Source organism: Thermothelomyces heterothallicus (assembly GCF_042370625.1).
Source record: "Thermothelomyces heterothallicus CBS 202.75 unplaced genomic scaffold P884_scaffold_35, whole genome shotgun sequence".
Lineage (NCBI taxonomy): Eukaryota > Fungi > Ascomycota > Sordariomycetes > Sordariales > Chaetomiaceae > Thermothelomyces > Thermothelomyces heterothallicus.
Window position 1 is genome coordinate 204,748 of NW_027192596.1, and position 66,873 is coordinate 271,620.

Sequence of the window (66,873 nt, forward strand, 5' to 3'; positions counted from 1 at the left end):
TCTTAATTTGAGGACGGCAGCGAAGGACTACACTGCGCCGTAGTGACCAAGGCAAGAAACACGAATCGTATATTAACGGCGAATCAAAATGGATTGTAGGCCATTTCGCTACCGGGTTGCGTGCTCGTCCGAGTCTGGTGCCAATCGATTGCGAACCCCCGGAATCGCGGGATGATTCCTACAGCCGCCGAAGGCCCCGGGGGGTGGGGGGTCTGGACGGGACGTGCATAACTTCGAATTTCTAGAATATTGCGGTTTGGGTTCCCTTCAGCCCTGCGAGCGCGCACCCTTCTCGAACCGCACCCTTCACCGGTTCCACACGCGGAAGACATGGGTGGAAATGTGTACCTGACGGTTGCCCCTTTGGGACAGTGGAGAGGCGGATGTTCGGATAACCATCCGGAGCCGCAGTGTCGACCAAGATCTTGGCTTACCATCGATACCAACATGCGGACTCGTCCCTCAGTCATGGAGCCTTGGCTCGCGGAGCCTCCGTGCGAAGCGGCTATCCCGTCCTGCCAGCGGAGGATCTCGTACCGCTTCCGCGAACTGTGAATGTCCTGGGTATAAGAGCATGGCGCGACCTTGGCTCGTCAGGGACGGGGAGGAAGAGGGCTTGGGGTCGCGTTCGTTTGGAGATTGCTGAGCTCTGAGCCTTCGGTCCTTGGATCCCTGCGGTCCCCGGTCTCCTCTCTCTCTCTGTCTGTCTGTCTCTCTCTCTTCTTCCCACGGTCGTTCCAAAGACGCCTACCCTTCCTCGCTCTCCTTTCCCTCGCACGCCTCAGACAACTGCACCATGCGCGTCTCGAGTTTGGTCGCGGCCCTCGCTACCGGTGGTCTTGTCGCCGCCGCGCCTAAGCCCAAGGGGCCGTCGCCCCCTGGGGCCGTGGACGCGAACCCTTTCAAGGGCAAGACGCAGTTCGTCAACCCGGCATGGGCGGCCAAGCTGGAACAGACCAAAAAGGCGTTCCTGGCCAGAAACGACACCGTCAACGCCGCCAAGACGGAGAAGGTCCAGCAGACCAGCTCGTTCGTCTGGGTCTCGAGGATCGCCGAGCTCTCCAACATCGACGACGCCATCGCGGCTGCCCGCAAGGCGCAGAAGGAGACGCGCAGGAGGCAGATCGTCGGCCTAGTGCTCTACAACCTTCCGGACCGCGACTGCAGCGCCGGCGAGAGCGCCGGCGAGCTCAGCAGCGACAAGAACGGGCTCGAGATCTACAAGACCGAGTTCGTCAAGCCCTTCGCCGACAAGGTGGCCGCCGCAAAGGACCTCGACTTCGCCATCGTCCTGGAGCCCGACTCGCTGGCCAACCTGGTCACCAACCTGGGCATCGAGTTCTGCGCCAACGCCGCGCCGGTCTACCGCGAGGGCATCGCCTATGCCATCTCCAGCCTTCAGCAGCCGAACGTGCACTTGTACATCGATGCTGCCCACGGCGGCTGGCTCGGCTGGGACGACAACCTGCCGCTGGCCGCCAAGGAGTTTGCCGAGGTGGTCAAGCTTGCCGGCGAGGGCAAGAAAATCCGCGGCTTCGTCACCAACGTGTCCAACTACAACCCCTTCCACGCCGTCGTGCGCGAGAACTTTACCGAGTGGAGCAACTCGTGGGATGAGTCTCACTACGCCTCCTCGCTCACACCCTTCCTCGAGAAAGAGGGGCTGCCGGCACGGTTCATCGTCGACCAGGGTCGCGTTGCCCTCCCGGGAGCCCGCAAGGAGTGGTGAGTTTCGAACCAGATTGACCCTCGACCGATGCGACCGAGATTGCTGACGATTGAATTGTGTTTCCCGTCCCCCAGGGGTGAATGGTGCAACGTGGCACCCGCCGGATTTGGCCCCGCGCCCACGACCAGGGTCAACAACACCGTCGTCGATGCTCTCGTCTGGGTCAAGCCTGGAGGCGAGAGCGACGGCGAGTGTGGCTTGGCTGGCGCCCCCAAGGCCGGCCAGTGGTTCGACGAATACGCCCAGATGCTGGTCGAGAATGCCCACCCGTCTGTCGTCCACAAGTGGTAGATAATTTTAGAGTCCGAGAAGGGTCTCAGATAGACCTTTGTTTTAAAACAAATACAAGGTGTCGACAGATACTGGCTTAATATTAGCCAAGCACCATGAACATGACTTGTCAACGTATTGATACATTCCTCTGCTTTCCCACACGTGCTCTAGGTCTCAGGGATCAAATGGATAGGTCGGTAATGCAAAACGACCCATTGGATATCCAGAAGAGGAAAAAAAAAAGGACATGCATGCCTTGTCTGTCATCGTGAGGAAACAAAGGAAAAACAAACGATCGTCGTGTTCCAACAAGCTTTCCAAGACCCATCCACCAACACAACCAAACGACAAGCAATACGATGGACTGCCGTTTTTCCATCTCTCAAGAGACTGACTGAACGAACAGTCGTTGAAGTCATCCTACATGGATCCGCCGCACCACCTGTTACCGTGTAAACCAAATCGTCTGTTAAAATGCATCATCTCTTAGGTATGATCATAAGTTCCGGTCACGGTCACGGATCAGGACGGTTCTTAATTCGTGTGTCGCGTTGCCGCGGCCGTATCTGGACAAGACTTCTTGTATGCTCCGAAACCGCTTTTGCCGCCCTAATCTGTAGCCTTCTTACCTGGTGGTGGCTTGAAAGACGCGGCAGGCAACACTTCGCAGGTCTGTGGCGCATCGGGCTGTGGTGATGCCCCGGAACCGGTCGTCGACTTGCTCGCGGTGTCCTCGGCTGGAAGGGGTGGAGGTGGGGGTGGGGTTGACGAGGCCTTGGAGGGTGTTGCGGCCGCGGCATCCGGCTCCGGACCGTCCACAGACATTGGACCCGCGAGCATGACTCGTGCCTTCAGCCAGACCAAAGCCATGCCGTCTTCGCCTTTGCCGACGCTGTTGAGCGGGAGGCTGATGTTCTCCGCCAGAACTGCGGGCTGTACGGCCATGACCATGGGCTGTTCGGTCTGGCCGTCTTGCGGCGGTTTCTCCTTGCCAGCTTGTGCGCGGTGCCTGCGAGATTCGACTTCGACCTGGGCGTGGCAGAGGGTGACGAGGGACGTTGACGCCTTGATCTCCTTACTCCCCATGTCCTTCCACCCGTACAGCCGGACGGGTGCCATACGCGTCCACAGCCTGCACGAGAACCTCAGGGCGTCGTCAATGAGTTCTGTCAACTTGCTCTCCAGCGTCTCTATGCCGCGAGCATCCTGATCCTGGAGCAGAAACCGTGCCGAGCCTCCGAGAAAACGGTCCTTCAGCTTCCGCGCGTAGTTTAGGCGTGATTCGACAAACGTCCGGCGGGACTCGTTGTTGCCCGCAGCAGCGACGTCCTTGATGCTGAAGCCGCCGTCGGCGAACAAGCGCATCATCTGGGCCCGCCAATGGTGTGCCGTCACCCTGGCATCGTCTCTTTGGGCTGTCCGAAACAACACGTTTGTTAGCCAAGATCTCACGATTGGGGAAAAAAAAAGGGGGGGGGGGGGGTTGAGTGGGTGGTGTAATAATTATAATGACGCTCGAAGGAGCAGGACTGACCATCAGTAAGCATGTGCACGAGTCGCTCCATGTCAGGCTTCAGGGGTAATCCAAGGCACGACGCGCTATTACCAAGCGACGGAATCATGGATGTGATCAACGGCGGGGGGAACTGGGGGCTCCGCGGGGTTTCGACCGGGCCCGGCCGTTGAGGAGCCACGTCGCCGAAGGTGCTCATGTCCATCCGGAGGGCCGGGAGACCCGGCATCGGCTTGGGAGGGACTATGCCGGGGCTCTCCAACGTACCGAGCGATGTCGCGGCGAACACCCACATCGGCGACGCGATGAGCTCGCAGCAGATAAAGTGGGCCAGCATGCCATTGAGGAGAGTCTGCAGGGCCTCTTTGCCGCCATCGAGAATTTCCGGCGGAAGGCCGCCGGCGTCGGTCATGCGCACGAAGCCCCTGACTTCGCCGCACAGCTCCTGCATCTGTACCGGATGGAGACCGCGGAGCCGACGGGGGTCCTGGTGCCCGAAGGTAGTCGCCCATCTGTTCCAGGCCGAGTCTTGACTCCCGAACCAGGCCGAGATCTCGTCATTGGACAGCATGTCGGGGAGCTTTTGCGGGTGCCTGCTGACGAGGTCCAACAGCTGCTCGCCCAGCTCCCGCATCCGGGCCTCGTACTCGACTTCCTTGCGGCGGATGCCTTCGGCCCATTGCCGTGCTCGGCGCTCGTGGTGCTGCTTCATGGCCGCAAGCTTGCGCGTCAGGTCTTGGTTCTCGGCCAACAGCTCGCGCTCGGTGCGTTGCAGCGCCGCGATGCGTTGGTACAGGCTCCGGTTCTCCTGCACCAGGTCGGCCTCCGAATTCTGGGCCGCCTGCTGGGCCATGGACTGGAGGAACAGGTTGATGCGCTCGTCTGCCAGGCGGCGCTCGCTTTCCGCGTTTCCTTTTGTGTCTCTCCCGCTCTTCAGTCTGCGCTGGGTGGATTGTGACCTCTCCCTCAGCGCACTCGGCGTGGAAGCGCTCCTGCCCCGACTCTGGTTCCTTTGGTTCGTTTGGTCCATCCGGGTCCGCCCGTCGCGGTTCTCGCGGTTGTCTTGCGATCCACGAGCTTTGCTGCTGGAGCGAGATTCTGAAATGGCAGCAACTTGGGATTGTCTGAAGGACCAGTGAACACGCTCGACGAGCTGAGCTGCCGACAGTACGCTGCCGCGTCCCAGGTCCCCGAACTCGACAATGGTGGAACTGGGAGTGTCGGGCTCCTCGTCGACCGGCTGCAAGAGATGGCCCGGGATGGGAGTCAGCGGAGGGCTGTCGGACAAACGATCGACCTGCTGCCCAGAGAGCAGCCGGCCATTCGCGTTGGATCTTGGGCTGCTGTGTGCGGGAGTGGCAGCACTGGAGTGCGAGCTGCTACGCGATGACGCCGAATCCCTCCGCAATACCATGATGGCGTCCTTTCGAGGCTCGCCCGCTGCGAGGGTGAGCGCGGGGAAGCCATCGCCGGCAGCCAGCGCTGGCGCGTCCGATCCCATTTTCGAGACCAACGTAGAAGTCGTTGTGAGAGTCATAAGAAAAAAAAAGGATTTCTCGAAGGACAAGATTTTGGTTTGGATGTAAATTGTGGTCGCCGAATCCAATACTTCTTCCCATCAGACGTAAAATATGCCCTCTTGACAACCCAGGAGACAAAACATAAAGGGGGGGGGGGGAGGAGAGACTAAAATGGGCAAAGCTCAGGTGGGAGGGCAAACATACAATAGCAGCCCGCTGGACCCCGAGTTGGGGGGAAGGCAGTCTTGCACGCAACTGACATGCGGGACTCCTGCAGACCTGCCCGTCCAGGTCTTGTTGAAGACGCAGTTGATGAGGACTCAGCCGAGCGGACGTTCCAGTCGTTCGGTACAAAGAATTAAATTTCACTGGTCCAGCTCGGCCAACAGGTCAAGGCAGCGGCAAGAAAAACGCACATACGTACAGTACGAGACTGTGCCCTCAAGAGCTGACCGGTCCATGCATGATTGGCCAGGTTGTACCAAAGAACTGGTCGAACAGTGACCTTTGGAGCAGATAGAGACACGATACCTGAACTTGATGGATGAAATCTTAGACTATGAATACCTAACTTTTCGTAATGTTCTTCTGCAAACCCTCCATTCAAGATTAGGGAGTCTGCCCCCGTTTGCATTTGCGGGCGGTGGGTTTGTCGAATGCATGAAATGCATGATATTTTGCCCTCCCACTCTCTTCGCCGCCGAGTAGCCGCCTTGCTGACCCTGTGCCGTTGCGCCATCACAATGCAGCGGAGCCAGTCCAGAGCGGCAACACGGTGGCCAAGCATTGACAAGGCTTATTTGCCAGTGCACCCCATTCGCCGGCATGAGAGCGGCTGCCCAAATGGGCAACATTACTATTTAGTAGAGAGCGCCGTAGGCGCCGCACTTTGCCATGTGCAAATTCCTGGGGAACACAAAGATGTTGACATCGTTTCCGCCTCTTGATTGCTAAATGCTATCGTGTGCAGTTAGTTCGCACGCCACACTGTCCTCGATGCATCCTCTCCTAGAGAGAGATGGTGTGATAATAAACGTCCATCAGCCAATGAGACCGGGGTGAGCATGGCAGTAAGTCACACTGAGGGGCTGGAGGGCGCTTAGCCGGCTGGCCCGTGTCCGAGTGGCTGCCGCCTTCGAGTTGGACAGCAGGTAGGGGGTGGCGTGGTTACGGCCTGACGAGTTTTCTCCCACTCGACGAAAAGATTTTAACAAAAAAAAAAGAAAAAAATCGAACAGAAAGAAGAGGTTCTGATAGCCAATTAGGTGGCCATGGCGCTCTTCTCCGGAGGGACTCCCGCCCCCGATTAACTACCTGCACCCAATGAGGGAATTGTCTCGAGAGGAGTTTGTAAATCACAGCCCTGCCATCTATCTGTTGGCTGATGAAAGACTCATATACATACATGGCCATTGCCTTCGGTCTTGTCACGGCTGACGTGCAACCACTTGTCAAAAAAGCGGAAGATCTTGTGGGAGAGCAACCCCCAAGCGCCCACCTTGGCCGTCATCCCCCCGTTGCCGATCTCCTCCGGGATCCAGACCTCCTTTTGGCTCTCGGACACGCCGGAGAGGGCATTGTAGATGGCTATCGTGCTCTCGCCCGCCGAGGCGTAGACGGACCTGGACGCGCCCGTCAGCAGGACCGGGCAGCGGATCCGGTCGACGATGGGTCCCTTGCCGTCGGGGGCGACGTCGAGGTCGAAGTCCCGGAAGCGCCGCAGCGTGTCGGCGGGCGTGGCGGTCCCCATCATGGCCATGCCGAGCTGGAACTCCCACCGGGTCGGGAAGTGCAGGCGCATCTGGAGGTAGATGGAGGCGTTCAGGACGCTGTCGGGCAGCCAGCCCGACGTCCACAGGCCGGCATACCAGGAGGGCATGCGGGTCCGGGCGAGCCGCCAGAGCCCGTAGAAGGGGTCGATCGAGACGCACGCCCTGACCCGGGGGTCGACGGATGAGCGGAGGGCGTAGTACGCGCCCATGGACGCGCCCAGGATGCCGACGCGGTCCATGTCGAGGCCCAGGTCCGGGTTGGCGGCGGCCATGTGCTGGACGTGGTCCAAGACCGTTCCGGTGACGGCCTCGAAGTCCGGCCGCATGACCACTCTGTGCTTCTTCAACACCAGGCCCTGCCCGGGCCCGTCGAAGGTCACGACCGCGTACCCGAGGCTGACCCCGGTGGAGACAAAGACAAAGTAGAGCTCTTCCTGCGTCGCATCGGCGCCTCCGGGGACGACGATGACCGGCACCGGGCTGTCCTCTGTCCCGGGGCCTCCTCCTCCTCCTCCTCCCCCCCCGACCTGCCGGCCTGCGGCGGGCGGCAGGTATAGGTAGGCAGGCATCAGGATCCCGTCCTGGTAGGGAATCTCGAGCACCATGACGCGGCAATCCATGTAAGGGATGGCCGCTCGGAACAGCGAGATGGACCGCTCGGCCGTCTGGAGCACGCGCTCGTCCTGCCCCGCCCACGGGAGCATGTAGCCCGACGCCCTGGCATAGTTGGACGCCCTCAGCAACGCCTTCCTCGCTGCGTCGACGTGACCCGCGCGGATCGCGTCCCGGGATATCGCCTCGGCTCTCTGCGATTGCTCGTGCCACGCATCGTACCAGCTCTCTGGGTCGTGCTCTCGGATCTTGGAGACGGCCTCGACAAATTCGGCGATCTCGCAACCCTCGGCGCTTGCGCTGCTGAGGATCCGGGTTGCCTCAAAGTTGTAGAAGTCGCTTTTGAAAAACCTGAACATTGGTACGGATGGGCTGTTACATAGCCTGGTAGCCCCAAGATGTCGAGATTGCGAGAAAGTTGGCTCTTGAACGGCAGACGAATATTCAAAATTCAGTCACTTCATGCATAGGCTTGCCAGGAATGGGGGTTGTCTCTTTGGAAATTGGTTTTGGCGGCATGGTTCAGGGGTGGCGGTCTTGTGTCCTCATGTCCTCGGTCTAAGACAGTCATGAATCGACGCCGCGCCGCCTTCGTAAGTTGTGTCGCGCAATAAGTCGGAGTAATTTTATCGGGGGGGTGATGATCGGCTGCTCGACTCGCATGCTCGGCGTCCGATGCTGCCACTCGGCGTGTGTCCTTCATCGGCCTTGGCTTCTTCTTGTCTCGGACACGGCATCCCAACAGGACCGCGCTCGGGAGCAGCGACACACATCGCTCGGTCTCCGAGGTTGATAACCCTGGGGACGACTCTCGGTTTAATTACTTTTGGTTGACCAGTGGGAACAAGAAAAAAAAAAGTCTCCGGCCTCCCGCCCGGTGACGGAGCGTTTGAGCAAACTTTACCCACCACAACCCACAGCCACATAATTCCACCCGTGGAAAAACAAGGCGTTCAGCAACAACCAAACTTGGGGCATTTTTCATTGGTATCAAGAATGGCCGGCTCGTTTGCTTCGACGCTCTTGCAGGTGGCGCCGTTGGCAAGCTCCTCGGCGGCGTAAGATACCTACCTTCTCCGTTATAAGTCGTTCCATAAGGGGCGTTGTACTAACTTAGAGATCCGGGGCATGTGGGGAAACAAAGGTTGATCTGCTCCGTCAGCCAACAAGTGACCATGACCGCATTCCTCGGCCATAAGGTTCCGCCTCAAGCAAGACGAGAGCTCTGGTACCCATTTTACGTCAACTACAAGAATATCGTCTATGTTTCGGCCCCCAGCCATCTGACAACAATCACCACATGCCTGATCAACTACTTTAGCAATGCCCCGTCGGTATGGTGGCTTGTCTGCGTGGCGTTCGTTGTCGGGCATGCGCACCCTCTCCAAAAGGGTATTAAATTGTTGAACCTCACGGCAGCCGAGTGGGAGAGCAAGACGATGCCCGAGACGAGGGCATGGTTTCAGGACTTTGTGGATATCAACCAAAGAAGGTTGCTCCTGGTCGACCTGCCAGGATGGCTATGCGTTATCGCCACGGTGGTGACGGCTCTGCGCACCGTCTGACGGAACGAGTTGTGAGGGAATTGGGAAACTGCAGAGCGCAAGTCGTCGTCGAAAAGTTGGCTCCCTGGTCGATGGCAGCGGCGGGACTCACATCGCAAGACTCGAAGGTATCAAGGGAAGGTATTAGTCAAGTCAGCACAGCTCGGAGTACATAAAATTGTGTGGAGATGTCATGCTGGAGACGTAGCACAGTGACTATTATTTGATTTACCTGTACGTTCTCTGGCTTCTTGGAACGATCAAACCGTACGTTTTTAAATTGAAGTCCCTGGACCGCTGAGACATGTGCCGTATCTAATATTTCCTTCCAAAGATCTAATTAATAACAAAGCAACAACCAAGGAAACTGATCCGAGAATCTGCCGGTATGCTGACCCAAAAGGCAGCATGATTAGGTAGAATCCATGACTCTTACATAATTACAGTTACCATGAACCTTTGATTGAACCCTCTCATGTCCGTCTTACCCCCATTGTTGTTGTCCCCCAAAACAGCGTTTATTATGGTCATGATTATGCAGTGTGCTCTGCAGACTTCTAAACGTCACGATTGCCTTTGGGCTTCGTCTTCTCCGCGACGCCGTATTCCGTATCTAGCTCTTCTCGCAGGGGTATCTCCTTCTCGAAGATGACCAGCGCGAAACCGAGACCGGCAAAGGCGATGGAGACGAACCAGGAGCGGCGCAGGCTGTCACTCAGCACGGACACAAACTGGTCCCTGGACTCGCGGGGAAGGAGGTCCAGGAAGGCGGCGGTGGCGCGCTGGTAGGCCTGCCCGCCGGTGACCTGCTGCCTGACGGCGGCGTCGGTGATGCGGCCGGCCAGGTCGTCGAACCGGTTGTTGAAGACGGCGGCGGCGATGGCGGTGCCCCAGACCTGGCCGAAGCTGCGGAGGAAGGCCCAGGTGGAGGTGGCCAGGGCGGTGTCGGATTCGGCCAGCGGGGCCATGACGGCGGGGAGCAGGGTGGGGATGATGATGCCGGCGCCGGCCGAGCCGATGATCTGGAAGCCGACCCAGCTGCCCGTGTTGGAGTCCTCGTCGAGCAGGGCGAGCAGGCCCATGCTGACCGTCATGAGGGCGAAGCCGACGTGGTGCAGGGGCCGGTACCGGCCGATCTTGGTCATGAGGACGCCGCCGAAGGCGCCGAAGGGGATGAGGACCAGGACGGTCGGGAGCAGCTGCACTCCGGAGCGCTGGGGCGAGGAGCCCAGGACGCCCTGGAAGTAGACGGGCAGGAAGTAGAGGACCCAGAGGGTGGTGACGCTGTGGAGGAAGGTCAGGGCGAAGGCGGTCGACGAGGTCCGGTTGGAGAAGAGGTGGAGCGGCATCATGGGCTGGGCGCAGAACCTCGATCCCTCGAAGGCGAGGAAGCCGGCCAGGCCGGCCAGGCCGACGAGCAGCGGCACGAGGATGCGGTAGGAGCCCCACGGGTAGACGGCGCCGGCCCAGGCCAGGGCGATCAGGACGGCTGAGACGGCGCCGATGAAGATGACGTTGCCCAGCCAGTCGATCTTGGTCAGCGTCGAGGCCAGGCTGTCCTCCTTGCGGTAGTTGACGTGCAGGAAGAGGACGAGGAGGACGAGAGCGACGCCGCCGACGGGGAGGTTGAGGTAAAAGACCCAGCGCCACGTCGTGTTCTGGACGATGAGGCCGCCAAACAAGGGGCCGAGGGCGGTGCCGAGGGCGATCATGCCGAACATGCCGCCAAGGTACTTGCCGCGCTCGCGCAGCGGGACGACGTCGCAGACCAGCACCTCGCAGAGGACGTTGATGCCGCCGGCGCCGATGCCCTGGATGACGCGGCCGGCGACGAGCATGGCCATGTTGGTGGCCCCCCCGGCGATGCCGCTGCCGAGCAGGAAGCCGGCGGTGGCGAGGATGGTGGGCCACCGCCGGCCGTAGACGTTGGCCAGCTGGCCGTACAGAGGCTGCAGAGCGGTCATGGCCAAGAGGTAGCCGTTGACGGCCCAGACGTACGCGTCGCCGCCCTCGAGGTCGTTGACGATGGACGGCAAAGCGGTCGATGTGATGGTGGCCTCCAGCGCCGTGAGCAGGCCCGCGAAGCCCACGGCAATCAGGATGGTCCAGACGCGGAGGCTTGGCCGGAACGGCTGTTTGGGTGGCGAGTCCGACAGCTCTTCTGCCGGCGCCGTAGCGATCTCATTCTCCGACCGCAACTCTTTGGTCCCCGCGGATTCCGACTCGGGGGGGAGCTTGGTGGTGTCGCTATCCATGTTTTCTTTTCCCTTTTCTGCGGTCTCGATTGCCCGTCTGTCCGGCTCGGTGTTGAAATGTTTGTTGAAATTGGAAGAATGAGCGAATGAAGTCAAAACAAAAAAAGCAATTAGTTAATGAAAGTGCTCGATTGCTTTGGTTTATACTCCTCGCAATCCCCTCGTTTCAGTCGAGCGTTGGGAGTGTCAACAAAAGTTCGGCCGCAGGCAACGATGCCGAGATTGAGTGGAAGGTGCTCCTTGCAGCGAGAGCGCTCGTTTGCTCGGGGAAGTCTCAATTCAAAAAGGTTTCCGAAGTATTTGTGTGCGTGTCTCAGTTCGCTCTCCGGAGACTTTCGGAGGCTTTTCTGGCTTGGTAGATCGCCCGGAGCCCGTCTCGGGTTCAGCTCTTTGCCACATTCAGATGCAGATCCAAATTCGAGAGCACCGTGGGCACCTCTGGAACACTTGCAGTCCGCACGGTTACCCGAGACTCAAGTAGGAGCTTCGAAGTAGGTAATGCCCATAGGTACATACATGTCATATATGCACGTACGGACCCGCACATAGATCTGTATATAGGTATATATTACTTTAGATACGAGGAGCCCATCGGTCCCTGGCGGTTGTATGCACCATACTCAGGAACGCATCCCTCTCGCGAATCTTCCTGCAGTCACAGAAATGAGCGCGCCGGCAAGCAGCAATATCCACAACCTTAACGGTTCATGGGCCATGGTGAGTCCTACGCCCTCTTGAGAGGCTCTTCTGCTGCGAACTGGTCATGTCGTGTGTCCGTAACTGACAGAGATCCCTCCTCCCTCTCCCCACACGACAGGACAAGAAATTGTCGGACAGCATAGACCCGATTCTGGAGCTTCAAGGCATCCCTTGGTATGTGAAATCCAGGAGCTAACCGGGGAGGTTTTGCTTTTCACGTCTCTCTGGTCTGGCACTGGCGACTCACGAGGCATTTAATTACTTCCATTCTCCGGAACATAGGATTGTCCGCAAAGCCGTGTCTTGGGCGACAATTACCGGAACGATTACACAGACCAAGGACGAGAAAGGACGTACCATCATCCGCGTCGAGCAGACGGCGACCGGTGGCTTGAAAGCAGAGACCGAGACCGTCCAGCTTGACGGGTCCGAGCAGGTCCATGAGTCTGCCGTGTTTGGCAGCCAGCGGGTACGGTCGCGTTGGCTGGACCTCACAAGCGAGCGCCCGGCCCCGGGGGTCTCTAGCAAGGAAGAGATCGACCCTTACCTGGGCGAAGGTTGGCTGCAAGAAGAACCCGAGGGCTCACCCGGCCACGTCTGGGTCACCGCGACGAACGAGAGAGCCGGGTGGCGGGTGGACCAGGTCTGGGGCTTTGCTCTCGTCGACGGGCAGCGCTATCACATCAAGAAATTTGTTGCCACAAAGGGCGAGGGGCGTGTCACCGCCAGGATGGTGTATGCGTGGGTGCGTGCGTGATAAAACATCGGCGGCCGGAATACCTGAGACGGTTCGAGATCAATTGTGTTGTCTGATTGTGCATGTACTACTGAACACAACAGGTGCCATTCTCGGCATACGTGGTCCTATAGCGATTTAAGAGGCTTTCACTCCTTGGCTTCAGACCAATACAGCTCGAGATTTTGTCGCCGGCCAAGCTTTTCACTCACCCCAGCGCATGCAAGCTTTCCCTAAAAAGGCTTTCCCTAAAAAGGCCGCGTAGAGCTGAGACGGGTTTCAGCTGGTCCTGTTAGGCGCCACCCGATATGCGATTACGGTTCTTTCTCTATTTAGATACGTATTTTCGGGCAATCTCTTGTCATTTCCCCTCTCGGATATACACAATCGACACAAGGTAATGCTTATATATACTTTCATACTTCTATACTCAACACAACTAAGTGTTATAATCTAGGATGTTGCTGACGGGGTGAAATTGAGCGTCAAAAAACTTGAAGTGGCGCTGAAATTTTTTATACTCATTTTGGGTGCTGGGTGACTTGCAATTTTAGTTAGCATCATGTTTGTTTAGATGGGAGGACGAATTAGTTAGGTATGTGTCCCACCGGAACCCCTGTACAATCAGGGGTCAAAAATCCCGGACCACCCCACCCACTTAAACGCGTTTCGCGACACCCACGCGTATCCTACCTTTTCTTTAACATCCTACAATTCAACGATATGGCCCTCAATCTACACGATTTTATACGCAAATTGATGGCAAACCACCAGCCAAACGAGGAATTAAGCCCACATATTCGAATGGTTATTTACAGCCTTGTAGCTACTGGCCAAAGCGAGCGATCCCTAGTAACCCTCTTTGGTATATCTTGACATACCATCTACTATATAATTAAACTATAGAAATCTAACTATACTTTTGACTCCCGACCTCGAAGTGGCTGTCTAGAGGTTCTTTTGCGTTCGGAAAAACGGTATATTCTTTTGATGGTCAAGAAAAACCGACGCCTGGTATAGAAGGCTCTGATCAATACGGTTAGGAAGAAAGTATCACCTTTAACTATTTGACGATGCCTCTAAGCCTATTATCTATAGAAATGGTATATTAAAAGGAAGATTCCCTTGTCAAAGGAGGTAACAAAAGATCGGTATAACTTTATATATAATTAGCTTAGAAAGATAGATAAACTAATATAGGTAAGTTAAATATAGTATACTTATTCTATTAGATATTTCTAATGATCTTAGACTATCTTTTCCGATAAATGTTCCTATTAGAATAATACTTTAAATCTAACTACCTAGGTATTCCGTTTTCCTTCTAAGAAGTATAACTGCTAATTTATTAACTTAAAGAACTATATATAGGTAAATATTACTATTATAGTATAGGGGATAATATAGGTAGGTAGTCGGAGTAAGCTTATTATTATAGAGAGGGATCTAAGTACTCTATACTATAGCTATATAGCCTAGTCGTACTAGAGGGCTCTAGAAGAGGGCCTTCTACCTTGTTATAATAAGACCTAGTATTTTTAGTAGGATAACGCTCCTATCTATATATCTAAATTGACCAAATAGTAGCTCCTAGCACAGAAGATTTCCTAGATTAAATGGCCTATATATAGCCCTAATTTAAACCCTATTAAACATATATAGGCAGCTCTCAAACGGAGGCTATATACGATGTTCTATCACAGGCCCGGGCTCCACCCAGGCTAATCGATAACGGGCTATACCTGGTTTCGGACCAGACCTACATACGTTCGTAGGGCGTTCGTGGGGCACGCGCTCAGCACCCGGTTAGGCTCCAACCCGACGCCCAACCGGACCCTAACCAGAGCATATACGTACCCCCTATATTAGGAAACGGAACCCCTTCTAGCACCTATACTTACTTTCTCCTCTTTCTTCCCTTAAGGTAGTTAAATAAAACATTATACGCTTATCTATAGTTACTATAAGGCTAGTATATTATATTTTAACTACCTTCTTTTAATAGTAACCCTCCTAAACGAACGACCGACGACTTAGTTATAGCGGAATCTAGAGTATATACGCCTTCGAGCTTAGCGGAGTTATAGAAACTTATACGCTCCCTCTAAGCGGCGGTAGTATAGTAGAACGCTATAATCGACTCCCTCTAGGCGTCTCGGACTTAACCTATACTAACCCCTAACTCGGTTAGGATGTCCCCGGAGAGATAGCGGCCTTAAAGGAAACGACTCCTAACTAGGGAACCTTTCGATGGTAAGAAGGAACTTTTTATAGCCTAGAAGAGTACGATAGAATATATCCTTATAGTAGATAGAGACTTTATTAGTTCTAATCACGATTAGTAGGTTTTTATCTAGGGAAACCTAACGCGATAGGTTTAGACTTAGGTTATAGCCTATTATAAATCTATAGGCCTAAAGACTAGGTATAACCTGGCCTAGTTCCTTTAATACCTTGAGAGCGTCTTTTCCGACCCCTATAAGAAGATAGTCACCCTATCGGAGCTCGAGTTCTTATGATAGAGAGATAATAAGCCGTTTTCTACCTTTATTATTTAGTTCAAGGTAAAACTCTTAAAGGTAGGCGGTCTTCTTTAGAATGATAAGATATACCTAATTAAACTATAATAATGTCTCTCCCTAAGGCTTAAGTATATAGCTATTAGACAAGGAATTCCCTAAGATAACTATATAACGGTAGTAGAGAGATACTATAAAATTATAATAGACCTTAAGGCCCTCTACCTAGGTAAGAGATACTAGTAGATATAAAGACAATAGGCAATATTTAAGCTATAGAGAGAGAAGGATATAGATAGGGATATACTAATAATAGGTATTAACTTAGCACGGACTAACCTATAGAAGAAGGGTCCTAGTAAGGACTAACTAAGGGGATATAGAGGAGACGCCCCGAGGGCGAAATAGGTTAGCTAGGAGGTATAAGCGGTATAATAGGCAGCTAGAACGTATATTTGGTACAGATAGAAAGGTTACTTTATTACTAAGTATAAATATACCCCTACTAGAAGACTAATATAGTAGAACTAGCTAAGGGCTAACATTTATACCCTAGAAGCTAAGGAAGAAAGAGAGGAAAGCGACTAATCTGACGAGGAAGATAGGGAGTAAGGAAAAGAGTAGCCCCTAAGCAAAGTCTTATAAGGGGGCTAGAAGACTACGACTACTAGGAAAGCAAGTTTATAGAGATTAGTAGGAGAATAGATAGACCCCCTTTTCTTATTCTAGTCTTCCTTAACTCTATTAGCTTTATAAATGCCTAAGTAGATAGTAGATATTCTAGCTATAGTATCATTAATAAAAGGATATTATAACGAACCCAACTCAGACTTCTTCTGAAAGGGTTCAGACGAAGGTAAGTAGTACAGGACAAGCGTACAGGTCGTCTAAGGGATTCGGTAAAGCCAAAGGGTTTATAACAACAGAGTTGTCTCTTACAGTAGTACAATGCTATTAGGAGTACTATAATTGTAAGTTACTATCACTGGTGAACTCTAGAGTCTACCGTAACGAGTGACTATTTACATGTATATATAACCCTGGTGATCACTCCTGATCATGGTGATCGTGAGTGATCGTATAGTGGTAATCACCCTGATCACTGGTAAGCGTAGTGATCATAGCGCTTCTCATGTTGTGATTGGCCCTTCCGTTCCTTTGGCTTGATTGGTCTGTCTGTGCCGGTGGCCTAGGCGGTATCTGTATGTATATTTTCGTGACACGATGCCCCTCCTTCAAGGCTTTCGACCTGAAAGCCCTCTTTAGGCCGTTTTAAATAGCGCTAATATCCCTCGCGATCCTTATACGTGTTTTTCTCCTTAGTTCCTTATTGTCCTTTGTACTATTAATTATACTATCTAACGTATATAGGTCCTAAGCGTCTATTCGTTATAAGTGTCTAGCTTAGTTTATTTCTAATTACGGGTTTGTAGTAATAGTGTATTCTTATTACGTAGAGTATAACCAAGTGTATAAAATGATTAAAAAATCTTATCACTATAAGGCTTACGTATATTAGGGTTATACTTATAATAGTTCCGGCGTTCTAGCTTCTTCTTATAGGTTCTTATTCCCTTATAGAGGTACGTTGCTAATCGTAGCATAGTAGATTATATTATATATAAGTAACGTCGTTTAAAGGCTAAAGAGAAAGAGGCCAAAGCCTTGCTACGAGAATACCAACGTAAAGCTTCTAAGGCATTAGCCTGTTTGACTCGGGTTTGTAAGTAACGAGAGTTTTTGGTAGGGAAGGGGGCAGATATGGTTATACAGGGTTTGTCGAATCTAGACGAATTAGAGGCGGTAGAGCAATAGGAATCAGAGGCTGTTCTAGACGTGCAGCTTAACGGTGGTGTCGACGTTATTAACTAGGGCGCCGTCTTCAATTCTGTCTTAGGTTTGCCTTTGGCCGATCCGGGTTCTGCCGATAGAACTGTTCGAGTTTCTTAGGGCAGTTTAAGTTCTTAACTAGTTCCTATAAGTTGTCTTCTAATCTAAAATCAAGCCATTTGACTAGGTACTATAGTTCCCTGTTAATGATACGTGAATCTAGGATTTCCTTGATATCCTATTCTTCCTCTTCGTCCTCTGCTTTGATATTTATAGTGATCTTAGCGTTCTTTGGCGCTAGTTCTAAAAGTGAAATATAAAAAACGTCTATCTGTAATCGTATAGATGATAGTAACGATAGTTGGTAGTTAGATATCGAAATTCGTTCTTTAATAACGAAGGGTCTAACCTTCTTAAAGTCTAGCTTCGTGCTTAGTCGCTTGGTTTGTAAGTTTCGTGTAATTAGATAGACTTTGTCTCCCCTTTCTAGGCAAGGTCCCTTGAGCCTGTATTTATCGTAGTAGTTCTTTATTCTAGTTCTGACAAACTCGAGTTCCTTTTTGAGTTTCTTATATAGTATGTATATCTGCTTTGCTTTAACTGCCGCTCTTGGTACTATGACCTCTAGTCCTTGCCTTAGGTCTACTTTATATCTGTAGTTCGTAAAGAATAGTATAACTTTGGTCGTTTCTATTGGCGTTATATTATAAGCGAGTTATACTATTAGTAATAATATAACCTAGTCGTCTTATTAGTAGTTAACGTAAGAGTAGAGGTATTGCTTGACAACCTAGTTTAGTCACTCCGTTTGTCCGTCAGTTTATAGGTAATATGCCGTTAATAGCTTACTATTAATACCTAATTATTATATTAACGCTTGCCAGAACTTCGATACGAACTTAGTATCTCTGTTAGTAATCTATTCTTGTAGCCAAGCATATACTAATATAACTTGCCAATAGATTACGTCTGTTAGCTATTCAGCTATCTAGGACTCCTTATAGGGAAAGAAGTATACCTATTTAGTCAGGCAATCTACTATAGTAAGAATACTATCGTAGATTACTTCTATAGCTGTGTCCTTAGATTCTAACGGCTTTGTAATAAAGTCTATCATAACTAAACTCTATAGTTTATCAGCTATTAGCAGTAGCTAAAGTAGCCCGTACGGCTTATATCGTGCCGTCTTGCTTCGATTATAGATATCGTAGCTCCATACGACTTCCTTAACTTATACCGTTAACTATAGAAAGTCGTAATGTTTCTTAACTTATATGATAGTCTTCGTGACTCCTTTATATCCTCCGAGTTTCGACTCGTAGAGTTCTCAAATCATTCGCAGCTATTAGTCTTTGTCGTAGATATACGCTTTGCCTCGGTACCAGAGTTTCCTATCTTTTTCTTCCACTCTGTTAGGTACCACTAGTCCGGGTGCTACTTGATACTATATCTCGTTAATCCTTTCTTCTCGAAAGATTACGTAACATTCTAGGAACAAGTCAAGTAGATCATCTTCTACGGGTATCTACGTTTCGTAATATAGCGTTCTATCTATTCGTTCCTTAAATAACGGTAGCGTTATTTCCGTTCGTCCTTCCGTATAATCTATTCGTCGGCTTAAAGTGTCCGCTCGTACGTTCTCTTTGCCTTTCTTATAGCAGATCTTAAAGTTAAATTCCGCGAGGAATTCTACCTACTATATTTATCGTCTATTAAGCTCCTTTATCATTATAAAGTACCGTAAATTTTTATGATCTATATATACTTATACTAGTTCGATCGTACCGCTAAGGTATAGTTACCATTTCTTAAAAGCTTTAACAATTACAAGTAGTTCCTTGTCGTAGATTAGATAGTTAAGATATGGTCTATCGAGCTTCTTTGAAAAGAAGGCTATAGGATATAGCTTCCCTTATTTGTCTCGTTATCCTAACTATCCTCCGATGGCGTAGTCTAAAGCGTCCGTTTCTACCTTAAATAGCTTCTTAGGGTCTGGTAATACTAGTACTAGGTCCTCGGTAATAACATCACGAATCTATATAAATACTTGCTCGTGTCGCTCTTCCTATTAGAACTTAGCGTTCTTCTTGGTAAGCTCGTACAATAGTCGTACAATCGCTCTAAAGTTCTTGATAAACATCCGGTAGAAGTTTATAAACCCGATAAAACTTCGTACTTCCGTAACTAACGTTAGTCGTAGCCAATTCTTGATAGCTTTAACCTTTAAGGGTTCTATCCGAATTTGTCCTAGGGATATCTTATATCCTAAAAACACTGTCTTCCTAACGTGGAATTTACTCTTTTCCTTGTTAACTAATAGCTTGTACGCGTGTAACGTGTCTAACACTGCTCTTACGTGCTTCCGGTGTTCGTCTATCGTCTTAGAGAAGATAAGTATATCGTTAAGATAATATACTATAAATTTATCGAGAAAGGGTCGGATAGCTTGATCAATTAGGGCTTAGAACGTTACTAGCGCGTTCGTAAGTCTAAATAGCATAACAAGGTACTTACAATGGCTATAGGGTATCCTAAAGGCCGTTTTCTACTTATTACCTTCTTTGATCCGTATATAATTATAGGCCGATGGCAAGTCAAGACGTGTAAAATATTAGGCTCCTGCTAACTAATCTCAGAGCTATAAGATTAGTAGTAATGGGTATTAATTTTTTATAGTCTGTTTGTTAAGTTGCCGATAGTCGACGTATAACTATAGCTTTCTATCTTTCTTAGGTATAAATAGGATTAAGTAGCCTACTAGCGATATTAATAGGCAGATATATCCTCTTTAAAGGTTCTCCTTTAGATATCGCTTAAGTTCTTCATTCTATATCTAGCTTATATAGTAGATCTTAAAGAACTTTAGTTATACTCCTTCCTTAAGCTTGATCTCATAATCCTATAGGCCGTGTTCTAGTAATCCTTCTAGATACTTTAGTTCGAATGCTAGGTGTCCCTTGTACTCCTTTGGTACTTCCCTAGTCTTGTCTCGTTTCTCTATTTTCTAATAGTATACGAACTTGGTTCCGTCTATAGCGATGCTAGCGATTTCTCCTATCTCAACCCACTGCTCTAATTATAGTGCTCAGTATTCGTCAACGGAGAGAACAGCTATCGGCGGTTTAGCTCGTTCCTCCTATCGTAACGTTGGTGTTGTTATACCGCTTCTTCTAGAGTCTGTAGTAGTCTATCTGCTACTACCTGTCTCTTATGGTAGATCTGTAGGATATGCCTTCCCTTAAGCATCGTCCGCTCGCGATCCTTACACGCTCCCCATCACGCCGGTCGAATACGACTCTATCCGGGGTCGCAAGTGGCTACCATTCCTCTAGTTAATATCTAGGTTATAATCTTTATACTATAGTAACCCTAATATTATATCTTTATCGTTACCTATATCTACGATGCTAAATATAACTACTATAGTCTTCCCTACTATAGTAATATCGATCGGTTCGGTCTCCCTACGTACCTATTATATTAGGAATAGCCCTTTGACTATGCTATACCTCTGTTTCATTCTCTAGGGTATCTATAGCTAATTTACGAGTATCGGCGAAATTAGGTTTATCTCTACTCTACTGTCTACTAGTACGAGCATTTCGTGCTACTTCCATTATGCTATTATCTATAGTCGCTTATCTTACCGTCGTCGTCTAAAGATTACGGCGATTTCCTATATTTCTGCCGGGAGGTCTCGATATAGTAGTCTCTTACGCTAGTTCCTCCTATACTACGCTACCACTCGCCGCTATATAAGCGTTAATGATTTTCGGGCCCCTTAAAGGGCCCTAACCCGTTTCCCAGGTTAGTGCTAACCTCTTCGATTATTTAGCTAATAGCGGCTTCGTCGATCGTGCTTATTTCTATAAGCCATTGAGTGCTTGTAACTTCCTACTATTAGGTCCGTTCTACTTTTTGTCATATAGTCTATAGCTTCATCTAAAGCTCCCGAATTCGCGATTTCTTTTTGTCCTCGTGATAAAGATAATCGTTACTCTAGTATAAGTCCTATATATCTCGTCCTGTTCCGTAGTACCTAGGCCAGGCTCGTCTTGGAACTACTATAATGCCTTCTAGACTCCGGGTTTCGATCTTCTAGAGTAATTTGGCCACTCTGTTTCCCGCGTCATAGACCTATTCTATAGGGCGTAAACTTCTGTCCCTGTTTTCCTATTAGGTTAGCTAGTAATTGTTTTTAAATTTATCGTAGAAGTAGTATTAGTATTCGTATACTATATACTAGAACTAGGGCACTTATACATATGCCTTATATCGAGGGTATAGTTATATAGCATTACCTAGAAAATATTGAAATTCTTTTCCAAATCCTTCTTATTATATATAGACCGTAGGTACCCTAATGCTAAGGTAGGAATATTTCTTCCAATAGCTTTCCTATATATATTCGTCTTTTCTACGGTTCGTACGTATAAACTAGTACTCTAGGTTCTATACGTTGTAGCTAAGTTGCTAATCGTCAAAGTGCTCAATATAACTATCGGGTCTATCGTACGTTATAGGCTGTTCCCCTTTGATAATTTCTACGATACGTTAGAGTTCCCTTATTTCGTCCCTCATCTTACTACTCTACTAGGCAAGTCGAGTTAGGCGTCTATCTCGTTTACGCAACTCCGTATTAAGCCGGAAAACTTCGTTATGGTACCATTCGATCCGTTCCTAAAGGAATAGGATGTTCGGTCTAGGTCGGTCAACTCCTTAGATATTAGTTGTCCACGATCTATCCCGCCTCTACGTAACTATAAAACCTTACTACCTCAAGGCTAGGAGAATCGAAATCGGTGGCGTATATTCTCCTACTATATCCTATTTGGCAATACCTATTTCCAGGTCTATAGTGACTAGTTCGGAGTATAGCGTCTGTTTGTCTTTGCTGTTATTGTTGTATTCGAGACTATCTATGTCGCTGTCCCTATCTTTATAGCTTGTAGCCGCTACTTCGACGACGTCCTTAGTTTCGTTAATAACCGTAGTTTCCTTTCCTAGGACTGGTTTCTAGTATTTCTTCGGGCTTCGACATTCTCGCTTATAATGTCCTTTCTTTCTATAGTTATAGTAGGTAATGTTAGACTTATCTTTAGCTATCTTCTTTTTATCCTACTTCTATACTATATCTATATCTATAGCTCTAGGATATATTCTATATAAGGTACTAACGTACGCTCGCTTTCTCTTATTATTAGCCTTAACTATAGTTCTATTCATTCGACCTCGTTTCTATTACTCCTATACGTAGAGCTGATCATCGATTCTAATAGCCTATATAATATATTTATCTAGGATTTTAGGCCGGTCGTACTTATATAGTTTATCTTTGACCTTTTCCTTTAAGCCATTATAGAATAGTTATATTAATACCTCGTCGTTAAGCTAAGACTTAAGTATATCCTATCTAAACTATATAGTATAAGAGGCTACTAACTTGGTCTATCGGAGATTAACAAGTCTTTCTTATACGTAAATCTTCTTGTCTTTGTCGCTAAAGACTTTCCGAAGCTCTTCTTTAAAATAGTCATAGGATCGAAAGACTACCTATATAAACGCGTCTCGGTCGTCTTCGTCTTCCTTAGTAAGATAGTCATTCTATATAGGTTCGAACCATCTAAGTGCCTTACCCTCTAGTCTTATAGCTATGTAGAGGACTTTGGCTTTGTCATCTAGAAACTTGTCGTTATTAAGCTAGAAGTAGGATCGGAGGTTGGTTAAAAACCCTATAAGGTCCTCCTTAGTTCCTCTATACTTACCAGGCAGTTCGATCTTGATACGGCTTGCTTTGGCGTTCTCGAGCGTCTTAATTTCAGTATAGGCCTCGTTGACCAGTTTCTATGAGTGCTTTTCGCCGTTCTCGAGTTCCTTGATTCGAGCTTAAGTAGCCTTGTCTCTCTGGTCTAACTCCTAGATTCGCTGCTAGAGTTAACCAAGTTAGGCGAGCAGCTGTTCGGCCGTAATGCTAGTAGCTATATCGATGTCGAGGTCGAAGTTACCTCCGTTCTAAACCATGATAGAATAAAGGGAGTAATAGTAACGTGTGACAAACCTAACTTAGACTTCTTCTAAAAGGGTTTAGACGAAGGTAAGTGGTACGGGACAAGCGTATAGGTCGTCTAAGGGATTCGGTAAAGCCAAAGGGTTTATAACAATAGAGTTGTCTCTTATAGTAGTGTAATGCTATTAGGAGTACTATAATTGTAAGTTACTATTACTAGTAAACTCTAGAGTCTACCGTAACAAGTGACTATTTATATATATATATAACCCTAGTGATCACTCTTGATCACGGTGATCGTAAGTGATCGTATAGTGGTGATTACCCTGATTACTGGTGAGCGTAGTGATTATAGCGCTTCTTATGTTATGATTGGCCCTTCCGTTCCTTCGGCTTGATTGGTCTGTCTGTGCTGGTGGCCTAGGTGGCATTTGTATGTATATTTTCGTAATAGATATACTAGAAGCTTAGACTTAAGTAAATTAGTTTACTAACCCCTTATACCCTTAGTACTATAATAGGGGTATATCCTAACTAGAAGATCACTTAGATAGTCTATATTATAATAGATATTAATAGATAGGAGAGTTAGGCTATATTCTATATAGTTCCTAGACTAGTATAGGACATTATATTAGGCCTTCTATAGATAGAACATTAGGAGGTTAAACTAGATATAAGTACTAGTATCCTTAAGATTAGGGTATAGCTAGGACTATTTATCTAGGAAGTCTCCTTACGGACTAAAAAGATAGGAATCTCCTAAATTATAGGTACGGTTTTCGTAGGCCTAGTCCGGAGAGCATAGAAAAGGAAGACCTCCGATACCTTCCTAATTATAAGCATCCAGGAAATGATAACTATCCTACAATCGAGGCATAAACTTAACAGGGGTATAAGAGAAAAGGGGAGTAGCCGCTCAAAACTAGAGGCAACTCTACCAGAAGAGCTTTATAACTTTGCTAACCTCTTCGATAAGGAGAAGGCTAGTGGTTTACCTCCTTACCATAGCGCTACCGACCACTATATCAAGTTAAAAGAGGGTCCCGATAGGAAGATTCCCGAACTCCCTTAGGGACCCCTCTATAATATGCCACGAGATCACCTATTAGAGGTCCGGAAACAGGTCGTTAATCTATTAGATAAGGGATAGATTTAGGCGAGTTCCTCTTCGGCCGTTACCCCTATCCTTTTAGTAAAGAAGGCAGATAGGGGATAAAGATTCTATATAGACTACCAGGCCCTAAATAAGATTATAAAGCAAGATCGATACCTACTTCTATTAATCAAGGAGACTCTCTACTCCTTAGCTAGGGCTTAGTAGTTTACGAAGCTCGATATTAGGGCGGCCTTCTACTATATCTAGATTGTAGAGGGAGACAAGCATTCAATAGCATTTCGAACCCGGTTTAGACTCTTCAAATAGCTAGTCTACCCCTTTAGATTAGTAGGTATACCTGTAACTTTCTAGCGATATATTAATAACGCCTTTAGCCTAATACTTAGAGACTTTATAATAGTATATCTTAATAATATCTTAGTATATATAGTAGGAAGTAGAAAGGACTATATAAAACGAGTTAGGGAAGTTCTCTAGAGACTATAAGTAATAGGGTTAGCTCTTAACCTTAAGAAATACGCGTTTGCTATAAAAGAAGTTAAATACCTTAGCTATATTATTAAGGCTAGTACCTAAGTCTGTCCTAACCTTGAGAAGCTTGCTACTATCCGTGACTAGAAGGCGCCATAGAAAGTTCGAGGAGTATAGAGTTTCTTAGGGTTCGCCAACTTCTACCGCGACTTTATCCTTAACTTCTCCGAGATGACCGCGCCCCTAACACGGTTAACCCGTAAGAATACCCCGTTTCGGTAGGGAAAGGAGGAACAAGAGGCCTTCGAAGCCCTTAAGACGGCCTTTATCTTGGAGCTAATCCTAGTATAGTAGGACCCTAAGAGGGAGATAGTTCTCGAGGTAGACTATTCTAGGACAGCCCTTGGTAGATGCCTTTCTTAATAGGGAGAAGACGGGGTTCTATATCCTATAGCCTATTATTCTACAAAGTTAACCCTAGCTGAAAGGAATTATACGATCTATAATAAGGAATTACTTATAATTATCTCCTATTTAAAGGCTTAGTTAGTAGAGCTTTGTAGTATTATAGCCCCTTTCTAAATCCTAACCGACTATAAAAACCTTGAATATTTTACCTAGCCTTATCTAATTAGCAAACGATAAGCTTGATAGGCTAAGATACTCTCTTACTTTAACTTTAAGCTCTAATACCGTCCCAGATTATAGGTATCTCGCCTTAACGCCCTGTCCTATCGCGAATAAGACTTCTCCAAAGATATATAGTATACTGTATAACTTCTTCCTACTATCTAATTAGATACCTCTACTACCTTAGAGTCACTAGAAACATCTTACCTACCTAAGGGGAGTAACATTTTCACGGACAGCTCGCTTACGTCCCTCTAGGATAAGGGAGTTCTTAAGGACAAACATTATATATACCGACTCTAGGCTATCCAAGATAGGGCCTAGAAGTTCCCTAAAGAGGTAAATATAACGTAAATCTAGATTATAGACTATTCTTTAAGTATATAAGGTACTCTTTAGTTTCGGGGGAGACTTTAGCTCCCTACGTAGGAACCCCTTACTACTACTATCCTCTAATAAGTTTATAACTCCCCTATATTAGGTTACCTAGGGAGGAATAGGTTGTTTAAGATACTCTAATAGGACTATTATTAGGATCTTATATCCTCCGATGTAAAGCGGTTTATAAGGAACTATTATATATACCGAAGGGCTAAGGTATTATAGTAACTATAATAAGGACTCCTCTAACCCCTACCTATTGCCAACCACTTCTAGAAATAGATTTCTATCGACTTTATAGTCAACCTCCTAGCGCGAGAGAAGAACTTACCCCGTTACCTTATAGTGATCACCAATCGGCTGTCAAAATACGTCTAACTCGAGGCTATATCTTCGATAGGGGCCAAAGTATATACGCTCTAGTTCTAGGATATATAGTGGCGGTTTTATAGGTTTCTAATACAGATTATTACCGACCACGGCTTGGACTAGCTTAGCCAATTCTAGACTTCTCTCTATAAGATTGTTAGGATTGAATAGTTACTATTAATAGCCTATCACCCCTAAACAGACAGAGGCACGGAATATATAAACTAGAAGGTATAGACTATCCTATAGACTGTCGTTTCCTTTACCTAGTATAACTAGCCTGAACATCTTCTGGTATACTAGCTTATAATTAATAACCATGACTTAATAGTAACCGGAACAAGCGTAAGTTACCTCCTCTATAGCTACGATATAAGTCCTATCTAGTTTGCTAACCTCCTAGACGCTCCCGCTTCGTCCCTATAGGGGAGGGCTATTAACTTCCTATACCACCTAAAAGAAGGCGTAGAGTAGACCTAGGCTACTATCGTATATATATAGTAGCGCTAGTAAGAAAACGCTAATCGATCTCGACATCTAGCTAAAAGGTTCAAGGTAAGGGATAAAGTATAGTTATCCCTATATAATATAAAAACTAACTGCCTAAGTTAGAAACTTAATTAGGTTAACGCCAAATATAGAGTAATAACGGTACTAACACTACTAATCGTCACTTTAGATGTCCCCTAGGGCCTATATCCTACCTTCTATATTGATCTAGTTAAGTATACTATATCCGACCTGCTCCCCTTATAATATATATTAGATACTTGCCCTAGCCTAATGTTAGAACTTTCGTAGGATAGATTACCATAAGAAGAATACAAAGTAGAAGCGATTCTTATAACTAGGAATACGAGGGGGAGGGGAAACCACCGCGACGTATTAGTAAAGTAGAAGGGATATAACACCCTAACTTAGGAACCACTAGAAAACTTAGAGAATACCAAAGCGCTTGACGCTTTCGAATAGGAATAGGGGGATATATACCTAAATGATAGGCCGGTCATGAAGAGAAAATGTAGAGGAACATACAATCAAATAATCTAAAATTTCTATATATATAGGCGAACCCAGGGTAGACGGGCGGTAGCCGTATTACAGACGCGCCAACCGAGCTAACTACAAAATAAACATATATAATAACAACTCGCTATACACTTACTCCTCATCCTCCCCCGAATATTCAACTTCCTCCTCCTCCTCTACTATGTCTTTAGGAGCTATAAGGGCAGGCTCCTCATGGTCGCGGACCGGGTATAATACGCGCTCGGTCGGGGAGCTAAAACGTCAGGTATGAGCACGGTTAAAGTCGATAGGGATAGGTATAGGGTATGTAGCGGTAGTATAGTAGGCCCGGGATATAGGTAAAGGTATACCTAAGATATAGGTAATAAGGGTAACGTTAGTATCGACTAAAGTCAATATATTCTCGTTCGTATACTATATCTAGCGTAGTATAGTATCATTTTACACTATAGCGTGGCGTATAAGCTACCTAGTAGCTTATAGGGCAGGGGCGGGGTTAGAGGTAGTAAGGAGGGCATTACTATAGTAGGAGGGAGTACAGGGGTAGGCGACCAGGGCCTAGTCGTTACTATAGCAATAGAGGGAGGCGGCCTAGGCAGGGGAGAAGGCAAGCCGGGCAGGGGAACGGTTAGCCTATATAGCCTCTATAATTGTAGTAAAGGAACGTACTAAGGTAGTAAACGTAGGCATAAGGATTACCTTATATATACTATAGGTTGTAGTCTTTGGCTAGGGGGGGGTCTCTAGGGCTATACCCTTATTATAATAGTATATAATCTTATAGATACCTATATATAAACGCGGATTATTTGCCTATAATTATAGGTCCTAGATACAAGGATTATAGGCAAAACAGTACATTATATAGGATATACTATAACTAGGGATATATATAACATTATTACCGCTTAGAATATAGTAAATATAATTAAGATAGTACTATATCTTCTTAGGTAGGAGTTTAAACTCCTTATTAGAGGAGTCGCCCTTGATAGCAAACCTACTAAGGGAAATGTTCTAGTTCTTATACTAAAATTTAGGCGGTTAGTAAGGACCCAGTACGCGCGTATAGTAGCTATAATTAGGAAAACAAAAGGGAAAACTTACACTACGATCTTTGTTCTTATCACTACCAGGACAGCAGCTACCACTACCACTACCAAGCGAGCTAATAGCAATAGACATTCTAAATAAAAAAAAAATTTAAGGGCACGATACAGGTATAGGTAGTAGGACGATATATAGTTAAGCATAGGTAGGGAGGGATTTATAGGTTATAAAAAGAGAAGAAGTAGAAGTCAGAGGGAGGGAGAGGAGGAATTTATACGCGTTTAGGGAGTAGGGCTAGGGGAGTATATATAGGACCCGAACAAAGACCGGGCCCTACTTCGAACTTAAACAAAGGCCGGGACCTATATAGCATCAAAACAAAGACCAAGACCTATACAGGACCTAAACAAAGCCGGACCGTACATACAGACCGCCGGCACGCGTGGGACCCGTCACCACGGTAACACCGGGCAGACCCACCCAAATATCCGACTAGAAAAAGAGGGGGGGTATATCACAGGCCCAGGCTCTACCTAGGCTAATCGATAACGGGCTATACCCGGTTTCGGACCGGACCTATATGCGTTCGTAGGGCGTTCGTAGGGCACGCGCTTAGTACCTGGTTAGGCTCTAACCCGACGCCTAACCAGACCCTAACCGGAGCATATACGTACCCCCTATATTAGGAAACGGAACCCCTTCTGGCACCTATACTTACTTTCTCCTCTTTCTTCCCTTAAGGTAGTTAAATAAAATATTATGTGTTTATCTGTAGTTGCTATAAGGCTAGTACATTATATGTTCCTAGATCTATAGAATTTAAGGTAGAACAGGCTAGATATTAAAGAGTTTACTAAGTGCCTATAGGAGGTGTAGTAGGCTATTGATTAGGGGCTAATTAATAAGATAATCTAGGGAATGCTACGTCGGCTAGCTATAGTCAAAAAAGCCAGGGGGTAGTATATAAAATATTGAAGCTTAGAGACAGGGCTACTATCTAATGTAAATAGTTTTCCTATATAATTTATAGCTATTGAGATATCCTATATTAAAGTCTGGTGGTAAAAATGTAGGTAGCTGGGAAATGTAGGGGCGGTCCCAGACTTTTGACCACTTACTATAATTAAGTTACAGAATTTGACATTAGCTATAGCCATATGTTGTTTGCTAGTGCTTTTTTCCTTGTGGCTGCTAAACACTACCCTTGTTGGTATGGCGACCCAGACGTCTTGATTGAATAGAATCGACAGCTCTTGATGCATGTAAAGAACGTAGACGGCCAACAAACACTTCAACGTACAATACTAGTTACTACCCATCCTTACGTATCAACATGCATTTGTATAATAAGGTACATATTTCCTTCAACATAACCTCGCCTGTGACTTTTCCGCTCTAGTGACGATGTGGGAAATGCGCGTAGAAATATTAATAGAAAATGCACCTTGGTTTTAAGACTGAGGAACATTGTTACAAAATAAATCTTGACTAAGATAGCATTATTTCAACTATCCGAATCTCTACTATGTTACATATATTATTGATTAGGTAGTATGGTTACTATATAAGCTAAATAAAGTGCTACAGCACTGTCAGATATACTGCAAACCTGAGTTACTATATCGGCAAGAGCGCTATGGCAGGCACTCTAACAGTGGTGATAATTCGTAGATTAATTATTATATCCAAATGCCAGGAGAGGTGTAGTCTAAATATAGTTATGACCCCGGTTGGTCCCTTCTGTCAATGGGTCGATCATATCTGACCCCCCGGACAGCCGGATCCTGTAATAACATAAAGCGTAGAGATTTTTAAAACGCGTTATATCAAGTACTATTAAAATGCGGGTAGATATTACATAGGTATTTGCACCTTGAATTTTCCCCGATTTCTGGCCAGATGTGTATTTAAAGGTGGTATACGGCCTAAAAATTAGAAACAGGACAAGGCGTTTGGCGGCCTCCGCTATATAATTAATATACTTCATACTCTTAATGGAGTCATGAATCCAGATCTGTAGTTATCATTCTTACTCTATATTATATTAGCATTCACCACCAGTTTCAGAGTTATTATAGCAGATTCGATAACTAATTATTCACGCTGGAAACTACATACCACGACATTATCTTACTTCCTTTACAATATCGGACTTTAAACTATTAATTATCAAAAACGGTATTAATAATCGAGTCATGAAACATAACTACCCGATCAATCAGCTCTTTCCAAATCAATTCCTCTAATAATTATATGCCGTCTAAAACGAATAAAAGAACCCGGTAATTAAGCTACAAAAACAAAACAAGAAAACAAAAGAAAATGAAGACATTAAAAAACAATTATCCCTTGACGTAGGCCTGGAGGACAATGTCCGTATCCATCTCATCGACCGAGGCCAGGTATGCGGCCACGAGCACGTTCAAGCCTTCGGCCACGGCCATCTCGATCCACTCGCCCAACGGGACCGTCCTGTATTCGACCCCGTCCTCCTCCTCGAGGTGGCTCTGCAGGCGTTCGATGGGGATGACGAGCCCGCCGCTGTGATGCAGGAACTTGACGGGCACCGACCCCGCCTCCTCGGGGGTCTCCTGCTGCTGCTGCTGCTGCTGCTGCTCGGGCGCCCGGATGACGGCGCCGACGATGCCGTCGGCCACGGTCTCGACGGGCACAAAGTCGAGGGAGCCGCGCCAGCGCGACGAGACGGGCACGGCGCGCAGCTTCTTGGCGAAGCGCATGACGGTCGACATGACGTCCGTCTCGCCGGCGCCGGGGCCCGTGACGCTGGTGGGCCGGTGAACCCAGACGCGGAGGCCGAGGCGGGCGGCGGCCCGCTCGAGGAAGGCTTCGCTCGCCCACTTGCTCGCGACGTAGTGGTCGAGCCAGCCGGGGGGCGGGGGGTACGCGGCCACGGACTCCTCGCCGAAGACGTCGGCGCGCGCCGGCGGGGAGGAAGAAGGGTCGGCGAGGAGCAGGCGGCCGGTCGCCGCGGTCGAGACGTAGTGGAAGTCGAGCCCGTGGCGGAGGGCGAGGCGGGCCAGCGCCTTGGTGGAGCCGACGTTGGCCCGGCGCAGCGTCGCGTACGTCTTGAGGAAGGACACGTCGGCGCCGCAGTGGATGACGGCGTGCGCGTCGGCGAACAGCCGCTGCTCGTCCTCCCCGACCGCCTCCTCGACGGAGGTGAGGTCGCCGGCGTGCACCGACACCCTGCCGGGGTTCGACTCGACCACGTCGGCCAGCCTGGACGGGTCGCGGACGGCGATGCAGCGGACCTCGGCGACGTCGGGAGACGAGAGCAGCCGGGCCAGCAGCTCGCGGCCGATGAAGCCGGTCGCGCCCGTCAGGATGACGACCATCATCTTGCCGCCGGGGCCGTCATTATCAAGCCGGCGCCGCGCGGCCGCCGCCTGCTCCTGCGGGGAGGGAACGGCGTCGGCGAGGTCCTTGGTCAGGGCCGTCTCGTCCTCCCAGTCGATGGCGGCATCGACTCCGGCGCTCTCGAGGGCCGCGTCGTGAACGGCCGCCGCCATGGCCCCGAGCGTGCTGTTTTCGAAGAGGCGCATGATGGTCAGGTTCGCACCGAACTCGTCCTTGACGCGGCGCTGCACCTCGACGAGCAGCATCGAGTTGCCCCCGACGTGGAAGAAGTCGGTATCCCGGTCGACGGTGTAGAGCGACAAGACGTCCTCGGGTATGACGCGTTCCCAGATTCGGCTGCGTAGCTGGAGCTCCTGTTGGGTCAACGGGGCCGGGGAGGAGCCGCTCGGCCGCTTCTCCTCCTCCTCCTCCTCCTTCTCCTCCTCCCCAGCGACGACGCGCGTCGGCAGCTCCTGCACCGCGCGCCTGTCCAGCTTGCCGTGCAGGTTCAGGGGCATGGACGGGATCTCCACGATGACTGCCGGATGCATGTATTGCGGCAGGGGCAGCGAGCTCGCCAGCCGGCGGAGGAAGGCGTCCCGCTCCCGTGGGGGCACCGAGCCGTCGGGTCGGAACACGGCGTGGGCCACGAGGGTCGGCGGTTCGCCCCGGGCGGTGACGCACACGCTCGCCAGGGCGCCGTCGGCGGAGCGGAGGATGGCCTGCTCGACGTCCTGCATCTCGATCCGAATGCCGCGCAGCTTGATCTGCGAGTCGCCGTCGATGCGGCCCAGGATTTCCAGTTCTCCGTCCCGAGTCAGCCGGCCACGGTCGCCGGTGCGGTACATCTTGGCGGATCCCCCGGCGGGCGCGAACGGGTCCGGCACGAACTTTTCGGCCGTGAGATGCTCGTTGCCGAGGTAGCCCAGGCCTACCCCGACGCCGCCGATGACGACCTCGCCCGGCGCGCCGGCGCACACGGGCTCCAGCCGGTCGTCCAGGATGTAGACGGAGCGGTTGGGCATCGCCTTGCCGACGGTCACGGCGCCCCGCGGCGGCTCCGACAGGGGGATCTCGGCCTGGTTGCTGCCCACGGTGACCTCGGACGGGCCGTAGCAGTTCCACAGGCGCAGGCCGGGGAGGCGGAGCGACCGGAAGTCGTCGACGAGCTTCGGCGTGCACTGCTCGCCGCCGGTCATGGCGACCCTCCAGGAGGTGGACTGGGCGAGCTTGGAGAAGCCGTACTGGATCCAGCTGTGATACTCGGACGGCGTGGCGCCCGTGCAGGTGATCTTCTCCTTGGCCATGAGCCCCGTGATGGCGACGGGGTCTCCGCGCATGGACCGGGGCGCGACCACCAGAGTGCCGCCGTGGGCCAGGCCGCTGAAGCACTGCCACATGGCGAGGTCGAAGCCCAGGGCGCTGTGGAAGAGCACCACCTCGGGGCCCCGAATGTCGCAGGTATGCTCCATGAAGTTGGTGATGCCCCGGTGCGGGACGATGGCGCCCTTTGGGACGCCCGTCGTGCCGCTGGTGAAGAAGACGACGGCGGCCTCGTCCGGCTGGGCAAGGTTGGCCGGCGCGCCCGCCACGTCGCCTTCGCCTTCTCCTTCTCCCCGAGAGACGTTGACGACCCGAGCACCGGCGTCCCGGATGACGGCGAGAGCGGCCTCCTGGGCGGATTCGGTGGCGTCGTGCGAGAGGGCAACGGCCGGCCGCGCAGCCGCGGCGATGACCGCTAGCCGCTCGACAGGGGTGCCGGGGTCGATGGGGACGAAGACGGCGCCGACGCGCATGACGGCCAGCAGGGAGCTGACCCAGTCGAAGCCCGGCTCCTGGAACAGGGCGACGCGGGATCCCCCGGTGACGCCGGCCGCGAGCAGCGCTCTCGCGATGGCACCGACCCGGTCGCGAAGCTGCCTGTAGTTCCACACCCGTCCGCCTAGCGCCTCCCTCACGGCGATGGTGTCGGGATTGCGCTGGATGATGTCGTCCACCCGATGGACGATGGTTTGCGGCCAGTCGGAGACGACGGGGTTGCCTGTGCAGATGACGAGTCGGTTAGCGAAGACAAGAATACGAAGGCGGCTGTTCCCCCCGCCTTAATAATAATCCCAATCCCAACTTACCTCGACCGAGCCTGATGGCCTCCTCGGCGGTCTCGGGCGCGAATGCGGGCGCCGAAGCGAGCGTGGAGTCCGGTCTGCGCGCGAAGAGGTCGAGCAGATGCATGTAGGTATCGGCCAAGATGCCGGCCTCGTGTTCCGAGTAGAGCTGCTCCTGGACGAGGAACATGAGGCGGGGGTCGCTGTTCGGGTTCTCCATGATGTCGAGGCTGATGTCGTAGGCGGACCGGCCGAAGTGGTACTGCTCGCCCTCGCCCTCGACGGCGCCGAGCGACCGCTTCTCGGCCACGCCGGCGCGGTAGTTGATGAAGGACTGGAACAAGGGGCTGTGCAGCGTGGACCGCTGGATCTTGAGGTTGTTGAGGACGAGGTCGAAGGGGACGTGCGAGTGCGCCATGGCGGCGTAGGCGGTCCGGCGCACGTCCTTGAGCGTGTCCCGGAAGATCCGGTCTCCGGACGGGCGGAAGCGCAGGGGGAGGAGGTTGAGGTACATGCCGACGCTGGACGCGAGGTCGCCCTCGAAGCGGTTGGCGTCGGCCATGCCGATGCAGAGGTCGCCCGTGCCGAGCAGGCGGAAGAGGGCCGCCTGGAAGACGGCGAGGTAGAAGTGGAAGGGCGACGCCTTCTCGCGCCGGCACGTGTCTCGGATCCTGGCGGCCAGGGCGGCGTCGACGCGGCGGTCCACCCGGTTGTGGTCGTACCTGCGGATCACGGTGCGCTCCCGGACGGAGGCGTACGGGAGCAGGGGGATCGCGGCGGGAACGCCGGCCAGCTGGTCCTGCCACCACGCGATGTCGCGGTCCATCTTGCCCTGCTGCACCTCGAGCTGCTGCCGCGCGGCGAAGTCGGGGTATTGGAACGGCCGGGGCGCCAGCGGCCTGCCCGTGTACAGCTTCGTCAGGTCGGCCATGAAGACCTCGAGGCTGGCGCCGTCCATGTTGATGTGGTGGTAGCCGACCACGAGGAAGTGGTCCGACGGGCTCAGGGAGAGGAGCACCAGGCGCATCGACTCGCCGCGTTCGATGGCGAAGACGTAGTTCTTCATGGCCTCGAATGCCTCCGACGCCTCGGCCGCCTCCTTGATCTGCCTCTTTTCGAGCCGGAGGAGAGACCTCTTGAGGACGGCCTGGGTCGGGAGCAGCTGGCCCGGCCGAGCAACAAAGGCCGTCCGGAGGGCCTGGTGGCGGTGGCCGAGCGTCTGGATGGCCGACTCCAGCTTGTCCACCTGTAGCGGCCCCTTCAACCTCACCGAGAAGGAGATGTTGAAGGTCGTCTGGTCCTCGATGTAGCTCCTCAGAAACCAGAACCGAGACTGGCCCAGCGACATCGGCGCCGTCCTCTCCACATCCTGTTCCTGCGGAGCACTGGGGGGAGCACCGGGGGGGGGCTGCGCCGGTGTCGGGCTGACGCCGGCCTCGTCCTTGGTGAACGGTGGCACTCCGGCCTCGAGCTCGTGAGCCGGAGTGGTGTGGCCGCTGCTGGTGACGGACGTCGGGCGATCGGAGCCGGTGCTGCTCGCCGGGTCCAGCGTCGGCGGCGTCGAGAAGACGGTGGAGGTACGGGACGTGTCCACCGCGTCGGGCGCAGGGGTAATTTCGGTTTCCGACTGGCTCCGCTCTGCTGCTGCTGCTGCTGCTGCGGCGGCGGCGGCAGACTCGTTCCCGAGGTTGGGCGTCAGCCCCGCGGGCAGCTTCTCGTGGGCAAACGCGACGAGGTCCGCCATGGTCGCGCCGCCCAGGATCTTGAGGACGGGCACGTCGACGTCCATCTCCTTCTGGAACCAGGAGCGGATCTCGACGGCGACCAGCGAGTCGATGCCCGTGTCCTCGGCGTTGGCGGCCAGGATGTTGGCCCGCTCGTCGTCCGTCTGCAGCTCGGTCTGCAGCATGATCTGGAGCTTCTGCAGGAAGGAATCGCGGACGATGTCGAGCACCTCCTCGGGCGTCGCGGCCTCGAGCAGCCTCGTCTTGACGCCGGCCGCCGCCCCTCCCTGGTTCTTCTTGGCCCCCGAGTCGGTGCCGCCTCGGACGATGCAGTGCTGGAAGCGCGGGTTGTCCATCCACGGCGCCGGCTCTTCCTCGTCCACGTTGATGACCCGCAGGCCGGTCACGATCTCGGGGCTGCGGCCCGAGTCCGGGCGGCCGGCGAGGATGGCCTCGGCGACGCACTGGCGGAATGCCCGCTCGTCCATCCACTGGAATCCGGCGCGGCGGATGGCCGGGAAGACGATCTCGCTCGCCTCGCGCATGACGTATCCTATGCCCATGACGGCTCCGAGGTGCAGGACAGAAGCGGCCAGGCCCTTGCGCCGGCGCTCAAACGTCTTGGCTGTCATGTACATGTTGGCGGCGCTGTAGTTGGACTGGCCGCGGTTTCCGGAAGCCGAGGCGAGCGAGGAGAAGAAGACGAAGAAGTCGAGCTGCTCGTCCTGGAAGAGACGGTCGAGGTGGATGGTGCCCAGAACTTTGGGTCGTACCACCTTGTTCATGATCTCGAGCGACATCTCGGAGAACGGGACATCCTCGAGGACCATTGCGCCGTGCATTATACCCGCGATGGGGGGGAAGGACCGGCGGATGCCGTTGACCAGATCTTCGACGGCGGCCGGGTCGGTGATGTCACTGGTCGTTGTCAATACTTGCTTCTTTCGTGCTGAAGAGACAGCGGAGTGAAAATGAGAGAGAGAGAGGGAGAGAGAGAGAGGGAGAGAGAGAGAGGGAGAGAGAGAGAGAGAGACAAAAAGGGGAGGTTAGTAGTAGACCTACTTTGCAAACGCCTGGATCCTGATGCCCTGTGCCCGGCGTTCCTCTAGCCACTTCGGGTCGATATTAGGACGGCGACTCGTCATGACGACGTTCCTTGCGCCGTGGGACGTCATCCAGTCGACCAGCGAGCGGCCCAGGTCGCTGGTCAGGCCGAACAGGACATAGGTCTTGGCGCCGTCGAAGCGGATCAAGCTGTCCACCGACTGCAGGCTGACGGGCACCTTGTCGCCGGCCCTCCAGTCCACCAACGTCGGCAACGAGGCGAGCTCGGTGTCGGACGGGGGAGCGTCGACCAGTGTGCTAGGGGTCACCGCGCGGAAGCGGATCTCTCCGCCCTCAGCAGCTCGGTCACGGTCCGCGTGACGGGAAATGGTCTGCTCCAGTATCTCGGACAGGACGGATGGCGACGCCTGCTGCCGTAGCTTCCCTCCAAGCTCTGCCAGTTTGACGGACTGGCAAGACGGAGGCACGCAGGGCGCGACTAGAGACCCGAGCCCGACGCCCTCGGGCTCGGCGGAGCAGTCGAGGAACAGGGCGACGTCGGCAGGAAGGGCGGCGCGAACGGCTCTCTTGGAGCTCAGCGGCGATAGGCTCACGACGGGATGGCCATGGGGAAGGCCCAGGTCGGCAGCGTCGGTCGTCGAGGCCGTGAAGACCACCGTCGTGCCGCGTTCGGCAGCTCGCCGCACGAGGGAGCCCGCTAAGCCCGCCGGAGGCTCGTTGACAAGGAGCGTGCCGTCTCGTGGCACGGCAGAGAGGATCTGGCTGGACTGCGCTTCGACGGCGAGCAAGGCGAGGAGGAGGAGCGTCTTCTGCTGCTGCTGCTCCACATCCGAGCTTGCATCCGCTTCTTCCTTTTTTAACATAGCATCATCCCCTACGGCCCTGACTTGGCCCCGTGGGACGGCGACGCGGGAGCCGTTAGTACTCGACAGCCCCAAGACCCAGGCCCCCGAGTCCTCCTCCTGTCCGAGCACGCCGTACAGGTTCCCGATCACGGGGAGCAACGTCGACGCCGTGACGCGGATGATGGCCGTGTCGTCGGAGGCTTTGGCGTCGTCGGACGCGCCCTCGTGGACCGCGTATCCGGCATCGGTCGACGCCAGGACGAGCGGGGGGCTTCCGACGCCGCCGACCTCGGTAAGCTTGGTGATCTTCCGCTTGGACGAGTTGTACCGGTCGTTGGCCGGTCGGATGGGGAGCAGGCGCGGCACGAGGATCCGGCCGTCATCCTCGACGAGCTCCTGTTCGGTCGAGTACAACATCCCCCTTGTCGATCCCTCCTCGCGGGTGAAGCGCAGGCGGATGAGCGCCTCGGCCACCAGCTTCGAGTTGGGCTTGCGCGAGATGTCGAGGTCGAGGAACTGCATCTTGACGCCGGGGGCCTCGAGGGCGACGGTGCGACCCAGGCCGACGCTCATGCTCATGTAGGGCTGCTCGGCGCGGCAACCCTGGGTGACCCACAGGATGGTGCGCTGGTAGTCCAGCATGCTCTGCAGGCCCCGCATGGTCTCGCCGGTGAGGTTCGAGAAGACGGGCTGGTCGAGCTCGGCGAGGTTGAGGACGAGCGCGGTGGGCGAGACGGCGGCGGCGTCGAACTCGTCGAGCGACGACAGCCGGGTGACGGCGAAGCCGAAGTGCCTCGTGAGGTCGAGCACGCTGTCGATCAGGATGACGGTCGCCAGGCTCTGCCCGCCGACGACGACGAGCTCTCCGCCGTCGGCCGCGGACCCGTTGGACTCGGCCGGGTGCGAGAGCGGCTCGCGGAGCAGGTTCACGCGCGGCTCGACCGCCTGCGAGACGATGACGGAGAAGGGCCTCGGGAGCACGTCGACCTCGGGCGTGATGGTGTCGATGCCGGAGAAGCCGGCGCCCAGCAGGACCTGGTGCCACCTCGCCGACGTGGCGCACGGCGAGTACCGCCGGCCGTCGTCGCGCCCGAGCCACCAGCCGGGCAGGCCGCTCATGGCGAAGCCGGTCCGGAGGACGTCGAGGTTGGTGAGCTCGAGGAGGACGAGGTAGCCGCCCGGCTTCAGCAGCCGCCGGGTCGCCTGCATCGTCTTGTCCAGGCTCTTGGTGGCGTGCAGGACCAGGGAGCCGATGATGAGGTCGTACGCGCCCTCCCGGTATCCCTGCTCGAGCACGTCCTTCTCGATGTCGAGGGCGCGGAAGATCATCTTGTCGGCCGTGGCGGCGAAGACCTCCTGCGCCTTTTCGAAGAAGCCGGTCGAGATGTCGGTGTACGTGTAGGACGAGAAGGTCCGGCCGATCTCGCGGAAGATGGCCTTGGTGGCACCGCCCGTGCCGGCTCCGATCTCGAGTATGTCCATGTGCGGGTAGCGGTGGACGATCTGGGCCACGGTCCGGGCCAGGAACGCCGTCGTCTCGCGGATGCCCAGCGCCTCGACGTAGTAGCGGTTCAGGAGGTTGTCCTTGAACATGTGCTGCAGGATCTGGGTCTCGCCCCGGACCGCCGCCGCCAGGTTCTCGCCGACCGCGTGCGTCAGCTCGACCTCGATGCTGTCGGGGTGCTTTGCCCGGATGTGCGAGACGCGCTCCCACGTGTCGTCGAGCCACTCCGGCTTGCAGAACCGCTGCCGCCCCTTGGCCGTCTGCTCGAGCACGTGCTCGACAAAGTCAAACAGCGCCTCGTGGTGCCATTCGAGGCCCTGGCGCCGGCTCGGCGGGATGTCGCGCACCAGCTTCCTCATGAAGTAGATGGTGAGCCTCTCGAGATCCGAGGCCAGCTCGAAGTCGGCCGCGCCGGCGCGGTTGTCGGCCGCCAGGGTGCCGTCCGGCGCCCCCGGCCCCCACACGTTCTCCATGAAGAGCTGCCGATCCGCCTGGCCGGTGCGCGTGGTGGCCAGCGGCGTGATGCGGACCCCCTGCACCTGGATCAGGGGCGTCCGCCCGTCCCGGCCGTACACCTCGACGTCTCCGCCGATGGTGGCCGTGCTGAGCGGGTCCTCGGTCAGGAAGGACTCGAGCGGAAGCCGGACCCCTTCGGCCAGGTCTTTTCTGCACAGCGACGTGTTGACGGTCAGGCTGGCGATCCCCGTCGGTACCTGCAGCTGGTCGAGGCTCCCGTCGTTGGGATACCAGTACGCCAGGAAGATGGCCTGCAGGGCGCAGTCCAGCAGGGCCGGGTGGACCAGGACGGCATCCGCCGCGAGCTCGTGGCCGGGGACGCGCACGTACGCCGAGCCGCGGTCCAGCTTCCGCCTCATGCCCGACAGGGCGCGGAAGTCGTTGGTATATTCGTAGCCGAGCTTCTCCAGCGAGGCGTAGAACTCGTCCTCGCGCACCTCGGCCGTGTCCGCCGGCTCCGGCGCCCGCTGGGGAGGAAGAAGCAGACGACCGGTCCCGGCCCCGGCCCCGGCCCCGGTCCCGGCCAGGGTGACGAGGACGCGGCCGCTGCCCAGGCGCGAGAGCACGTCGGCGTCGGCGCCCAGGGCGGCGTGGAAGGCAAAGTTGGCCGTGATCTGCTTCGGCCCCTTCTTGACTATGTTGGAGAGGGAAAAGAGGGTCTCGACACCCGTCTGCTCCGTGTTGCCGTCGAACACCAGCGCCTTGCCCAGGTCAAAGTCGCGGATCTCGACCGACTCGACCACGCTTCCTCCCTCGGCGAGGAACGCGCACGCCTCGATGGCGGTCGAGAGATAGGCGGCGGCCGGGTACACCATCTGGCCCTGCAGCTGGTGGCCACTGATCCAGGGGAGCTCGCTCGGCCGGATGATGTTGCGCCAGCGCATCTCGTCCGTGACCCCGTCGGGGATCCTGCGCCCCAGAAGCGGGTTCGGCAGTTCCTTGCGGTTGCGCATGGCCCGCGAGAGACGCGTGTCGTGCCAGAACACCTTGTCGTGGTCCCACTTATACGTCGGGAGGTTGGGGACTACCTTCCTCGCCGACCGGGGCTCGCCCGTGAGCAGGGCCTCGTACTGAGCAAAGTTGACAAATGGACTGCCGAAGCGGCTCCACGCGGTCCCGAGGGTGACGGACAGCGCGGCAATGTCGCCCGACCCGCGGGAGAGAGTTCCGGCGTAGGGCGGCAGGGGAAGCTGGTTCTTGCCGTACAAGGCCGTCAGGGTCTCGGAGGCCGGGCCTTTCAGCGCCGGATGGGGTCCGACCTCGATGACCAGGTTGAAAGGGGAATCCTGGTTTCGCTCGATTGCCGTCTCGAGCGCCTGGGCAAAGAGCACCGGCCGCAGCATGTTGTCCTTCCAGTACTCGCCCTTGAGATCCTCGAGATGTGCCGCCGTCGTTCCCATGGCGGTGCCCGGATACACGCTCGAGTACCAGACGCATCCTCCTCCGTCTCCGGTCGACTGTCGGGGCTCGATGTTGCACGCTTCCAGTGCCTGCTTGTACGGCGCCGAGCAGGCCGCCATGTGGTGCGAGTGATACGCCTTGTTCACCTTGAGGGGCCGGGCGAACTTCTTCTCGTCGTCGAGAATGTCCTTGGCCTCCCGGATGGCGGCGGCGTCGCCCGAGAGCGTGACGCTGGACGGGGAGTTACACGCGGCGATGCCGAGCCGGCCGGAAAATGCGTCGAGGTTGCACAGCTCGGTGGCGTCCTCGTACGAGGTACCGACTGCCATCATGGCACCCTCCGTCTTGACGTGTTCCTCGACGCACAGGCCGCGGTAGTAGGCAATCTTGATGGCCTCCTCGGCGCTGATGATCCGAGCCGCATAAGCCGCGGCGATCTCGCCGGACGAGTGGCCTACGACGGCGGCAAACTCGATGCCCGCCTCCCGGAGGAGGTCGACCAGCACGATCTGGACGGCCGTGCACAGGGGCTGGGCTAGGAGTGCTTCCCCGAGGCGGGACGAGGCCGCGTCCGCCAACAGCTCGTCGGTCAGCGACCACGACGGTCGGGCCGAGGCCGGAAGGTCGGAGAGTGCGCTCTCCAGGGACTTGATCCGGTCGCGCACAAAGGCGGAGCCCTGGATCAGCTCCTTTCCCATCGCGGCCCATTGCGCGCCTTGGCCGGTGAAGACGCCGAGCAGACGAGGGGTCGCCGCGATGGGCCGGCTGCCTACGCTGGCGCCTTGCCCCGCGCTCTTGTCGTTGCGACCGGCACGGGCGAGCTCGAGATGGTCGCTGATGCTATTGGCAAGCTGCTGGGTCGACGCCACGGCCGGGAGTGCCGCCCTGACGCCCAGTGCCGACCGTCTCGAGTGCAGCGTATATGAGAGGTCCCGGAGCGGCAGATCCGGATTCTCTCGGAGATGAGCGGCGTACGCCTCCAACACACCCTCCAGCGCCGTCTCGGATGCCGCCGAGAACACAAACGGGGTAAACGAAGTCTGGGACGCGGCGTCCCCGGCCCCGGCCCCGGCCCCGGCCCCGGCCGCCGCAACGGCAGGTGGCTCGTAGTTCTCAAGGATGACATGGGCATTGGCGCCTCCGAAACCGAAGCTGTTGACACTTGCTCGGCGAACATCGCTCGCCTTCGGCCACGGCTTGGCCTCGGTAGCAATCTCGACGCCCTTGTAGAACGGCGCCACTTTGGGACTCAGCCGTTCGAAAAGCATGTTGGGCGGGATTGTCGAGTGCTGGATCGCCAGGGACGCCTTGAGCAGTCCGGCCAGGCCGGCGGTGCCTTCTGTGTGGCCGACCACCGTCTTGATCGACCCGACGTAGAGCTTCTCCGACTGGCTCGGCGGAGCTGGGCCGCCCTCATTCCCTCCCTGGTATCCAAAGAAAGCACGGCTGATCCCTTCGGCCTCCTGTAGAGACGGATTAGCGGTAGACACGGATTAGCGGGGGCGTCCTGGGCCCTGGCCCCAGTGCACGCAAGCTTTGTGGTGGCAGGGGCGGGCAATTCGAGGGTGAGGAGGAAGAAGATGTAATAATGGTAATTATGGTGGTGAAGAGGAAAAGGATGCTGGTAATAATGAACTGCTACGGGGTCGGTACTTACGCGACAATCGCCAGCTTCGGTGCCGGTGCCGTGGGCCTCAAAGTACTGGCACCGCTCTTCTTCCTTGGTAGGGTCCAGCCCAGCCTTTCGATACGTCCTGACGATCAGGTCGGCTTGTGCCAGCTCGTTAGGCATGGTGAGTCCCTTGGTTCGGCCGTCCGAGTTGATGCCGGACTCGCGGATGATGGACTCGATGTGGTCCCCGTCCCTGATCGCATCGCTCAGGCGCTTCAAGATGACGGCGGCAACGCCCTCCCCGCGCGCGTAGCCGTCCGCATCGGCGTCCCACATCCGGGATCGGCCGGTCGGCGAGAGCATCTTCAGCTTGGACTCTCCGATGTAGAGCTCGGGTCCGAGGATCAGGTTCGAACCGGCCGCGACTGCCAGGTCCGAATCGCCGCTGCGCAGAAGCTGGACCGCCTGGTGGACGGCAAACAGGCTGGACGAGCAGGCCGTATCAATCGTCATGGAGGGGCCGTGCCAGTCAAAGAAGTACGAGATGCGGTTCGAGATCAGGCTCCTGGCCGTTCCCGTGGCCATGTAAGTCGGGATCGCGTCCATGTCGCGGAGGATGTGGTCGCTGAAGTCGGCGCACATGAGGCCGACGAAAACGCCGGTCTGGGACTTGGCCAGCCCTTCGATAGACTGGCCGGCCGCCTCGAGGGACTCGTACACGACCTCGAGCAGCATCCGGTGCTGCGGGTCGATCGAGTGCGCCTCGACCGGCTTCACGTTGAAGAAGGCGGCGTCAAAGAGCCGCGGGTCTTCTTCCAGGAAGTAGCTCTCGGTCACGTTGCTGGCGCCATGGTGAGCCCCGTCGGGGTGGTAAAACGAGTCCGCGTTGAAGCGGTCCGGAGGGATCTTGGTCAGCAGATCCTTGGGTTTGCGGAGCAGTTCCCAGAGCTTGGAAGATGTGCTAGCGGCGCCGGGAAACCGGCACGCACTTCCAATAATGGCAATCGGCTCGTTGCCAAACTTTTTTTGTCTAGGTGTTTGCACCATGATGATGGCTCAGCCGGTAGGTACAAACGAGGGAAGCGTTGTTCTTGGTAAAGTCTGTCGGTGATTCTGTTGAGAGAACCGAGCTTTGATGTCAATGCAGAAGACGTAATTAGTTTCGAGATTCAGGTAAGATAACCCGCCATGTCAGCAGTATCTGCCCAAGGGCCTGGCCTCTTCCACTGCCTATATTCACTCCTAAGCTTTGGGTCGAGTGGCGCTCTCTTTCCGACGAATCCTTGGTCCCCGGGGCCGCTCCCCGTGGACTTCGGAGAGGAGCCAAAGCGAGCTCTGCGGAGATGTGTTTCCCCGAGCCTCGACAAGGTCTCCATATTGTTTCGGACTGTGGACTTTCGGTCTCCGTGCTCGGTTCTCGATCGCCCCGTTTTCGGCATTCATTAACTGATAATAGGTAGGGGACCTTCTAGCGTAACCAGGATTGCCGGTTGGCAAAATAAGCCACAGCAGTGAGTCGTAATGCTAGCTCTTACTGCTTGCTATGTAGAATCAAGTTTCGGGCTGCCAAAATAAGCCACAGTAGTGTGCTAGCTCTTACTGCTTGCCATGTGGAATCAAGTTTCGGGCACTTAGGTGAATCGGTTTCTGTAACTATTCTCATCACGGGGAACCCAAGAATCACATATTCGCGATGTCTGTACGTACAAGCATCGTGTGCACGTACTCCATGAGCAGCAATACGTAACCACCACGCGTTTTTTGTATATGTGAGAACTGGTGGTTGGTGGCTATCTTTAAGTTAGGTACTTGCTCAGAATCTCCCATACGGTCAACTAATTACGTCGTTGTTTTTGCATTTCAACCCAAGTTGTTCGAATACCTGTTCCCCCTCTCCCTCCTCACCAGATAGACAGTATAAAATTTGTCACTGTATTCTTCCACCGTCCAAGAAACCCAATGCCGTAAACCACCCAAATCTGCCACTGTTTGATCTCGTCCGGAAGCAGAACCTGCTCCGAAAATCCTCTGCCGGTGAATTCCTCGTCCGTGCCTACCTCGCCCCCTACTATCTGATCCAAAAAGCCCGTCAGGCCTCTCCCGCCTCCAAAGCCCATCTCGAACATTTTTGCGAAATGACGGTGGTGGAAGCGCCACGTCTTTCCTGTGGAGGGGGATACAAACTCTAGAATCCGGCCCGTAGCCTTGTCTGCTAAGCTTCCGCTGACGTTGCCACTGAAATCGGAGTGGAACTGCGAATAATCGACTTGTTGGGAGGGCGCGCCAACCTGAGAGGTGAACACGAGCCGGCCGTGTTTGAAGAGATGGGCGGCGAAGTACGGAACCCAGTCGTCCAGCCTCGACAGTGGGCGCCAGTAGGAGATGGTGTAGGGGCCGAGGAACCCGCGCATGATCTGCCAGCCGCGACAGATCTTGAACCAGCTGTTTTCCGCCCACAACCGGGAGTGGGCTCCGTAGCCGGTGATGCTCATGGTCTTTTTGCCAATCTGAACGTGAGCAGTCACCTTCCCACCGGCGATCGGTTGGCTCATATACAGCCCCGGCGACAGCTTGACCGAGGGCCAGCTCTTCTTCGCCTGGGACTCGCCCTCCTCCCGTGGCCAGATCTCCCCGTCGGCCAGATGCGGCGTCGTGGTGGACTCGATTGCGATGGACCCCTTTTCGCGGCCCGTGTCCCACCAGACTCTGGCTCGCTGCATGTCTCTCGAGATCTCGAAAGCGTACGACCGATCCGAGCTGTTCCAGATGCCCCGTATCGAGTCGGGACAGTCGATCACCGTCGAACTCTCGGTATACTCGAGCTCCTGGATGCGAGTGCCGTCCTCAAGAGTCATGTAGAACTCGACACGCAGGTTTCCCTGCCCGAAGAAGCTATACGACGGATCTCTCGAGAAGCCCATGAGCACGCTCCCCGTTCCGGACTCGGAGACCGCGTCAAACTCCCACTGCTCCCACACCGTGCTGTTGATTGTCGACAGCTTGGGGATTTCGGGATGTTCGGTCGGGGAGAGCGAAAAGGAGACGGGCCCCTCTCCAACCTCATACGCACTCAGGCGGCTGACAGCGCACGATGTGTGGTCCCCGCTCGGCGCGTCAAACTTGGGCTGCCATTCAAATTCGCCCAACGGCTGCTGTGCGAGATTGACGTCGGCCGTCGCCAGTGGCAGCAGCAAACTACAGGCGAGTTTGACGAGATAACCCATGTCGAAGAGCTTGATCGAAACGGATGGGCCAGGGGGTCTGAGCAGCGTCCAGCGTCTTGTTGGATCTGGAGAGGCCAAGCAAGCCAACGGTGTGTGCGTAGAGGAAGAGTTTCCTGAGCGAAGATTGTCTGGAGGCCCAGAACTGGACGGACCTGCCGTAGACAACTAGGAGAAAAGGGAGATACCCGATCTTACCCTAGCACCCTAGACTCGGCGGTTTCAGGCATGCGGTTATTCCTCCGCCTCTTTCGGCAACCGTGGATAATCGGTGTTGAAGAGAGCGCCAGTCAGCAGGGTCCTCGGACCACATCGACATCGGAGACCGAACAAAAAGCAAGCCACGGCACCGCGGAAACACCACTGTCTCGGATACCAATCGGAACAAAACGAACCATTGGGTATTGCAGTGCCACATGTAAACAATCCCACGCAGGGACGTGGTCCGCTTTGGATCTTTACCCCTTCTCGTGATTTCACCACCGCCCCTTCGTGCGGACCTAACATAGAACACACCATTGCTTCACTCACGCGCGTTCCTACTGACAAGGGCCAAACGGGGAAGACGCGTTGAGGGGTCGTTCTACTCCATCTTGACACTCACCAGAGACCGACTCGACCAAACCAGAAGAATCATCATGGCTATCGACGAACAAATCCCCCGTGTCCAGCGGGCGCTCATTCAGTCTTCGACGCCAGGGGTTCTCCAGTTCACGGAGACTCGAGAGGTCCCGCAACTGCTCCCCGACCAGGTGCTCGTTCGGGTGGTCGCGGTTGCCCTGAACCCCTGCGACTGGAAGATGCCTACCAACTTCCCCTGTCCGGGTGCTGGGGTAGGGGCCGACTTCTCCGGCACGGTTGTCCGGGTCGGTGACGACGTGCGCCCCGGCAAATTCGACGTCAAGCCGGGCGACCGGGTAGCAGGCGCTGTGCACGCGAGCAACCGTCTGAAACCGCAGGATGGCACTTTTGCCGAGTATATCGCCGTCCGTGCCGATGCACTCTGGCGCATTCCAGATGGCATGGATTTTCATGTGGCGGCCGCGATCGGCCTTTGCGTCGTCGGAACGGTCGGACTGGCAGCGTTTCACGAGCGCCATTTGAACTTGCCCGGTTCTCCTGAGCAGCCCGTCAAAACAAGAGCAGGCGGCCAACCCCCATGGGTCTTGGTGTACGGAGGAAGCACGGCCAGCGGTACCATGGCTATCCAGATTTTGAAGCTGTGCGAAGCCTAAGAAGACCCCCCGCGGACGAGAGTTAAACTGAACGTTGACGCTGACCCCGAGAACGACAGAGCCGGGTTTCGCGTGGTCACCACTTGTTCACCTGCGAACTTTGCTCTTGTAGAGTCCTACGGCGCCGACAAGGCCTTCGACTACCACTCGCCAAATCTCGGTGAGTCGATACGCGCTTACACCAACAACAGCCTTAGCTTCGTCATGGACATCATTGCCAGCGCGAACTCGCTGCGTCAGTGCTACGCCAGCATCGGCCGCGCAGGCGGGCGCTATGTCGGTTTCGAGCTGGTCCCGGACGAGCTGGCAGGTATTCGCAAGGCTGTGCGTGCGAGCTGGGTACTAGGGATCAGGCTGTTGGGGTACGAAATTGCGCTTGATAGAGGTTACGGGAGCCCCCCAGACCCCGAACTAGGGATGTGGGGACGGGCCTGGTTCAAGAGAACGGAGGCCCTGGTTTGGGAGGGGAAGATCCGGCCGCATCCGATCGAGCTAGACACGGAGAGCGGCTTCGACGGTATCGTCGCGGGGGTCGAAAGACTCAAGCGAGGTGAAGTCTCGGGCAAAAAGCTGGTGTACCTAATCCGCTAGCAGTCACACCATCATCTTATAGTGCTTTAACCTCCGAACAACTCTCCTCCGTCAGTGTCCCTGAATCTCTCACGTTGTGTTACGGCTGTAAGCTCTTCTTGTCTTTCCTTTTCACGGCGGGTACACTTCCATGATAGCGAACATGGCGAGACAGTTGCGGACCTTTGTAATACTGTATTGCCGTTATTTTGCTGGGATATGACTATCTGCAACGGCTTTGAGCCATCTGGTGGCTAAACAACTTTGCCGCGAGTGAGGCTCGGAGCAGAGATTTTTCTCTCTGCCGGAAGCATCATTAGCTGTTCGTTGTTCTCTAGCTGGTGCTCGAGAACTGGATGAAAGTCCTGATGTAATATGAGGCAACTGGAAGTAACGGAAAGCCGTACAATGCGGAAGTCGGTTTACACCTTTTACTTGGCCCTATCTTACCCGGGCACGCCGCTCAAGAACCCAGCTTACATACCGGGACACCAGAAGAGACAGCCATGGAAGCTGCGGGTAGCGCGGTGATTAAACCTCGGAGCTAGATCCGTCTTCTTGGCTTGGTCCACCGCCGCTGCCAACAACAGAGGAACCCGAGCTTCAGGCTGACCAGGTTGCAAGAGGCTGGCCGCGTTCAGAAGGAGACAAATTCTCGGGAATTTCAGCAGACCGTGATCCGGTCTGCTAACCTTCCGCAATGGGGTCGGCCATGCCATGGTTAGGGCCTCAGTGCAGTCAAGAACATGCTGTGTCAATAGCGAGGTAGAGGATTGGGCGTGATCTGTCTAGGACTCTGCACGGTCGATTGACATTAGCTACGTTCCAATTGTCGGGTCTCCTCTGCCGGTCATTATCGTGACCCGCTGGCGAGATTTGGCCGCCTCTGGATGATACACGTCCGTTGATGAACATCCGTGTTCAGCATATTAGCAATCAATGTCCCATACCATATATCAGGTCAAGGGCTTAACTCGGGCAGTTACATAGCATCTTGACTTTTAACTATTTATGCACGGCATGCATAGTTGGAAGGCCTTCTTTAATACACTTAAACCTGATATGGACATTCTATTGTCCGCGGATTCCGGTTTTATTTCCTACATTCCGAGTCGGGAAACGGATGTTTATTCGCGGCCAAGGAACTCTATCGCAATTAAAAAGCTTAGGGTATATCAGAAACAATAATTCCAGAGCTCACGCTCTGTTTGCAACTCCTGCCCAAAATCTCCAAACTGGCGGAACACATCATCGACCATCCCGAGCCACCGCTGATCCAGTTTAGTCACAAAATACGCTTTGGTATTATCCCAGTACTCTGGGAACCATCCAGCGTTTTCCCAGTCGACAATGCCAGCAAGTCTCCCATGACCGTCTACAAGAATATTTCTCAGGTTAAGATCACCATGCGTAAATACCATCTTATGTCCACCACGGTGGACCACCTCTGGCAGCGCACCGCATCGCAGAGTTTCGTTGAAATCATCCTCGCTTAGGAAAGGTCCCACGACGTCGCCTCGATTCTCGTCATAGTCCAGCGCGGCATTGATTCGATAGTCAAAACAAGGTCCATCAACAGCGCTGGAGATTGCATGCTTCCAACCGAGAGGCCTGGGAATCACGCGAAGCGCGGCTATGTGGCGACGTAATTCGTGAACCAGCCGAGCAGTGTCTTCGTCGCTCATGGTATCGATACACAGACCGAGTTTATAGCCGGGAATTCGCGTAGTCAAGAGGTAGATGTGGCTCGAGTCTGAGATTAAATCTAGGGCGCGGGGAATTGGCACGTTCGTATGGCGTCGCACCAGTTCTAGTGCTGCGTGCTCGTTCACCAGGCTCTCGCGCCGCGCCAAACTGACCCTCTTGAGATAGAGCCCGAAAGGAAGTTGCTGCACGTTGGGGCTGTCGGTGAAGCCATACATGCGTGCGCCGAGAGACGCCAGACTGCGATACATTCGAATACGCATGGCCCCAGGTACGAGGAGCCAGAGTGTCTTCAGAATGGTTGCGCAGGTGTCCGAGAGCAATGTCAAGGTCGAGGAAAATGGAGATAGGAACGCGGCATAAGACTGCTTACGTTGGTTACCGGCAATCTCTTGAGCAATGTATGTCCATCGAAGCGGAATAGCGAAGCGGGATAAAATCTCTAGAGCCCAACATTTCGGAATGTTGATGTTGGAGCGAGAGGAATCGACAAAAGAGGCGCGTCGAAAATCCTTCACCTGGTCAAGAATGGGAGGATATCGGGGTCCGCCCGTCAGGATTTTCGAAACTTCATACTAAGCGCTTGTGAGCATAACTTTGTATTTGATAGATGCCGTGTGTTAACCCTGAGAGAATAAATGGCCTACCTTGGACTTTTTGTAGAACGAAAGCTGAAAATACCCTTGAGCAAAGGCATCTGCAGCAGATCTGCGGAGGAGCCAGTGGTTCTCGATCCGACCGTATGACTTGTTCTCGGCATCGAAGAGCAGCCGATCTCTTAGTTCAGGTGTCAGAAAAGCTCCAAGCATTTCACCACAGGGCTTTGAAACGCATGTAACAGTTAGCCATGAATGCCCAGTTGGTGTAACGAGCTGATTATTATTAGGTGGCACCCACACTGGTTACAATGTCTGTAGGCTTTATTTTTGGGAGGATGGGCACAACAACCAAAGGATCCCAGAATGAGCCCTGAAGGCCGGTGATGCAGCACTTCCCGCCGTCTCTTCGCGCAACGCTGGCGATGACGCTTCTGTCAGGCGCTTCGCAGCCACTACCGCGCACGACTTGCAACTAAGTCAGCATAACAACCCACGCCGTGGAAGGCTTCCTCACTGGGGATATTACACATGGCAATGGTACGTTTCCAATCAGCCAGAAATGCTCCAATATCGGGGTTGGATGTGGTGGTGTCACGAGACAATCGCCTGAGCAGAAACGCTGCAGCTCGACCACGGTCAACGGAATCGTCAATAAAACTCTCGAGGAGTGGCCTGTCTGGATGCCCTAGGCCTGATTTGCGGATCGCGGAAAGCGCAGCTTCGTAATCGCTCAATGGTTCGGCCATTATTGATGCGGCTAGGCGGTGGTTGTGAAAAGTCGAATCCATTACTCTGTAGTATTATCCGGCCACGGTCGAAATTTAATTAAACCTGGCGACGTCCAGTCAGGTTCGGGTGTGTTTGTGATGCAATACGCGTCTATAGACGCGTCCATCATGTAAGGATAGATAAGATAACTGCCCTGTGGAGTCTGTAAACGGTAGGTTCTTTATGCCTATCCTCTTCTTATACAGAGCCACAGGGCCTATAAACGTTAATAGAGGACGTCGATCTTTTGAACTATTTTAATTACTATAACCAGACCTCTATCAAATGGTAGCGAGCACTATAACTAATCATCTAATAACCATTAGTACTAGATTTATATTACTCTAATAATTAGTTTAATATTAATATTATAATAATTATACTTAGTTTTAGTAACTTAGTAACTAAACTAAGTAATTCTATTATAACTACTATATAATTATCTCGTTTATATATTATATCTAATATAATATAGTATTGTTTTATATAATAGTATAGTATATAAGCTACCTAGTAGCTTATAAGGTAGGGGTAGGGTCGGTAGTAACCTAGATAGTATTACTATAGTAAGAGGAGGTATAAGGAAAGGTAACTAGGGTATAGTTATTACTATAGTAAGAAGAGTTAATAGACTAGGTAGGGGAGAAAGTAAGCTAGGTAGGGGAGTAGTTAGCCTATATAGCCTCTAAAATTATAGTAAAGGAATATACTAAGGTAGAGAATATAGGTATAAGGATTACCTTATATATATTATATGTTATAGTCTTTAGCTAAGGGGGGGTCTCTAGGGCTATACCCTTATTATAATAATATATAATCTTATAGATACCTATATATAAATATAGATTATTTGCCTATAACTATAGGTCCTAGATATAAGGATTATAGGTAGAACGATATATTATATAGGATATACTATAGCTAAGGGTATATATAATATTATTATTACTTAGAATATAGTAAATATAATTAAGATAATATTATAACTTCTTAGGCTAGAGTTTAAACTCCTTGTTAGAGGAGTTACCCTTAATAGTAAACCTACTAAGAGAAATATTCTAATTCTTACGCTAAAAATTAGGCAGTTAGTAAGGACCTAATATATATATATTATAATTATAGTTAAGAAAATAGAGGGAAAACTTATACTATAATCTTTATTCTTATTACTACTAGGATAGTAACTACTACTACTATTACCAAGTAAGCAAACTATAATAGATATTCTAAATAAAAAAAATTTTAAGGGTATAATATAGGTATAAGTAATAGAACGATATATAGGTAGGCAGAGATAAGAGGGGAGTATATAGGTTAAGAAAGGGAAGAAGTAGAAGATAGAGGGAGTAAGAGGAGAAATTTATATATATTTAGAGAGTAGGGCTAGGGAAGTATATATAAGGCCTAAGCAAAGACTAGGCCCTACTTTAAACTTAAACAAAGGCTAGGACCTATATAGTACTAAAATAAAGACTAGGACCTATATAGGACCTAAACAAAGCTAGGTTATATATATAGGCTGCTAGTACGTATAAGACCTGTTACTATAGTAATACTAGATAGACCTACCTAGGCATCTAATTAGGAAAAGAAGGGGGGTATGTTATAGGCCTAGGCTCTATCTAGGCTAATCGATAATAGGCTATACCCGGTTTTAGACTAGACCTATATACATTTATAGGGCGTTTATAGGGTATATGCTTAGGACCTAGTTAGGCCTTAACCTAGTACCTAATTAGGCCCTAACCGGAGTATATATATTATTATTATTATTAGTCCTACGCCGTTATACTAATAAGTATACCAGAGCCTCTCTAGTTATATACAAAGGAAACCGTACCTAATAGGCCAGATAAAAACCTCTGTCCTGTCTTTAACGCCTAATCCAGAAAACTAGTACACTACAGAGAAAAGGAAAAGTAGCTAGAATAGCCCTATAGAGGCCTTCCCTCCCGGTCTAGCCTCCTTGCGAGGCGGTATTCCGGGAGCCTCCCTAGGTCCATTAGCTACTGTAGAACCCTCCTTGCCAAACGATGGTTACGGGTCCCTATACCCTGTAAAACGAGGTCTAGGTCCCTTTGCGACCGTATTTCCTAGGATTCCTACGTTCGGCTTCTTGGTAGGTTCGGAGTATATATATACTCTCTATATAAGAAGTAGAACCCCCTTTTGACCCTTGTACTTACTTTCTCCTCTTTCTTCCCTTAAGGTAGTTAAATAAAATATTATATACTTATCTATAGTCGCTATAAGGCTAATACCTTATAGTCTGGTCTAAAACAGGGTATAGCCTGTTATTAATTAGCCTAGGTAGAGCCTAGGCCTATAATATAATATCTTTTTCTATATAATAAACTAGGGTAGAAACCTCTTAGTATGACTAGAGGGACATAGGTTATAGACTCGTTTTTCCGGTTCCAAACAAGTCGTAATGTACACTAGATATAAATAGGGGGGTGCCTATCTAGGAGGTGCTGGGGGGGGGAAACAACAAGAACGGTAGACAGTTTTTCCACAGAATGGACTAATAATAACAGCTATAGACGGCTATTACAGCCTTATCTATATGATAATGAAGTTCTTCTTCTGTTTATAAGTTTGGCTATCTTTTTCCACGCGGGTAGACTCTTTTACGTCTGCCTAGAGGGGCATCGTCGTCGCCGTCTTCCTACCAATCGTTACTACTACCTAGGGGGCCGGGTTCGTCTGCTGTAACCACGAGTGCCTAGACGCCCTAGACTCTTTAAGCCGATGCCCCTCTCCTTCTGACCAGACGGAGGTTTAGTTACTAGGGGTACATGACTGCTACTAGGAGAGGCTAGTACTAGTTTAATAGGTAGACTCTTTTATATCTACCTAGAGGGGTATAGTTATTATTATCCTAGTACCTATTACTATTATTATCTATAAGGTTAGACCTATCTATTATAACTACTAGTGCCTAGATGCCTTAGACACTTTAAGCTAACGCTCTTCCCCTTCTAAATAGATAGAGGTTTGGTCTTAGAGGTATATAACTACTACTAGGAGAGGCTGGTACTAGTTTACTATAGGCTTAGATAACTTACTAAGGAAGGTCTTTAATCTATATATATATTAGAGGTAAGCTAAGGTTAACTTTGGTAAGGATCTATTACATTAAGTAGTCTTCCTAGGCCTTAGAAAGTAGGTATATATCCTTAAAGACTACTACTTATAGTTAATATCCTAAAAAGTATAACTATAATATACTTCTTAGTATTTAGCTACCTTATATAATAGGTAGCCTTTCTAAATCTATAAAAGAGCCTATAAAAGCTAATCTTTAGTATAACGAGACATTTTGACAATAGAAGATATTATACATCTAATGGAAATGCTAGATGGTTTGAATGAATGAAGTTGTAGTCGTTTGAAGTAGATGGGTTGGTTGGGCATCAATGCAGTGTTGGGCGGCCGAGAAGTGGGGGGGGGGGGGTCGACAAGTAGGGGTCTTGACTTATTTCAGAGGGCACCCGATCTACACTACTCTAGCAGACAAGCTCGATCGACACGCTCTTCTAGACAACGGCCAGAGCCTATCTCTATCTTTGCTATAATTGGCAATCCAGAAACATGTCAGCCTTAAAGGATCAATTTACTCGGGTGGAGATGGAGACAGGTTTGCCTTCCGAGAGCTGCTCACAAGACCTGTTGCTGTCCAAGCTAACCTAGATATTCTTAGCTCTGCATTGGTTAGACCGAGCTATCGGACAGTCCGAGATCCTCGCCGACGTGATTCCTATCCATATGGTGTCATATGGTGGCTTTGTCTCAGTCTGCCTCTTTGGTAACCGGACATCGACCAAGGACATTGACGTGTTATTCCCGCCGAACGTCCGAGACTCACGTGTTCACCGAGACGAGTTGACCCGCTTGGTGAGAGGGGTCGCGGGGGAGCTCCGCTATGCGTCGGACTGGATCAACGACGACTTGAGGCTGTTCGTTCCTATCGAGAAGAGACAAGGGCTTCTGGAGGATAGCATTGAGCAGGGGACGGTTGTTTTTGAGGGCCATAACCTGGTGATTTGGGCTGGGTTGTGGGAGTTTGGCCTAGAGTCTAAGCTCTCCCGGCTTTACAGCAATCAAGGCCGATCTTTATTGGCAGAGATAAAGTTCAGGAACGACTTGTCCGACGCGGTTGACCTGGTGCATCGTATCAGGGGAAACTCGGTCCACCCTTTGGACAAGTCTTGGGTTAAAGGGCTCAGGCGGTTCGGTCCTAACCCCTCCTTTGAGAATGTAATCGATAAAGTCGCCCAAGCATACATAACAAGGTACGGAATACAGGGCATAGTCGAGCTGGTGTGGGATGAAGCAAGGGAAAAGTACATGTATCAGAATCTGGCAGGTGAATGGGTATTGTACGAATGAAGGGGTCAAGGGAGGAAGGTGGTGCCTAGGTACTATGTAGGTACTTCGTCAATTTATAATAGGTGTCAAATAAGCGACTAGGAGCCCAAAGCGACTTCGTAATAGTAACTAACGCCTAGCTACCAGGTTTTCCGCCACGCAGTTAAACAGTCCTCAGCGCCCTTGTGTCGACAAAAATGTTACGCTTCCAGAAGGGGCACAACTCGCCGGAATAATTGACCACGTTGTCTTCACCGGTGGCCTTCCACTCAGGGTCGACCGGGTAGACTTCGAAAAATGCAGGCAGGCGCGGGACCGACGCAGCCCAGGACGGCCCCTTGAAGACGACCTTGTAGACGGGCGGGCGGGCCAGGGACGGCTCGACGTGGTTGCGGTCGCGCCGGAAGCCGTGCATATAGCGCCAATTGAAGGCGTCTGCCAGAGCTTCTGCCGCCGATGCGAGCACGGCGAGCTGACGCTCGCCTTCCTCGCCAGCGGCCAGATCTCCGAACTCACGCGGGTCGGGGAGCATCTCGGGAGACCAGGCCGGGTCGTTGTGGTACCAAAAATACTCGGTCTCGTACCCGACGTACTCGTCGTCGCAGGCGCAAAGGCCTTCGTATATACGGAAGAAGGAGCGCGACGGCGTGTCGCGCCAGCACCAGAGGGGGAGCTGGCGTTCGGCGAGGAGGGCGGCATAGTGTATTCGAAAGTACTGGCGACGTGGATAGGCCATGATTTCGCTAGGGGGGGGCGGGAGGTGGCATGGGTGATACCACGGCAGCCGGAAAAGGAGGCGCACGAGATGTATGCAAGCACGAGCGGCCGGGAAGGATTCGTGGTATATCTCCGCGTAGACCGCGCGTAGCATGTCCAGCGACAGGCGTAGCTTGAGAGGTGTGAAGGGCTGGCGCAAGCGGCTGCGTAGCCTCATGAGTTTACGCCTCAGCTTGGGAGGGAGCCACGAAAAGGCTAGTTCGAAGAGGCCCATTAGATCCAAATGCTATACGAAGTTGTGAAGTTGAGATCGAGATTTGTCGATTTAGGTTCCTAGTTAGAGGCGACGAGGCGAGGCGAACGGGACACTTGTCCGGTAAAAATTTAGGTGAGCGTTAGATCGGGGCTGCTGAGTCAGCAAACGTTTACTGGCCAACGAGGTGGGGCTGCTCCTATGGTTCGGGCCATTGCAACAGAGGCGTAGGACCGCTTAGCCGTAGGTAGCCCGACCAGCCCTGATATACCTAGTACAATTAGGGGTCAAAAGTCTAGGACCACCCTACCTACTTAAACGCGTTTCGTAACACCTATATATATCCTACCTTTTCTTTTAATATCCTATAATTTAATATTATTAATCCTACACCATTATACTAATAAGTATACCAGAGCCTCTCTAGTTATATACAAAGGAAACTATACCTAATAGGCCGGGTAAAAACCTCTATCCCGCCTTTAACGCCTAGTCTAGAATACTAATACACTACAAAGAAAGGAGAAGTGACTAGAATAGCCCTATAGAGGCCTTCCCTCCCGGTCTAGTCTCCTCGCAAGGCGGTATTCCGGGAGCCTCCCTAGGTCTATCAGCCACTATAGAACCCTCCTTGCCAAACGATGGTTACGGGCTCCTATACCTCGTAAGACGAGGTCTAGGTCCCTTTACGACCGTATTTCCTAGGATTCCCACGTTCGACTTCTTGGTAGGTTTGGGCACTATACGACTAGGTGCTTAACAGTCTCCCTCCCCTAGCTATAGGCATAGTAAGGGGTACTAACCCCTAGGACTTAAACCTTAAAAAGGAAGTTATAGAGGCTAATAGCCCCTATATAGGCCTATACTAGTAGGGAGCTCTAGGCCTTCGTTAGGCCCTAGTACCTTTATAGGCCTTCCCCTATAAAAACTAGGTATAGGGGGTCCTTGTCTGATATATACTATATCTTCCTACTAGCTTAGTTAGCCCTCTAGCGGTTACTCTAGCTTACTACTATAGCTAGTTATGTAGCCTATAGCCTTCTTTGTAGGGTCTAAAGGGGGGGTCGACCCTCTCTATAGCCCTCCTAAACCTACTACCGGATTATTAACCTTGTTACCTCTAGGGCTATAGGCTTTAGCTCCTAGCCCCTTGCCCTAGTCCCTCTCTTCCGGAACCTCTAGCTAAGCCTATTATAGGCCTATTAGATAAGAGCCCTCGCGGGGACCCGGGAGGCCCCTAGGCCTGCCCTGGTCTATAGGAGTGGCTAGTCGAGTTTGGCTTCGAAGTCAGCTAGCCTCTTGTTAAGATAGAGGTCAAGGGGTAGTACCTAGGCTTCCGTTTTAAGGTAGTAGATAGGGGTAGCCTTATAGGCCCTAGTAACTACCCGAAGGGCCCTATACTAGGCCTTCGATAGTTCCCTAGTAGGGTCTTCTAGCTTACCCCCTAGCTTAGTAGGCTTATAGAAGTTCGAGGCCTTGTAAGTTAGGGCGCTATAGATACACTTAGTATAGACCTTATAGGCCTATAGTAGGCTAGGGCCCTAGGTCTTTATAGTAAGCCTAGTTAGGGCAAACTCCTAGGTTTCTAACTTCTTAGCTACCTTTACATAGTAGGGGCCTTATTATAGCCTTTAGTCTAGCTAGACCCCTAGGAATCTAGCTAACTTCAAAGGGGCTATAGTGGTAATACCCCCTTTAGGCTATAAGAGCTCTAATAGTCACGACCATTATTTCTAGCCCCTATTAAAGTAGATAAGTTCGTACTTTTCTAGGGCAATATCATGGGCCCGGGCTCTACCTAGGCTAATCGATAACAGGTTATACCCGGTTTCGGACTAGACCTACATACGTTCGTAGGGCGTTCGTAGGGCATACACTTAGGACCCGGTTAGGCTCTAACCTAACACCTAACCAGGCCCTAGCCGGAGTATATACACACCCCCTATATTAGGAAACGGAACCCCTTTTAGTACCTATACTTACTTTCTCCTCTTTCTTCCCTTAAGGTAATTAAATAAAACATTATATACTTATCTATAGTTACTATAAGGCTAATACATTACATTTTAACTACCTTCCTATTAATAGTAGCCTTCCTAAGCGAACGATTAACGATACGGTTATAGTAGAACACTAGACTTATATACCTTCGAGCTTAGTAGAGTTATAGAAACTTGTCCGCTCCCTTTAGGCGGCGGTAGTATAGTAGAATACTATGATCGACTCCCTCTAGGCGTCTTAGACTTAGCCTATGCTAACTCCTAACTCGGTTAAGATATCCCTGGAGAGATAGTAGCCTTAAAGGAAGCGCCTCCTAACTAGGGAACCTTTCGATAGTAAGAAGGAACTTTTTATAGCTTAGAAGAGCACGATAGAATATATCCTTATAGTAGATAGAGACTTTATTAGTTCTAACTATAACTAGTAGATTTTTATCTAGGGAAACCTAATATGATAGATTTAGACCTAGGTTATAGTATATTATAAAACTATAAGCCTAAAGATTAGATATAACCTGGCTTAGTTTCTTTAATACCTTGAGAACGTCTTTTCCGACCCCTATAAGAAGATAGTAACCCTATTAGAGCTTAAGTTCTTATAATAGAGAGATAATAAGCTATTTTCTACCTTTATTATCTAGTTCGAGGCAAAACTCTTAAAGGTAGGTAGTCTCCTTTAGAACGACGAGATATACCTAATTAAACTATAGTAATACCTCTCTCTAAGACTTAAGTATATAGCTAATGGACAGGGAATTCCCTAGGATAACTATATAGTAATAGTAGAGAGATACTATAAAATCGCGATAGACCTCGAGGCTCTTTACCTAGGTAATAGATACTAGTGGATATAAAGACAATAGGTAATATCTAAGCTATAGAGAGAGAAGGATATAGATAGGGATATGCTAATAACTAGTATTAACTTAGTATAAACTAACCTATAGAAGAAGGGTCCTAGTAAGGACTAACTAAAGGGATATAGAGGAGATATCCTAAGGGCAAAATAGGTTAGCTAGGAAGTATATATAATATAATGAGTAGTTAGAGTATATATCTAGTATAGATAGAAGGGTTACTTTATTACTAAGTATAAATATATCCTTATTAGAAGACTAATATAATAGAACTAGCTAAGGGCTAATATTTATACCCTAGAGGCTAAGGAAGAAAGAGAGGATAGCGACTAGTCTAACGAGGAAGATAGGGAACAGGGAAAAGAATAGCCCCTAAGTAAAGTCTCGCAAGGGGGCTAGAAGACTATAACCACTAGGAAAGCAAGTTTATAGAGATTAGTAGGAGAATAGATAGACCCCCTTTTTTTATTCTAGTCTTCCTTAACTCTACTAGCTTTATAAATGCTTAAGTAGATAGTAGATATTCTAGCTATAGTATTATTAATAAAAGGATATATTAAAAGCTTAGACTTAAGTAAATCAGTTTACTAACCCCTTATACCTTTAGTACTATTAAACTAGTACTAGCCTCTTCTAGTAACAGTCACACACCCCTAAGACCAAACCTCTGTCTAGTCAGATAGAGAGAAGCATTAGCTCAAAGTGTCTAGTATATCCAGGCACTCGTAGATACAGTAGACAAGTCTAGCCTCCTGGACAGCGGTTACGATAGGCACAGGGACGGTAATAACGATACCCCTCTAGGTAGATATAAAAGAGTCTACCTATATAGAAAAAGATAGCTAAACTTATAAGTAAAAGAAGAATCTTATCATCGTGTAAATAATGCTATAATAGCAGCCTACTAGTATTATTATTAATCCATTCTATAAAAACTATCTACCGTCCTTCTTATTATTCCCTAGCACCTCCTAGATAGGTACCCCCTATTTATATCTAATATATATATAACTTGTTCGGAACCGGAAAAACGAATCTATAATCTGTACCCCTCTGGTTATACTAAGAGGTTCCTACCCTAGTCTATACTTCCCCTTCGAATTTGCTCCGAGGCTCCTACTAGCGAATTCGATACTTAAATGCCCTCCTTTCTAGCCTCCCACTATCTCGCTCTCTTAGCCTTACTATCCCCCTCAGGCGATAGTCGCTTCTTTACTACTAACGCCTCTACTAGGCTTTAGTCTTAGCCTCTAGCTTGTCCTAGCCTATGAACCAGGGCAGGTATTTAGGAGCCAGCTCCAGATCTTTAGGCCCGGACTGCTTAAAGAGAGGGGGCTATATCTACTTAGTAGGATTATCCTTAGGGCGATGCCGATACGCCTAGCCTTTCTTAATAGTCTAGGGCGATCTAGCCTATACTAATGTACTTGTCTTAGTCTAACCAGATGGCCGTTATACTATTAAAGGCTTCTACTTAGCCTAGTATTACTCCTATTACTACTAGGGGCCTAAAGGTTATGTCTATCCTTATATATCTATAGCTATAATTTGCTCCTCTACCTATACTACCACTTGCTAGTAGACGTCTATCTTCGGCTTACAGGGGTACTCGAGCGCCTATTATAAGAGCTAGGCTAGTTTAAGCCCTTTAGGTGCCTTATTAAGGAATCGCTAGACGGCTATATCTAAGGGGACTTAGGTATCCTTTTTGACCTTTAGCTACTCTTACGTCGGTAGGGGATTGTCTTCTTCCTCTGTCCGGATAGAGATAACCAATTTCGCGTGTCTAGGGGCTAGCTATAGCTACTAGATAGGTAGCTTCTACTATCTATCATTTGCTAGCTATCTAGGTGGCTAGTAGGGATTGACATTACCCTATAGAGTCTTTAGCTTTTCCACGTGTAAAGGATTATTAGGCTGGTAGCCTAGAGCTATCTAGATCGTTCTAAGCTAGAGTATTATTATCTTATTCTTAGTAGCTATTATCTTTAGCCTTATATATAGATAGCCCTTCTATCAAGGGAGCTTAAGATAGGCCTTATCCTTCTAGTATATCTCCTAGAAATAGAACTAATAGAATTTAGCGACTTAGATCCTATATTCTTACTATCCCTACTATCTTGATGTTACCTATACTATAGCCTAGACTTAGGTATCCTTAGGCAGAGGGAAAAGAGAGCTTAGGTAGATAACCTTATCCTATAAATCCTTATATAGGTCTTTACAAGCCTGCTTATCAGAGAGGTATAAATCTATATAATAAATATAGTACTCCGTCTAATTATATATAGCTATTACCTAGTATAACTCCTATAGGTAGTAGACAAGGACCTAAAAGTGTTTACCTATAGCCTCCTTTTACTTCCTTATAGGCAGAGCTACCTACTTAGGCCGCTAGTCAATTATAGCGTCCGGGAAGATATATATATATAGCTTGTAAGCTACTAGTATATAGTAGAGGAGATTTAGGAAGTCGAAGCTATTTAGGTACTCCCTTCTTAATATAAGCCCTTTAACGTTATAGAGGCTTACTATAATGTTATACTAGGGTATACCAAAGTATATCCTTCCCTAACTATATAGTCCTATATATAAGGGAAAGAGGTAGCTAATAATCTGCTCATTTGCCGACAAACTAGGGCTTATAATCTAGTTAGGCCTCCGTTATAGCACCCTACTTAGGTAAGGAATAGGCCCCTTATACGGCTCTTTAAAAAGCCTATTAGAATTACTAGGTCTAGGGTGGTTTCTGGCCTCTAGTCCTAGAGTCTGGCTTATAAGGAGGTACCATAGGAACTGTCTTAATGTTTTAGGGTCCTCCCCCGGGAGTAGTAAAGGTAGGCCGGTGTTTAGCTAATTCAGCCCTCTAGTTAGATAGAGAGGCACCGATCCTTCTCTTCTTCGGCGCTCTAAGTCTCTAATATTATCACCAAAGGTATTTGACGTTAGAAGACTTATATAGAGTCGCTCGAAACCTAGACTACTAACATTCGGAAAAGAATCGCTTAGTAGGACACTTACCTATCGGCTTCTAGCCTTCTAACTAGATATAGATGACATTTTGTTTAGTATTTTTATAAGTAGCCGATTCGCAAAGTAGTTAGTTATTAGTTAGAAGTTAGAAGAGGGAGAGGGGGTTTGAGTTAGGGGTATTTATAGACCTCTAGGTTCCTCCTTGATTCCTTCCTTATCTAGTCATTCTAACCTAGTTTTGCTATTTCCGGGGCTATCTGAAGTGGCTACTTAGTTAGCCCTTATATAATTAGGTCATTCTTTATTATAACTCTAAGGTATAACCCTAAATTGCTTTTTATCCGGTAGTAATAAAAAGGTATAATCTATTATATAGTAGGTCATTCTAGCCTAGGTATGCCTTCTTTGTATAGAAATCTATAGCTTCTAGAGCTCTAAAGTAGGTAGGTATTAAAGGATAAGTAGCCCTCTTCTCTCCCTAAGTTTTTCTAGCTCTTTAATCCTCTAACCTACTCCTTATCCGTGTTAATCTTCCTCTACCTAGATAGCTAGTGCCCTTTTCTTATATTACTTCCCCTTCGAACTTGCTATAAGCTCCTATAAGTAAGTTCGAACATTATAGCAACCGAGAGAGTTAAGCGCTAGAGATATAAAACCTCTATCTAGGAAGACGTAGAAGTTAACGAAGATATTAAGCTAGTTCTTCCTATAATAACTAACTAACTAGTAGATTTGACAACTACCTAGGATAACCATTTTCTTATACCTCTTAAATTCGTATAGGTAGTAAGAGTAGCTTACCTAGAAGATCCTCCTATACCCTTAGATAGTCTAGAAGCGGCCTTAATATAGTACTAGTATAAACTTTTCCTCCTATACTATAGATTCTTTACTATTAAGTACCCGAAGATATAGCTAATTCCCTATATTCGTTAGGAACTAAACCCTAACCTAGATACTCTAGACAGGCTATTTGGAATCCTAAAGCTTACTCCTTCCTATATAGAATTCTTTTACCGTTACAAGGGAGCCCTAGCGAAGCAAATCTACCCAGTATTTATAGAAATCAATAACGGTGGTCTATTTAGCTAGTAGATTTATATTATAGTCGCCTACTAGGCTTAAGTCCTTAGCCTGTTTATTTAGGTATTCGGAGATATATAAGAATAGGTCTCTCCCTCTAATTATATAAAGAGCTAACTAGGGGATAGGAATCTAGCACCGTGCCAGGCCTATAAGCAGTCGTACTAAAGGTCGACCACCGAGGTCATTCCTCCTAGTAATAAGAAACCTATGACGATTTATGCTATATAGCTATTCTACGGCTATATTTCTATAGGTCCCCTTCTAGACAGACGATATAGAAACTACTACTAGACTGACAAGAAGTGTTCCTAGGAAGATATAGTTAATAATAGCTCCTAAGATCCTAACCCTTGGCTCCTAGGGCAGGCCAAATTTAACCTAAATAGTTAGCCGAAGAATATCTAGCTTGCTACGTAGAAGAAAGGCATACAAATTTCAACGGATTTAGAAGAGGCTATTAAGAATTAACGGGCTATATATAATTGGGGTAGGCATAGGATAAAGGCAGATACTTAAGGGGTAGAATGGGGGTAGTAGACATTTATATAATAGGGGGGGGGGGAATTTCTAGGGCTTAGGTAGTAACGAGTAACTAGAAGTAAAGTTTAAGGGCCTATTTTTCGCGTTTTCTTGTCAACTAAAACGTCAGAATCTAGGTAGTCTCCCTCTAGTTAGCTTAACTACAAGCTCTTATTATCACTATCACTACTTATAGGCTTTTGATCTGGTAATTCGTTCGGTTAGCTATAGCTAACTAGCTTATCTAGGTGCCTCCTCTTCTACCACCATTTCTTCGAGTGCTTCCGGTAGCAAAGATCTTGTCTCACGGGTCTAAGGCCCTTGGTTAGCTAGGAAAACATTAGATCCGTCGGCTTCGAGCTAAACTCTATCCTGCTTGAAGAACTTCTTAATACGGTTCACGGCGTATAGTATCCCTATAGTTATATCGTCAAGAGTCCCTAGGAGGTAGGTATTTTGGCTCCTGACCTCCCAAACGTAGTAAGGACTATACTACTAGTAGTAAAGTTTTCGAAACGAACTTATATTAATCTGCTAGATATTATTATATACTAGGATAAGATCCCTAACCTTAACTTAGGCGTTTTTAGCTCTAAATTTCTAACTATAAGCTTTATTCTGGCGCTTAGCCATTCGGTATCTTACCTCTGTAACTTTTTCGGTAGTAATTTCTAGGTCGAATTCTATATCTAGTAGCACTTTAGTATAGAGCTCTAGTAGCTATAAGCAGGCTTCCCATTGATCTTCTCTATCTAGTCAGATGGCTATAGAGTCCTAGTAAAGAATCTGCTAGGTTAGGATATCGTTTTCGATCAGGCTAATAGGATTATAGTTATAGATAAGGTTAAAGGGTAAATAGCTATAGCTATTTCGAACGGTAGTTTAATTAGTATATAGGATATAGGGAAGAAGCTACCGCTAGTTCTTTCTAGTCCCTATAGTTATCTTTGCTAGGGTAGCCATAATAGGTATATACCCTACTTTACTAATACCGTTAGCTCTAGAATTATAGGGAGAGATGATTACACGTTTTACTCCTAACTCTTCTAGAATAGCCTTTACTTCCCCTTTGAATTTAGATCCCCTATTAACGACTATAACTACCAGGAGTCCCTAGCGGAGGAGAATGTTTCGGTTAATGAAGTTCTTAACCGCTTTAGCCGACTTGTTAGATAGGATCTCTACTTCTACAAATCCTAAGAGATCATTATACGCCTTAAGAAGAAAATAGGGCTTCCCCCTCTAGTTAGAGGGTATAAACTAGATATCTAGGTACCATTTTACAAAAGGAATTGGAGAAGGTTATAAATATAAATATACCTCCTTAAATCTTTAGGTATCCTATGCCTAACATTCTAGGCAGGTACGAATCTACTCTACTACGTTAGTATATATTCCCTTCTAGTAATAGTAGTTAGTAACCCTTTGGTAAGTTGCTTCTCTACCCTTATAGCCTATCTCGTCATAGTAGAACTAGAAGATTCTTCTCCTTTCTCCTAGGGTATCTATTATATGGCGAGGGTTCTAGTTATTATTTATAGGGCGTAGGAACAGATGTCCCTTGTCTACAAAGTATTTAAGCGCTTCTTTCTTAAATAAACGTCGCCGCTAATATGGTCGGATGGTTATAGGTTCTTCTAGAATAGCCAAATACCGTATAATCGCTTTAGAGTAGTCAGAGTACCTATCTTTAAGGTTTAGGTCTATAGGCTCGGGAGGATTACTAATACAATTAGTATAGATTTACGTATCAACCTAATCGTCAGTATCTTCCTCGTTCGCTTTCTCCCTCTAGTCAGAGGGACTAGGAGGCTTCTACAAAAGGCTATTAGCTACTATATTCTTAAAACCTAGGATATATTTGACCTTAAAGTCAAACAGCCGAATCTATATAATCTACTATATTATTAAGGCTCCTAGGACATTACTAGCTATACCGTTTAGCTAATAAACTAGGATAAGAGTATCCATTTCCATAATAAAGTAAACGCCAAAGAGATAGCATTTAAAGCGTTTCAATAGGAAAAGCAGTCCCCGAAGCTCCTGTTTAGTTAGATTATACCATTTCTTAGCTTCGGACCAAATCCCACTTTTAAAACGGTATAGGTACCTCTTCTTATCAGGGCTAACTTATTTAATAACCCCTCCCTAGCCAAATAGACTAGCATCGGTCATTAGGTATATCTAACTATATCTAGGGTCATCGAAAACAAGTGGTACGAGGACTAGGGTAGTAGTTATCCGCTTTTAAAGTTTTTCTATAGCTTCCTATTAAGCAGGCCCCTATTCCTAATAGGCATTCTTCTTTATTAGGTCGTAAAGGGGCCATATAATGGTAGCAAAGTGTTCTATCTAGATCTGGTAGTAGCTAACGATCCTAAGGAAGGCACAGATATCCTTTAAATCTAAATAGGAAGTCTACTCTAGGATTTTCGCAATTTTGGTATCATTAGGAAGGCGCCCTTTAGGTATATAGAGGTAGCCAAGTAAAACCGCTTATAATTAGCACCACTAGGACTTTCTAGCTACGATAGTAGGTCTAGCAAGTTTAGTATTTAGGAAAACTATATCTACGTTCTAAAGGTATTTAACTATAAACTTCTATAACCTAGGAGTAACCTCTTCCCCTCTATAGTCTAACTATAGGCCTTTTATATAGATATCATCAAGCTAAATATAGTAGACATCTAGAATCAGATTCTAGAAGATCCTAGTTATCGCTCTTTAAAATTAGGCTACTAAGTTCGTTCTACCTATAGGGAGATATAACGAACCTAACTCAGACTTCTTCTAAAAGGGTTCAGACGAAGGTAAGTGACACGGACAAGTGTACAGGTCGTCTGAGGGATTCGGTAAAGCCAAAGGGTTCACAACAACAGAGTTATCTCTCACAGTAGTACAATGCTATTATAAGTACTATGATTATAAGTTACTATTACTAGTAAACTCTCAGAGTCTACCGAAACGAGTAACTATCTATATATATATATAACCTTAGTAATTACTCCTGATTACGGTAATCGTAAGTAATCGTATAGTAGTAATCATCCTGATCACTGGTAAGCGCAGTGATCACAGCGCTTCTCATGTTATAATTGGTCTTTCCGTTCCTTCGGCTTGATTAGTCTGTCTGTACCGGTAGCCTAGACGGCATCTACGTGCATTTTTCCGTGATACGATACCCTTCCTTCAAGGCTTTCGACCCGAAAGCTCTCTTAGGCCGTTTCAAATAGCGCTAATATCCCTCGCGATCTTTGTATATGTTTTTCTCCTTAGCTCCTTATTGTCCTTTGCACTGTCAATTATACCGTCTAACGCGCGTAGGTCCTAAGCGTTTATTCGTCGTAAGCGTCTAGCTTAGTTTATTTCTAATTATAGGTTTGTAGTGATGGCGTGTTCCTATTATATAGAGTATAACCGAGTGTATAAAATGATTAAAAAATCCCTAACTATATATAGGCTTAGGGTTAGGCTAATATCATATAAAATGCTATATGTAAATTCATATTCTAATAGACTAGACCTCGGCCTATCTAGAACAGCTTTCCGTTTCTTTATATCTATTTTCGTTAATTAGTTATATATTTTTAAAATATATTCAATGTTTTTTTTCCAAAGTCGATCTCTTATCATCTTGCCCCACCAACCTACCATGCACCCAATCAGAACACTTTTTACAACAAAAACCCGATTTGGCTTAGACTAGCCCCACCTGCCCTACACCCAATCAGAACACTTTTTACAACAAAAACCCGATTTGGCTTAGACTAGCCCCACCTACCCTGCACCCAATCAGAACACTTTCAACAACA

The 66,873-nt window shown here is 50.1% G+C and overlaps 15 protein-coding genes across 15 annotated transcripts; 6 read left to right on the plus strand and 9 right to left on the minus strand.

Moving 5' to 3' along the window:
* Nucleotides 1-796: 796 nt before the first annotated feature.
* Nucleotides 797-2,034, plus strand: P884DRAFT_332654 (glycoside hydrolase family 6 protein; the record flags this gene model as incomplete). Its single annotated transcript, XM_069445801.1, has 2 exons — nucleotides 797-1,725; nucleotides 1,804-2,034. 2 exons carry the CDS (start codon nucleotides 797-799, stop codon nucleotides 2,018-2,020), a joined length of 1,146 nt encoding a protein of 381 aa, XP_069293879.1. The 3' UTR covers nucleotides 2,021-2,034.
* Nucleotides 2,035-2,695, minus strand: P884DRAFT_264702 (uncharacterized protein). Its single transcript, XM_069441872.1, has one exon. The coding sequence runs from the start codon at nucleotides 2,379-2,381 to the stop codon at nucleotides 2,184-2,186; it is 198 nt and encodes a 65-aa protein (XP_069293880.1). The 5' UTR covers nucleotides 2,382-2,695; the 3' UTR covers nucleotides 2,035-2,183.
* On the minus strand, nucleotides 2,612-5,016 carry P884DRAFT_211229 (uncharacterized protein; the record flags this gene model as incomplete). Its single annotated transcript, XM_069439072.1, has 2 exons — nucleotides 2,612-3,417; nucleotides 3,537-5,016. 2 exons carry the CDS (start codon nucleotides 5,014-5,016, stop codon nucleotides 2,612-2,614), a joined length of 2,286 nt encoding a protein of 761 aa, XP_069293881.1.
* A 1,412-nt stretch (nucleotides 5,017-6,428) lies between these two features.
* On the minus strand, nucleotides 6,429-7,778 carry P884DRAFT_280842 (Alpha/Beta hydrolase protein; the record flags this gene model as incomplete). Its single annotated transcript, XM_069443484.1, has 1 exon — nucleotides 6,429-7,778. The coding sequence occupies one exon, from the start codon at nucleotides 7,776-7,778 to the stop codon at nucleotides 6,429-6,431; it is 1,350 nt and encodes a 449-aa protein (XP_069293882.1).
* Nucleotides 7,779-8,415: 637 nt separating this feature from the next.
* On the plus strand, nucleotides 8,416-8,984 carry P884DRAFT_280843 (uncharacterized protein; the record flags this gene model as incomplete). Its single annotated transcript, XM_069443485.1, has 2 exons — nucleotides 8,416-8,477; nucleotides 8,564-8,984. 2 exons carry the CDS (start codon nucleotides 8,416-8,418, stop codon nucleotides 8,982-8,984), a joined length of 483 nt encoding a protein of 160 aa, XP_069293883.1.
* Nucleotides 8,985-9,469: 485 nt separating this feature from the next.
* Nucleotides 9,470-11,442, minus strand: P884DRAFT_332656 (MFS general substrate transporter-like protein). The gene has a single exon (XM_069445802.1). It carries the CDS (start codon nucleotides 11,216-11,218, stop codon nucleotides 9,521-9,523), a length of 1,698 nt encoding a protein of 565 aa, XP_069293884.1. The 5' UTR covers nucleotides 11,219-11,442; the 3' UTR covers nucleotides 9,470-9,520.
* Nucleotides 11,443-11,881: 439 nt separating this feature from the next.
* P884DRAFT_251482 (uncharacterized protein) lies at nucleotides 11,882-12,798 on the plus strand (the record flags this gene model as incomplete). Its single annotated transcript, XM_069440691.1, has 3 exons — nucleotides 11,882-11,935; nucleotides 12,036-12,091; nucleotides 12,200-12,798. 3 exons carry the CDS (start codon nucleotides 11,882-11,884, stop codon nucleotides 12,672-12,674), a joined length of 585 nt encoding a protein of 194 aa, XP_069293885.1. The 3' UTR covers nucleotides 12,675-12,798.
* Nucleotides 12,799-13,376: 578 nt separating this feature from the next.
* Nucleotides 13,377-13,758, plus strand: P884DRAFT_317653 (uncharacterized protein; the record flags this gene model as incomplete). Its single annotated transcript, XM_069445321.1, has 1 exon — nucleotides 13,377-13,758. The coding sequence occupies one exon, from the start codon at nucleotides 13,377-13,379 to the stop codon at nucleotides 13,527-13,529; it is 153 nt and encodes a 50-aa protein (XP_069293886.1). The 3' UTR covers nucleotides 13,530-13,758.
* Nucleotides 13,759-30,401: 16,643 nt separating this feature from the next.
* On the minus strand, nucleotides 30,402-43,235 carry P884DRAFT_211198 (polyketide synthetase; the record flags this gene model as incomplete). The annotated part of the gene is made up of 6 exons (XM_069439066.1): nucleotides 30,402-33,457; nucleotides 33,546-34,128; nucleotides 34,306-36,163; nucleotides 36,308-36,607; nucleotides 36,716-42,039; nucleotides 42,234-43,235. The coding sequence occupies 6 exons, from the start codon at nucleotides 43,233-43,235 to the stop codon at nucleotides 30,402-30,404; spliced, it is 12,123 nt and encodes a 4,040-aa protein (XP_069293887.1).
* An 854-nt stretch (nucleotides 43,236-44,089) lies between these two features.
* P884DRAFT_211250 (uncharacterized protein) lies at nucleotides 44,090-45,412 on the minus strand (the record flags this gene model as incomplete). The annotated part of the gene is made up of 1 exon (XM_069439074.1): nucleotides 44,090-45,412. One exon carries the CDS (start codon nucleotides 45,410-45,412, stop codon nucleotides 44,090-44,092), a length of 1,323 nt encoding a protein of 440 aa, XP_069293888.1.
* A 635-nt stretch (nucleotides 45,413-46,047) lies between these two features.
* On the plus strand, nucleotides 46,048-47,286 carry P884DRAFT_317669 (alcohol dehydrogenase-like protein; the record flags this gene model as incomplete). Its single annotated transcript, XM_069445322.1, has 2 exons — nucleotides 46,048-46,631; nucleotides 46,704-47,286. 2 exons carry the CDS (start codon nucleotides 46,048-46,050, stop codon nucleotides 47,233-47,235), a joined length of 1,116 nt encoding a protein of 371 aa, XP_069293889.1. The 3' UTR covers nucleotides 47,236-47,286.
* Nucleotides 47,287-48,389: 1,103 nt separating this feature from the next.
* Nucleotides 48,390-49,727, minus strand: P884DRAFT_211300 (kinase-like domain-containing protein; the record flags this gene model as incomplete). Its single annotated transcript, XM_069439079.1, has 2 exons — nucleotides 48,390-49,493; nucleotides 49,566-49,727. The coding sequence occupies 2 exons, from the start codon at nucleotides 49,725-49,727 to the stop codon at nucleotides 48,390-48,392; spliced, it is 1,266 nt and encodes a 421-aa protein (XP_069293890.1).
* Nucleotides 49,728-49,950: 223 nt separating this feature from the next.
* On the minus strand, nucleotides 49,951-50,319 carry P884DRAFT_231963 (uncharacterized protein; the record flags this gene model as incomplete). Its single annotated transcript, XM_069439835.1, has 2 exons — nucleotides 50,044-50,319; nucleotides 49,951-49,982 (listed from the first exon to the last, which is right to left on the minus strand). Coding segments are annotated over exons 1-2 (294 nt in total), but the record flags the coding sequence as incomplete, so codon positions are not given.
* A 3,502-nt stretch (nucleotides 50,320-53,821) lies between these two features.
* On the plus strand, nucleotides 53,822-54,713 carry P884DRAFT_264708 (uncharacterized protein). The gene is made up of 2 exons (XM_069441873.1): nucleotides 53,822-53,925; nucleotides 53,989-54,713. Exons 1-2 carry the CDS (start codon nucleotides 53,880-53,882, stop codon nucleotides 54,675-54,677), a joined length of 735 nt encoding a protein of 244 aa, XP_069293892.1. The 5' UTR covers nucleotides 53,822-53,879; the 3' UTR covers nucleotides 54,678-54,713.
* P884DRAFT_264709 (uncharacterized protein) lies at nucleotides 54,714-55,703 on the minus strand. Its single transcript, XM_069441874.1, has one exon. The coding sequence runs from the start codon at nucleotides 55,645-55,647 to the stop codon at nucleotides 54,820-54,822; it is 828 nt and encodes a 275-aa protein (XP_069293893.1). The 5' UTR covers nucleotides 55,648-55,703; the 3' UTR covers nucleotides 54,714-54,819.
* Between the last annotated feature and the right edge of the window lie 11,170 nt (nucleotides 55,704-66,873).

Coding starts and splice junctions, on each gene's coding strand:
- P884DRAFT_332656 (XM_069445802.1), bottom strand. CDS start 11,218: ATGGATAGCGACACCACCAAGCTCCCCCCCGAGTCGGAATCCGCGGGG.
- P884DRAFT_264702 (XM_069441872.1), bottom strand. CDS start 2,381: ATGGAAAAACGGCAGTCCATCGTATTGCTTGTCGTTTGGTTGTGTTGG.
- P884DRAFT_264708 (XM_069441873.1), top strand. CDS start 53,880: ATGTCAGCCTTAAAGGATCAATTTACTCGGGTGGAGATGGAGACAG. Junction 53,926..53,988: donor TCGGGTGGAGATGGAGACAG/GTTTGCCTTCCG, acceptor AGATATTCTTAG/CTCTGCATTGGTTAGACCGA.
- P884DRAFT_264709 (XM_069441874.1), bottom strand. CDS start 55,647: ATGGGCCTCTTCGAACTAGCCTTTTCGTGGCTCCCTCCCAAGCTGAGG.